Consider the following 65,840-nt stretch of genomic DNA (forward strand, 5'->3'; position numbering starts at 1 on the left):
AAATGTGTCTGCGTCTGTTTTCACATGACAAGGACTCTGATAAATCCTTTCCTCTTTTTTTTTTTTAACGCCTTGTGCTCTCTGATCACATTTCTAGTCTATTTTTTTTCCCTTCCTACCCAATCGTCCCCCATCCTGAACTTTTTTTTTTTTAACACATCTGTGTCCTTTGTCTTTTTCGCCACCCTCCTCTCTTCCTCCGGAGCGTTTTTGGCCTCAGCGGACGGCAGCTGGATCCTTCATTCTCTCCTCTCTTTGTGATTCCTCGGCCCTCGCACTGCTCCTCGCCCAGCACACTCCCTCCTCCGCAGTCCCAAGCTGCCTTCCACCCTTAGTAACACTCCTATACGCTAAACAAACATACACAGACGCACACAAGCCCTCACATGTACACCCATGCATAAATGTGCACACACACAAACACACACAAAAGGCAACTGAAGTCACTTTTGTGGTATGTATGTAAGTTTAAAGAGGTGAGGATGTGTTGTAATTACAAGTGCATCCGCGGCAGAATCTGTTTGGGCAGGTTGGGGGAGGACATGGCAACCAATCAAAGCCATCGGTGAGGCGATCCGCCGCCTCGCTTGTATCTCCTCGCTCTAAAGGGAGCGTGGCAATTTGGGTTTTCAAGTGAAAAAAAGAAGGCTCATGTACGTTACGTCCCTCAAAGTCACGATTGGAGTCTTGCCACTTGGTCTGCAGACGGATCCGGGCAGTTGGCGAACGCCCCGCCGCCCTCTGATGACAGATGGCTGACAACCGCCGTCCTGCTTGTTAACACAATCCCCTGTCATCCACATCAGTGGCCTCCCCACTTAAGCTTGCGCCTTTCACTTCCAGGCACACGCTCAGAGTTTCGTTCTACAGTATCTGTTTCCCACTTCCTGCTCTTTCTTGATATATATATATATATATACGCTGCATGTCCATCCAAAGTGGTCTACGAGGTCACGCGGTCTTGGTTTCACTCAGCTCCCCTCCTGTCGGGTGTCAAGGTGACGGATAGGAGAAGAAACATGACATTGTCTGGTTGTGATATAGGATATAGATTTGGGGGAGAGGGGTCCTGTTTGAACTTGTCTGGCTCTGTCTGCCTGTCTGTTTTTCAATGAGTAATCCATTGTAAGAGTGAACACACACACACACACGCAGGTTGCGTGACATAGCTTCAGTACAAGGAGTTTTAGCCCGAGGGAAATCGATGGGTGATGTGAGAGACGTGGAGGCTGCTGGTTAGTTTGTCTGTGGTTGGAAAACCGTGTCAGAGGCAGAGACGTGGCTTGTTCCTGAAGTCGTCTCTTGTTTTACAATCTCCTATACGGAAGTTTTCTTTTTTGTCAGCCATGCTAGCAGCGTACACGCCGCGACTGTGTCCGTCTGTCCAGACTGAAACACCGTAACGGCCATATCGGATGGATCGCCGCAACATTTGCTTCAGACATTCATGCCCCCTGACTTTTCATCTCCCATTTAAGTTGTCCAATACTTTATTAACGACGTATTATCGTTATTATCAATTTGCAAATGTCAGTGAGCGCCAACTAGCCAGACTAAGATGGTGAACATTAACCATGCTAAGTGTCTGCTTGTTAGCATTGGTATTGTGAGGATGCTGACGTCGGCGCTTAGCTCAAGACACCGCTATGGCAAAATACGGCCTCACAGAGCCGTGGGCATGAATGTCAGGTCTTAACTGCTGAAAACTGGATGTTTGGAATCAGCAACCTGTATTTTCTCAGTAAACCGACGGAGTTAAATATAGTAATACGTGATTAGATCAGCTTTTCAAATGATTTGGTTTGCGGTACATTTTTCGTTTGTCGAAAAACATCTGTAATGTTTTATATCTCTACTGGGCAAATGTAGAATTACAACAGCGTTGACGTGGCAAGGAATGTATGTGTTTGCAAAAATGTAAAAACCTTCACGACAAATACAAGTAAGGCTGACAAGTAATGAATATTTTCATTATTGATTCATCATTGCAGGAAGAAGTCAAGACCAGCGGATGTTTGACATTTTTTCTTGAGATACGACGGAAACGATTAATAGATTGTTTTAAAAAGTTATCAACAGCTATTACAATTATACATTTTTAATCGTGCATTTCAAAGCATTTTGGATCGCAAAACCATAAAGTAAAGCAGAAGTGTAGGTGTACCCGGGATGTTGAACACAAGCTCTACAAATAGCCTGAACTGCACGCGAGGCCCGGGCAGGAGTTGCCGAGCAGAGTTCACCTCGTGTTATCTTTTCTTTAGCTGCTTTTCAACGCTCAAGGTCTTCAAAGTCAGACTCGGGGCTCTCATTTCCCCCCTAATTACAGGCCCGGGCACGTCTGAGAACTGAGAGCTCTTGTTGGCTCTATTCAGCAATCCTCCTCTCACAATGTGTCTTACCTGCACGCCACAAAGCGGGTTTGGTTGTGTATGTTGCACTTGCTGTGTTTAATCTGGAAATCATTTTTATACGACGCGAGAGAGACGTTCCAAATAAAGCTGCGCCGCAGTATATCACTTTCAATCAAGCTGTGGCTTTGCTACATATAAAGTCTTGTTTATGAGACACTGGAGACTCGTCGGTGGGCTGTATAAACAGGATGCCTCTCGGTAGACAGAAAAACACAGCACACGCAGGTCGGAGATTCCTCTGTGACAAGGCCGGGATATTATTTTGACAAAGTGCCCTACATTGCACTCACGCCTCCTCCACACAAAGACCTGGTGGCAGTTTTAAACCGCCCTCGCGCGTTTTCTTCCGTTGTTTCGCCTTGAACCCTTGTCCCATTGCACACCGAGCTACGGCTGAGGGGGAAAAGATAAAAAGACATGAAGGGGGCATGAGAGCGGTTGCCAAGTGCGTACAGTCAATTGGAGCTGATGGAGCAAATGGGAAAGGGAGTAGGAGGGAAGCAGCCCGCACGCAAAAATAAACTGGAGAAAAGTCGGTTGAAGCTAAGTGAAGATATACACTTAACCCTCATTCTTGCATAATAATACTGTCTTATGTTAGTTTGAACATATTTCACTTTTTCTGTAATATTTTACACGCTATACTGTCCAACATACACTATGCTATGCTGATACAATAGTGATGCGAGAGACCTACTACATACTACACATATACTGTATTGTACGATACGTACTTTACTATACTTTTACAACACTATACTATACTTGGAATTTATTATATACTACACATGCTGTACTAAACTACACTGTGGTATACTAAGATAAGAGAAGATAATCCTGTAATAGTCCTGCAGCGGGGACATTTACAGGCTTACAGCAGCAAAGGGTAAAGTGCAAACAAGAGACATAGTAAAAAAAGAAGAAAAGAAACAAGATCAAAACAAGTATTATAAAAAAAACAAATAAGCATTAAAAACAGTAAAGACTCAATAACTGAAATATGATATATACAGACATAATAACTATTATTGCACAGTGCATTTATATTGCACGTTTTAAGTGTTTAAGGTTATCTATACACTACACATACTGCAGCATGGTACTGTGTGACCCATAGAGAATATTCCTTCTACATAAATCCCCATTCACTCCAAATACATTGACTTTGGTCTATTGCAATATGCTCCTGCTCTCTTCTCGCTTCTCATCCCGACACTATTGGAATCTGCACATTATACCAACACACACCGTTGAACAACAGCGTTTTATGTGGTTTCTGTCAGCCGTTGGCAACATCTTATCATATTATTCCAGTGTGCTTCCGCGGCCACTGCCATGGCATGTCCTTCAGTGAAGCTGGTTGGCAGGCAACCATCCCAATTGTGATGTACTGCCATGAGCATCCATAACAAAAAGCCTTGTTACGGATGGCAGCCAGAAAGACAGGCAGACAGTCATTCATGACCTTGGAAGAACTCTGAATTAATTGAAATATGCGTGAATAGAAGGAGAGCAAATTGTGTGGGGGAGGCTATTAGACCCCTTTGCTTTGCTATTACATTGGGAGTTATGCCACATTTCAGGGCTATTTACATTATAAAGAGGATTCAGCTCACTGAAGTGTCATTATCAATAATTATTGGTGTGATAGTGTGGTGGAGAACGAACTGCAGAAAAGGTGATATGTGGCAAGAAAAAAGAAATGCTACACTCACACCTACTGGCCAACAGTTGTAGCTCAAGACTTTGATTATTGTGTCACCACCAAGAGACACAAGATCCAAAATACCACTAGTTTCCTCTCTCTCTCTCTCTCTCTCTCTCTTGTAAAGCAGTGTGAATGGTTTAAACATGGCTCTTGTGGCCCACAACTTCATATTCCAGACCTAAAGATGTGTAATTCAGTGACTTAATATCAACTTCTCTTGCAACAACCATTCCACAACGTGTCCGTCGTGAACACACCCCTGCCCCGTTCATCGAGTACGTGGACGTTACGTCCCTCAAAGGGCGTAAAGAAATGATGTCTTCAGGTACCCTCGGAAATATGAAATGTATTTACGAACAACCTTGTGAAAGAACCAGTAAAGTTTTTATTGCGAAACTTAAATATGTATTTTTGAAGCCGTGCAATTACTGGGTGGTAATGACATGGATCACCGAAGTAATACCATCATAATCATACAATAAAATGCGTTTCCAACATGCATTTCTCCTCTTCACTTTATATACATTTAAGATGATAGCGAAGATCAAAATGTGTTCAAGAAACGCTTTTGTTGCATGTGCTGCATTGGTGAATGTTTACCACTAAAATCGTTTGAGCGAGTCAGTGACGTACTAACGTGTAATGGTCAGATGTCAGAGGAACACGTGAAGGCAACAAAAGTTTAGCGGACAGAGTTGAGATATCTTCGGGACCATGGAGGAAAATCCGAGAAGTGCGGACGCCAATTTTGCTCCAGGTACCGCACATAATTCGCTTTTTATCTTCTCCCCCGGTGCGGCAGTAGAGTTAAGTTATTACATTGGTGACGTTAACAGGAAGTGAACCGTTTGCTGGTAAAGCGGCCGAGGCGGCGCGGTCACAGTCAGACAGCTGTTTTATAACAGCCACCGCAAGTGTTGTTGAAATTCACTAGTTTAAGTCACACTGGCTTTTTATTAAGTCATGGCTACACGGCATGTTTAAAAACACCATTTATGTTACACTTTGGCAGCCTTGTGTTTCTGGTCAGCTCACTGGAGACATGATGATGCACACAGTGTCAGACCCCGTTAACTCAGTTTCGTTTCGCTGTTTTTCAACACTAGAACGACACGTCAAACTAAACTACGCTCAAAACAGCGGGGAGCCTACCTTTATCTCATGTGACATCACCATCGCATGTCATACGACCTCATACCACCCATTGAAGACCCTTCGGCATGCAGTTGATCCACCAATGAGCGTTTAAAACAGTCGTATACATCGACAATGTGAATCAAACTGCTAGCTACCTTCAAGTTAATAATTAAACTTTGTGAATTTATCACCTTAGACCCAGGGGGGGCAGGAACGGCGGCGCAAGATGCCCCACGTGACCCCATGATCTGCAGGCGGCTGAGCGAGCAGGGCCGCTTCGCCTTCGCTGCGCTGTGCGGAGTCTCCCTGGGCCACTTGTTCACCGGCCCCGGAAGCAGGTAGTGGAGCCGCGGAGGGTCATATACTGTAGATATATATATATATATATATATATATATATATATATATATATATATATATATATATATATATATATATATATATATATATAGTCTATATATAGTATAAGTCTTCTCTCCTGGCCTAAACAGAATCACAAAGTTATAGCTATTTTATAATTTAATTGTTTTTCACAAATACACTACATGTATTATAATAATGTTTCCCTATTAGCTTATTTTCTCATTGCACAGCGTCCTCTGTTGCTCTGCCTTCAGCCTGCAGCTTCCAGCCTGCTGTGGCCGCTGGTTAAGGATCTGGTTAAGAGCGCTCATCCAATCACATTTCACCTCTGTTTCTTTGGTAGATTAGCGGCTTAAACTACATGGAGAGGCCTGCTAGCATTATGGCCGTGTGTTTCGCCACAGGGCCCAGCGTGACCATTAATGTGCGCTGTGATTGGTCAGTGGTGCAGCGGCAGTAGGTGACGGTAATGCACCTTTTGTTGGATGCCATCCGCATTAAGAAAGAAGAAGAATAAGCTAGAAGCTAGATCGAAGCTAGATGAAACAGACTTACTTTCGTATGGAGGGTTACGGGCATGTGGTGAATGAAGCGCATGAGACACGCAGCAGGACGCTTGAAGCAGGAATACAATATACATATATATTAAATCAAAAGATGTATTGAGGAAAGTATAGTACTTTATAATGTATATGAATGTATAAAAAAAACACGTAACACTTCAATCACTTTGGTCACTTTAATTACATTAACTGGTGCAATATAAATACATTTTTAAATACAGTTTTATTCGGTCTGTATATATAATACTGCTATTGTAGATTATTTACTGTTTTATTACTGTTTTAAATTTTTTTTTTTATTTTATTTTACTATGTGTCTCTTGCTGCTTTAATCCTGCAATTTCCCCACTGCGGGACTAATAAAGGATTATCTTAATTTATTATATTTTATATAGATATAGATATAGACACATAGATCAATCCAGTTACAGCCTCCAAGAAATCATGTGGACTGATCTTTTATTTTTGTATTTATTTTTCCCGCACGAATGAAACACGTCTGTTGCCTTTGGATATCGACATTTATTAGTGACTTTAAAAACTAAACTGCGAATAATAACGCTTTAACCGCCCGTGTTTCTCAGCGAGTTCAGGGAGAAGTATCTGCAGGGCTTGGCCTGCTGGCTGAACCTGGATGAGTCGGTGATGCCGGTGATGGGGGCTTTCCTGTCCGGCCTGGGCTTCGAGGGCTGCGACACCTTCCTCTCCATCCTCCAGGCCGAGCCCCTGCTGACTGCGGGGGCCACCCCCATCATACAGGTGTTGGTCACTCTTAATTATTACTCTATGTGGAACAACTGATCACGATAAACATAACAACAATTAGGCTTTTAGCTTTATTTCAAAATCATAACCAGCTGTCGCTTTGCAATTACAGGATCTGATCTCGTTTTCTGTCAAGGACGGTAAGAATCCTTCCTGGAATTAATAACGACCTCATGTTGGTGCAAATTCACATGAGCCGTGTTCCTCTATAAGTTTGGTGCTCCGTTGTGTACTCAGGCCAATACGACGCCAGGTCGAGGGTGCTCATCCGTCATGTCAGCTGTCTGCTGCGAGTCTTCCCACAGCGGCTGGAGGAGTTTGAGGAAACGCTGGGAGAGAGGCTGAGGGAGGGGGCAGAGGAGAGCGAGTAAGTGACGCTCGGAACGGAAGGATGACAATGTATTCTGTCTCAACTTTACTTTTTGGACGAGTCCCGTGTGTGTGTGTGTGTGTGTGTGTGTGTGTGTCTGCGTGCACTTGTATCCGAAACGATAGCAGGGAAGATGAGCATCTTATTGTTATACAATATGTCACCTGAAAAGCACAAGATTTTATTATTTTATAATGTTTTCAATTTTACAGCCCATAAATATTTCATCTCATACCAACGATCTGGCTTTCCGTTAGGGAGGAGTGCTCTCGGCGGCTGAGGCGAGAGAGAGGGCGAAAGTTGCGGCGCTACCTCCTCATTGGACTGGCCACCGTCGGCGGCGGAGCCGTGATCGGTGATTATCCCGGCCTAAAGTGGTTTTAAAAGTGTGAAGACTTCCAGAGTTATGCATGAAGACCGCAGCTCACCACACTCGTTTTTTTTTTTTCTTCTTCCCTCCGCTCCGTACACTTGACCTTTCTTCCGTTTGCCAGGCGTGACAGGTGGGCTGGCGGCCCCCTTGGTGGCAGCAGGGGCCGGTGCCGTGCTGGGGGCCGGAGGGGCCGCCGTCCTGGGCTCCGCCACCGGCATTGCAATCATGGCCTCCCTGTTCGGGGCAGCGGGAGCGGGACTGACTGGTGAGAGGAGGTTATCGCCGGAATGTCCAGGAAAACTTTTTTTTTTTTAAACGCTCCCCGTGCTGGTCCCATATTTTCTCACCTTTTTCGTTTCCTGTTTTCACACGTCGCTTTCTCCAGGCTACAAGATGAACAAGTGCGTCGGAGCGATAGAGGAGTTTGAGTTCCTGCCGCTGAGCTCCGGGAAGCAGCTCCACCTGACCATCGCGGTGACGGGTTGGCTCTGCAGCGGCAAATACAGTAAGTGTGGCCACTGATTGGGTGAGGTCGATACGAATGAATCCTTTATTATGGTATATGTAAATTCATGTATCAAATAACCAGATAGGAGTATCTGTTTTTGAAAGTATGCATTCAGACTCCATTGCACAGCTGAATTTAACCCACTAGACTTGTTCAATGTGTGCAAATCATTCTGTCCCATCACAGCTGTTCAAATTCATCCTTTTTAAGGATAACTTCTGTTTTTCTTTACCCCCATTTTCACAAATGTGTGTGTCTAAGTGAAGGATAGGGACACGTTTAAAAAAAATAAAATTGGAGGGATAGTGCCAGTGTAAGTAAGTAAGTAACATTCGGTTCGCTCAAAGTGCTCGTTTTTGCTGATGGTTCTGGACCAAGTTCAGTAATAGTAGTTCAGTGATATCAGTCAATAAATAGGATCCAGGTTGAAGAATACCAAAGTTATCTTTTAAGTTAAACTAGGTAGAACGTTCTGTTAATTCAATAGAATTGGGGAAAACATCTTGGGGGGGGGATTTTTATGGAAGATGCAAACAAGTTGTTCCAATAATGTCTCTCCATTGAACGGTGTTAAAGTGGTGAGGTGGCAACCACAAAAAAAAAAAACTACAAGCGAGGGATGAATATGAAAGAGAGTCGAGTGTAGATGGGATTGCTGGGCAACAGTGGTGCACATAATGTTCTAAACCTGTACCAGAGTGTCCACCATGGCCTCTTCTTTTTTTTTTTACTAAAAAACAACAACCCTTCACTCACAAGTGCCGCTTAGTCGTGTCTTTTCAGAAAAATAAAAAAACAACAGCCGCTGTCTTCCAGGTTCGTTTCAGGCCCCGTGGGGCAGCCTGGGCGAGTGCGGCGAGCAGTACTGCCTGGTGTGGGAGTCGCGCTTCCTCAGGGATCTCGGCTCGGCCATGACCTCTCTGCTGGACGGGCTGGTCAGCATGGTGGCCCAGGAGGCGCTCAAGTACACGGTGCTCTCAGGTGCCGTTCAGAGCTTCCTCACTTTGACTGATTTTTGGTTGAACAAACCGTCGCATCCGGCCTGTTCTGTGTTTGTAGTACCGACCTCTCGCTTGCGGCACGGCGTTGATGTCTTTGTCCACCCCGTCGCACACTGTTCGCAGGCATCGTGGCGGCCCTGACGTGGCCCGCGTCGCTGCTGGCGGCGGCCAGCGTCATCGACAACCCCTGGAGCGTTTGCCTGAACCGCTCGGCGGAAGTGGGGAAACACCTGGCGCAGGTTTTGAGAAGCAGGCAGCAGGTATGGCGTGACCTCTTGACCTCTGTTAATGCACTGAAGGGGAAACAATCGCTTTTGTTTTTTATGATCCGGCTTGTTTTGAGTTTTGGGGCTGTATTTCTGCCATAACACGTCCCCTTCGAAAATAGTGGAAAGAAAACATGCAAAATACACATTTAGACATTTATTCTACTACTTTGCTTTTTTGCGTCTGTAGATATACAATAAACTACTAAATTACCCAAAAGTTAGCAGAAGAGAATGCCTCATTTGCATATTTAAGCATGACATTTTCGAAAACTTGTAATGCAAAAAGAATCATTTTTAATGATATCACGTGATATCTATTGGTGCACTTCAGTAGCACTTAAATCCACAAAGGTTACAGTTACATTCCTCTCTATATTCAAAGGGTGTTAATAGAAGGATCATTCATAGTCTGAACATTTAATTCCTAAAAACATGGAGGAAATTTAGATTGTTTTCTTTTATGGCTGATTGATAAATATAAGGAATCTAAAATGCCCTCAGTAAAGTCCCTTGACTAAATATGTCAATACAATTATACAATAACTCCGAACTTTATCCACTGTTCAGATTTCTGTCCTTATTTTGTATATTTAAACATAGAATTTCTAATGACTTATTACAGCGTTTTTCAACCTTTTTTGACACACCAACTACGACTGACAGAAGACGGACATACTACATCGTGGTACCTCACAGTACTACAAAGTAATACTTCACAGTACTAGTGACTCCATCTGTGTAGTAGAATAAAGAACATTGCAATCACTTTCAATTAAACCAGATTGCTCCATCAGACAAAAAAACGTGTTATCACTTTGTTAGAAAAATGAAAATAAAGTTATATCCGTGCAAAAAATAACTAATATTTAGTTACTACTAAATAGCTTATTGTGGAAAACAACAAGCTATTTTTTTGCAAAACAGAATGAGGTCAGATATGTGAGCATCACGTTGTATCAGTATTAGTGGCTGCAGTGAGCCGACAAGAATCGGCGAGTCGCGCAAGAGTGACCTATTAACGGCGTACGGTAAAATCAGCACTTCCTCCTGCGCCCCACCTGTAATACGCCCGAGTTTGATGAATACTGAATTAAAGGAAACATGGTGTTCATTTATTTTAATGACAACCACAAAGTGAGCAGGCTTTGTCATTGCAGTGTGTTTTTCGGGCTTTTGGAAGAATATTTCTGCAAAGTCAGAAACGTCGTTGATGGAGCTCCAGGCTGCAGGCTGTTGGATGTTTGTCTTGAGCTGCAAACACATGAACTGTTAGGCTTTAACAGTGAGAGCTCATAGCTTAAAATAGTGATAGCTTCAGCAGCAAATTTCCATTGTGAAAAGCACGCAACATATTTTTCGCCGCTCTCTGTCTCTCTGTCCACTGTGTCTCACAACTCCGCCGTGCGTGACACAGAGAGCAGAGAAGAGTTGTAGACGCGACCCAGAAATGACAAGCTGTCTGTAGATGCGATCAATAACATTTAGTTTGTTTAATAGCAGAACAAGGTGCAGACCTGTTCTATAGGAAATGACTAGGCCAGCCACTATGTTGCAGGCTCAGACGCTCAACAATGGAACATGACTTGCGGCAGCTAAATAATATTTTTTTGGACCAATTAAGTGAAATTGGACATTTTCTCACGGCACAGTGACCATCACTGACTTATTATACAAAACACAATTGTCTTAATATAAGTGATCATCAGGGGAAGTTCCACTTTGACATCTGTTAGTAAAAAGAATGTTTAACCCTATCCACCCTCCACAATGCTGTACCACAGCGTTGTGTCAGGGCTTTGTTCTATACATTTTGTGAAAACACCTTATCAGCTGAATCCACTCGACTTGAACCACGACGTTTCTGTTCGTCATCGTTTTCCGTCTCTTAGAATATCAGAAGAAAGCTTCTGTTCATCTCCTCTCTCTCTCTCTCTCTCTCCACGTGTTTGAAGGGGAAGCGGCCTGTCAGCCTCATAGGATTCAGTCTCGGGGCCAGAGTGATCTACTACTGCCTGCAGGAGCTCGCCAATGACCAAGGTACCAAGACCACCTGTAGTTCTATTGCTGGCTGTCCATGCACTTTGGGAGGAGTCGTGACTTTTAAAAGCCACATGCATCTTTTCTGCTCAGTCACTGGTGAAGCAGACGGGAATTGATTTAACGGCGGCCTCAAATAATAACAGATTCAAAGCGGTTATGTCTCGTGTAATACCCTCATTGACCCTAACGCAGTTTCTCATCTTACATCATCTTTTTTTTCTTTTCTTTTTACACAGTTCTGACAAACCAATTGAGTCCCGTGTTGTTGTGATTCCTCAGGTAGTGAAGGAGTAGTCGAGGATGCAGTCCTCCTGGGGGCCCCCGTGGACGGCTCTAAGAAGGCCTGGGAGAGAATGACCAGGGTAGTGGCTGGAAAAATAGTGAACGGCTACTGCAGGTAATCTAACCGAGCTCTGTCCTGAAACGCCTGCTATTTTTTTTAGGATTTGTGATTCGACTATTTCACGAGTGAATGCATTTCTCCAACTCTCTACTCATCAGAGGGGACTGGCTCCTGGGGTTCTTGTACCGAAGTTCAGCTGCGCAAATGTCGGTCGCCGGGCTGCAGCCTATCGACATCCAGGACCGGCGGCTCATCAATGTGGATCTCTCCTCCGTGGTGAGGCGTAGCTCGTGTTTGAACCAGGCCCGCTGAAGTCTCCCTTAACGAATAGTTCTCCAGCTGCATCCTGGAGCTCATTCAACACCTCAAGGTTTTTTCACCTCTCGTGGAGAGAAAAAAGCCCCAAAGTGACACTTTTCAAGCACGACACAAAGTGGTCCTTGACTCGTTGATGCATAATTATTAAATGCACAATTTTATTGAAAAGAGACAGTGGTATTGCTTAAATAAAATTAGAAACATAGGGGGGGGAAATAAGGCCCCTGCTGGTCTGCTTTAGTGTGCCGCAATGCCTTTCTGCCGCCCCGTGAATGGACACGATGATTTCCACATCTCACACCTGGTTCAGCAAAACTATTATTATTAAAACTAGGTCAAACATTTAAGAGTTTTAAGAAGAACATTTAGAAAAAGAAACAAGATATGTCAGAAGCACCGTACGCTGTGTATAACTGGCCATGTGATGCGTGGGGAATAAAACATTTACAAAACAACATGTGTCCTTGTTAGTCAGACAGTAAAACCCATGCATTCTGCCTCGCAGGTGAAAGGCCACTTGGACTACATGCGCCAGATGGACACCATCTTGGTGGCAGTGGGACTCCCCACCAAGGAAGTCCCAAGGGCCTCCTTTGTGGTCCCGGCGGCGGCGGACGAGGCCCCCGGCAAGCGGCGAGCAGAGGAGGCTGAGACTTGTGCGGACGAAGGCGGGGCCACGGGAGAGGCGGCGCAGACGGAGGAGGCCGGTGACGGCTGGGACATCCCTGATATTTCGGACCTGCTGGACTCCTTAAGTGATGAGGAGTCGGACAGGGACGCTTCGCCACGCACTTCTGAGGAGAAGGCGAGTGATGGCAGCGCGGCGTCCGCTTCCGACGCCCCGCTCTGCGGCTCGCCGCAGGACGCGGAGCTGGGATGATGATACACGCTGGACTGCAGAGCGCACACACAAACAAAGGCGGCCAAACTTGTAAAGAGCATGTCACTGGGACCGGCTGCTTCGTCTCAGCTCGGCTTCTCAAGTTGTTTTTTTTTTTTTTTTTCCAGCATCGAAGCTTTCGTTGGAGAACAAATCCGCTCCGTTGTCGACACACTGACATGGCGGAGACGGCTGACGGCCCCACGCACACACGGCAGCCTCGAGTGAAAATCCCCCTGAATGGACGCTTTGACGAAGCACAAACTGCTTTTAGACGGATGTATTCATTTACTTTAAATTTAAAAAATGATGTACCTTTTTTCTTTTTTTTTACAAACTGTGAATAGTGTCTTTTTTCTTTTTTTAAGTTCCTTAGAAATCAAATACCTGTACACATTACTTGTGTTTCGCAGGTGTTAGAGGATGCTGCGAAACAGGTGACATGGTCCTTCTCATTTTCATCCGCTGGCCTGGTTGCTATGGATATTATCACAGCAATTTAATCTCCATACATAATTCTGAATGTGTCTTCCTCAAGGCGCTTTTCTCTGTTCCACCCATGCCGATGTGAAGTGCTGCTTCCCACATAGTTTAAAGGGTTTCATTACATTGTATACTGGCACTGATGACAGTTATTCTTATTGTGGAAATGCACCTTCATGATTGGAGAGAAACACACAATTCAAGGTAGAACAAGGATGGAGCTTCCTGAATTTGTTTTCCACAGACATTTCTTCTTCAAGCACTTCAAAACCCCGGGACAAAAACATTTGAAGCCTTTCCATAATGTTGCGATTCAATCCAGGGTGTCGACCTGATTGGGGAGAAGCAGAGGCAACTCGACGCCGCCGTGCTCGGCGTCCAGCAGGTTGACCGCGTCGGTGGCGGTGGCCGGCGGGTGCGCGGGGTCGGAGGCCAGCGGGGAGGGGCTGCTGCTGGCGGCGTTCGGCTCCCCGGAGTTGCGGAGGGAGAGCGAGAGGGCCGGCGAGGGTCTCCGTGGCGACGGCGAGGAGCAGCAGGGCAAGAGCCTCTTGAGCGCCCGCTTGAAGTCCCTCATGAACAGCGGGTAGATGATGGGGTTCATCGTGCTGTTGCAGTAGCCCAGCCAGGTGATGGCGTCGAAGAGCGCGAGGGGGAGGCACTCGCACACCGCCTGGATGGAGACGACGGAGAGCAATACAGAAGCTTCAGAGGAATTTATGGTTCAAAATGGGAAGATTATTCAAATGAGTTTAAATGCATTCATTTATCGCCCGTGTCAGACCTAATAGAATGTAGCGATGAAATAGAGAAATAAATAGTACATGTTTTCATTTATTGTCCATTGATGCAACTATTTAGCCTTTTTAATGTATATTTATGTATTCAAAATGTATAGGATTTATGTTCTTCCATCCAAAAAACATTTCTCTTTGCTAATTGTGCATAATCATTTATATATATATATATATATATATATATATATTTTTTTTTTTACATTTATTTTTAGCTAACTTTCTGTGTCCCACAAGTGCATTTACGGTACAGGCAACTCTGAAATAAATAAACATAAATAAATAACTTCCAAAATATGGAGATAAATACAAAATATATATGTAACCAGTGTTTCCCCTAGGTTTACAGCTTCAGGGGGACACACGGACGGACATACCGGCACCTCACAGTACGACAAAGTAATACCTCACAGTGCTAGTGACTCCATCTGTGCTTTTATGAACAATAGAATAAAGAGCATTGCAATCCCTTTCAAGTAAACCAGATCACTCCATCAGACAAAAAAAAAGAAAAGTGCTATCACTATGTTAGAAAAATGAAAATAAAGTTAATCAAAAAATAACTAATATTGAGTTACTAGTAAATATCTTATTGTGGAAAACAATTAGCTATTTTCTAACTTTTAAGCACAAGGTGCGGCGTCGCACAGCTCATCTATAGGCTCGTTCGAGATGAGCCAGTTCTGCTCGGAATCGATCGGCGCGCAATGCATGCCGGTTAGATTTGTGTCCGACTTGCTCTGACGTCATGCACGCGTGGTCAACGATAATCCCACGAGAGCAAGCCGGCCGTCGATTTGAGAGCCAGGCACCGCAGTAGCTCTCCCCCGACTGCCTGGCCCAGTGCATGATGGGAAACGCCTGGCTGTCGCCATATCAGAGAGCTGATTGGCTCTTAGATCTGAACATTCTGAACATTCTCATTTTATGTGTAATTGTAATACTTAACGCTGTATTGTTCTATAGGAAAGAGAACCTTAAATGACTTCTGATATCTGGCGTTATAAAAAACATTACAGGGGGGCGGCGGGTTTTTTCAGGGGGGCTGCCTGTGAATTCGGAATAGCTGAGTCTGAAATCATCAGAAAAAAAAAGAAGCCAGATCTTCTCTCTGGCCACTTGCTCTTTTCTTCCTACATCCAACATCCAGTTTTCCCCGAGCAGAATGTGAAAACACATTTTTAAAACCCCTGATCTTGAACCACTATAGGTTTAGAGGAAGACAGTGAAGGAGGAGACAGCTGTTGGAGGAGAGCTTCCAATACTATCAAGATGAGACAGGAAGGCGGTGGGAATAAGACAGAAAGAGGGGGGGGTTGCATTTCACACACCACATTGAGTGTGAAAAGGAAAGAGAGCGCAGACACAGTCAAGTCTCTGTGCTCTATGTTATGCAGGGGAGAAGCGAGAGGGCACAGATGGGAAATCAAAATGACTGGATCATTGAAAGCTTGAAAAAAAAAAAAAAAACAGGACAAGTGTCATTACCAATTTAGATTAAGCTGTTTTTCAACATTCATTTAGTCTCGCCGAGGGTTTTTTCCATGGCCACCAATGTTTGTCCGCTGACTAATGGTTGCTCAGTCCAATCAAATAAAAACACAACAACTAGGAGAAAAAAAAGAGAAAGAATGCCGATTATAAATGGTGCTGTGGTGCGTTGTGAGTCAGCCGCACAAAGCTGAAATGCCAATCTATTTACTCGTTGGATAACTTGGCAAGGCTGTGACGCCGAGGCTGGTCGATACAAAAATAGACTGGTATCCAAGTGCCTTTCTTTTTTTTGCATTTATTTCACACTTTTTTGGGGCCCGCCACAAATATACATTTGTGAGAAAACTGGAGAAAAAAAAAATACAAGGTGACTCAGATGTGGGTAAATTGTTTGGAATCTTTATATTGGTGAAACACTCGCCTATAGAAGCATCCGAGATTTGTTTGACGCTTCATATTGGCCGCTAATATGTCGCGCTGCCTGAGTGTTTCTCATTTTCATTTGGCTACATTTCTGCGTCATGTCTGTGGTAGAGTCAGTGTCTGGTCCCGCCGTACTGACCTGGGCCATGTTGGTGATGAAAAAGGGCAGCCAAGCGCTGAAGAAGAGTCCCAAGAGGACTCCCAGGGTCAGGCTGGCCTTCAGTGCCCTCCGACCCTGCCTGTGAGCCAGACGACGCTCACTGTTCGCTGACGGCTGTGGTCAGTAGAGAACGAGAGAAACGGTTAATGCTAGAATTATATAGAAATATACACTGTAAATCTCCCTTCCCTACATTAGTGTTATGGAAAAGCTTCCATGTAGCCCTTTTATGGTCTCTTTTTTACAAGCTAATTTCCTTAATTTAATTGATTAAGTTTGCTTGAAGCTGTCCCAATTTTTTTCATTAAGTTTATAAATGAATTTACGGGAATTGTCACTAGTTGTGGGAAATATGCTTCTTTTTTGTTGTTGCTGCGACTTAGATGTGATAACACTCATGTCGGTACACTAAAGATAAAGCTAGACCGGCAAGCTAGCAGCCAGTTTGCTTATCTTAGCACAAAGACTAGAGGAACAGCTAGCCCCGAGCAAACCAGCTACCAGCTAAAGCTGAAACTGACGTTGCATCTCGTTTGTTTAAACTTCAAAACAACTTAAATGGAAAGACCACGTTTGGTTTTACCTGGGGAGTAATGGACGAGAACAATTTCGTTAATGCCAGTGCCAAGCTAGCTATTTCCACCGGCCTCCAGTCTTCATGCTAAGCTAAGCTAATCACCTGCTGGCTGTAGCTCCATGGATAATTTTAAACTTCAGGGGGCTAGCCGAAACAAACTTGCAGCCAAACACTGCTGAAACCCACATCGTTCAATTAAAACGTGAGGAAATCCTAAAATAACCAAAGATGGAGAATGGAACAAGCTTATACAGAATATTTTTGATGAACAATGGAATGAGATGATGTTAAAGCTACATAATGGAGAGAGAGAGAGAGAAATAAATCTGAAAACTAAATATTAATGGAGTTTAAAATTCACCAGAACTTTTGAGAATTCATTTAGAACTGGCCGATCTGGTGTGTGTGTGTGTGTGCGTGTGTGTGTGTGTGTGTGTGTTTGTGTGTGTGTGTGTGTGTATGTGTGTGTGTGTGTGTGTGTGTGTGTGTGTGTGTGTGTGTGTGTGTGTGTGTGTGTGTGTGTGTGTGTGTGTATGGCTTCGAGGCTGTGATCCTCATGGATGGGGGCAGCAGTACAAGTACTGACACTAGTTTGTGTACTTTCAGATACCAAAATAGGTCAACTCCAAGGTACCTTTATAATTAACTCATGAAAGTCTGTGACCGCGGCGCCGTATGGTACGATGTTTACGCAATGTTTAAATTAAAGGTACTTTTTATAATCAGGACAGTCAAGAATGTAGGTCTCGGAGAGGTGTAAAACAAATTTGTGTATTACATTTGAAGAGTGCAAAATCATAAAAATGACCATCTCAAGTGTTATAATAGCTGCACTTAGATGATATTGAACGTTGGAGTGGATTTCAACAGCATTATTGGCATTTCAAGGGAATGGCACGAGATGTAGGCAGAACAGCGTTGCGTAAAAACCTTCAAAATGTAAAAGAAAAGACACGATTGAGAACTCTCGAAATAGATGGACAACTGCAATTTGGTTGTTATCTTTGCACCACCTGCTCCACTCACAGAATCAACCTTTTCAACTCCTACTCTCATTACACTCTGCTCCACTTGAAGGCCAGTCTACTATTTTAGCACCACTGCTGACTTTTTTTAATGTTTTGATTAGAAATTGCTGTTACTCGTCAGTCTTGGTCAACACTCAACCTTAAAGTATACCTCCCCTCCCTGGTTTTTGGTCTCTTTTGCTCACCGGTACATTCTGTGACGCTGGAGGTTCCTGGTGACTGCAGTCGTCTCCGTCCTGGTGGGCTTGCCCCGCCGCGACCCCAGGCGAAGGAGGCCTGGAAGGCTCGCCGAGAGAGGGGTGCGGGTGTGGCGGGTGGCTCAGCGCCGCGACCCTCTTCGCCTGCCTACGCGCCGCCAGGAGGATCCGGCAGTAAGTAAAGCAAATGGCACTGGAGGGAAGAAAGAACGTAAGCACGGACGCCACCAGGGCGAAGGGCAGGGTGACCCGCGGGCGACACTGGAAGGAGAGCCCCCCTGATGGTGACAGCTGAAAGTAGGACTCTGGGTACAGCGTGTCGGAGTAAGAGCTGACGTTGCCACCGAAGACCCCGGGGGCCGACGCGTGTTCGCTCCCGTGGCCCAGGCTGTGCCACTTCATCTCGATGGGCAGGAAGGAGGCCAACGCCGCCAACCCCCACGCCGCTCCCACCAGGAGCAACGCCCGGGCCGGGGTCATCCTCTGCTTGTAGCGCAGCGGCGAGATGATGAAGATGTAGCGGTCCAGACTGATCACGCACAGGTTGAGGATGGACGCGCTGCAGCACATGACGTCGAAGCAGAGCCAAATGGGGCAAAAGGCTGGCCACAGCACCCAGGCCCCGCACAGGACGTTGAGCATGGCCGGCGGCATGACCACCACTGCCACCATCAGGTCAGACAGGAACAGGGACACCAGGAAGCAGTTTGAGGTGCAACGCAACGAGCGATGGGCGAACACCAAGGCGATCAGCAGCATGTTGCCGCAGACCGTCATGAGGATGATGGCGGTCAGCATGAAGGCCAGCAACCACGAACCGCTGCCGGTTATGTTACAAGTGCCGGCGGCGGGAGAGCTGATGTTGTAGCTTCCCACGGAGCCGGACGAGTGAGAGTCGGCCATGGCGGTGGTTGGCGACGATCAACGAAACAAACCAGCTCCCAAAGGTTCCTCTTGAGGGGCCACTAGATGTTACACACACACCTGAGCCTGAGTTCTCATTTGGCAGCCAAAGCTCTCACTTTAGGGACATTGTTGAATAAAAAGAAGCCACTGAGGCGTTGAGAAGCCACCCAACCATGTTCCTGTCAAGGCGAACTCTTCTCCATGGGTAAATATCTCCATCTCCCTTCTGGCAGGAATGCATCCAGGCACCCTGGGCTCACTTCCACTGCCACCGGCACAGTGATCAAAATCCCCAACACAGTTTGACTCATCTCTCCACGCTGGCCAGCATGTCGCCCGTCTCACCCACAGCTCAGAGCCAGAATGAGCCGCTCGACGGCTGACAGAGGCTTTCCGAAAAGCAGCATGTCACAGAGATGACAGTCGGTGGATGAGGGCACACGGAGAGAGAAGCCCGACCAAGGCATTCACAAACTACTGAAGACGAAGAGAGCAAGGAACGATTCTCAGAATCACACCTCACCTCTCAGAAGTGGAATCGCACGGCTTCCGCAAGTCCTTTTCATTCCGTAGAAACAGCAAAAAAGGAGAGCAGAAACCGACACAAAAGTGTGAAGCAGTCGTTTGCAAGCAGGGGTTCCGCTCACAAGTGCTCTACAGGTATCATGATCCTCGCAGCGCTGCCTTTACATCCTGCCACCCCCCTCCCCCCCACTCCCGTTAATCCCTGTGTCGGCCACTCCAGCGCGCCTCCCAGACAGAGCGCACAGCTTCTGAGAAGGAGCGTGTCAAAGCATTGAGCTGCTAATGCATAACCATGCCACAAATCACGGCCAAGATATGCTAATTTCTTAAGCATGGGAATTGGTGTGGGTGGTCTCTTTCCATTTTTGGTCACGGTGCTTTCATTGAGGTGCTATTATGGCATTGTTTTTCAGGCATTAGAATGATTAGGTGCGACTGCTCTTTCTGCAATGTGTTCTTTGTGTGTACAATTTATAGACACAGTGAGTGTCACATCTATTAAAGGGGTCATCGATCATGTTTTTCTTTGTTTGTTTTAGTTTCTTTGTTTGCGTGATTTACAAGACACACTGGATACAATTGATGTGCAATGTGTATGATCTGGCCAAATGCTCTGAACAAAATATTGGACCGCATGTCACCTATACTTCAAAAGAATATATTTACAGTCGTCGTTTATTAAAGGAAAAAATTATAAATTCAGGAGATAGACCTTCAGTTAGCGGTGGCAACTGGCATTCAGCCAGCGTAAATGCTAGGGCAACAGGTGTGAGTTGCTAACGCTACAGCTAACTGCTAAGTGCTAACTGAAGCTCCTTTCCCAGCGAAGTAGTCGTCTGGTGGCGGGAGAATGAAACGATAAATACAAGTCCTTTTCTCCCTTCGGCCACTTTGGATTTAAAGGAGACAAGTTTAGTTTATTCCCAGGTTCACGCTAGCATTTTGTGTTTCCACTGGAACATGTGTACATGCTTTAATTATTATTATGTATTTTTCTCATACTGTCTCTAACGCTATGCCTGTGTTCACCCTCATGTCTGAAACGCTCCGTGTAAACGCCATGCAAAATAACTACGTTGCTAGGCAACAGCTTGGGTCCATGTTCGCTTCCCGTTCTTCCCGGTGTCATTCCCATGCGCTGCAACCGGGGATCCTATAAGAGAAGGAAGGGCCAAAGTGACAAGCACCGTTGAAAGAGGTCTAGATTTATAAAGGCCTTTCGTTATCAAATGTGGCGCCACCTCCTGACTGCTAGCGATAGTGCTCCTGAATTTATAATATACCGTAAATTATTTATCATTAACAATTTGAATTGTGGGTATTTATTGAAATCCCTGAAATCTCATCACGATCTTTTTGTTGTTGTTGTTTTAAATAGAAATTGTGAAATCGTAAACAAGGCACCTTTAAACATTTCTACTCTGTGTGCCATGGAATTGTTTATTGTATTGTTGTGTTGTTGATTTGTTTAATCCTGTGCCACGAGACTTTTGGTGCCTCATCTGCTTGTGCAATCAATTATTTCTTATTTCTTAGTTGCACTTAATTTATTCAATGTTTTCCTTTTTTTTTATTATAAAGCTTTGTCTTCATTTTTTTGTCAGTGTCAAAAAGTCTAACTGCTTCAACTGTGACTCATTGTTCAGTGAAACATTAAAACATTTAAACAAATGATGTTCATTAAAACCCACAGACACACGAGGAGCAAGTCTATCAATGGTACAGTAGATTTGGATTAAAGGTCATGAAGTATTTTTCTGTGACTCGTACATTGGCCGGACAAAATTCACATTCTCTGCTCTGACGAGTAACTTCACCTTTTTCCTGCGTTATTATACTCAATCCAGATAATTATTCACTTCCCACCAGGAGCACTTGAATACAAAAAAAACATAAAACAATACAAAAAATCATGCGCACTGCAGCATTTCAACAGCCTTGTCAAATACGAAGCGTGATGTGCAAAGCCCGTGATTTTCGTGCCCCCTCAGAACTGACTAATCTCCTCCATCACTCTGCCAGTGTCATCCGCCACATCAGATCAGCTGCTGCCAACCCTCTGACCCCGGCTCACCCACACCGATCCCACCACCTTCTGGGACGGCGTTTGCTCTGCTCTGACATTTTAGAAAATCTATTCTACTCACATTCCGAAATAAACTAAAGACTCGCCTTTTTAAAGCTGCATTAATACAAGAGTTACATCTTGCAGTTATCATGCTTCTTCTGACTTTATTTTCCATTTTCCTATTTGCACAATATGATTTGAAGCGGTTTTCATCCATTACAAAGCATGTTTAAGGGACATCATTTTGTTGTTGTTACGATCATTTTATTACATATACACAGACTGTCCTGATCGGGCACATACAATCATACAGAGTCATCCTAGGATGGATGGTTCAACAGGGATCTCTTCACTGTAGAACAGTGCAAATGGCAGCTCTCCGACGGGCAAAAAAAAAAGGTCTAAAGAAATCAAATAAAAAATGACAATCCCTCGATGGCTTGCAGCTACTGCTCCTGTAAAAGAAAAACACAAAAAAAAAAACTATTGCATAAACCTGGATTTGATTAAACAAAGACAAGAGGGGTTGTTATTCTGTTACTAGAGATTCCCGTGTGTTGGAAGCAAGACTGTTGTTTTTTAATGCACGCACAAACCTTTTCACTTCTGTGCAGCAGATACGAGGACCTCAGGTCGCTCTGACAGTTGCCGTACGCCATGCCAAGTCCCGCTCCCGAGCCGAAGGAAATCGGCCAAGTGTGCCCTACAAATAAGGAAACAGGTACTTATAAAAATATATCTTTTCTAAATCTTCTTTTTCTTCTATCTTTTTTAAATATCTTCTCAAGCACGTCACAGCTTTATTAAAACACAGCAAAGATGGCGTGTGAAATTATTTTCACGCTCCTGTTGCCCCCCCCTATGTACTGAACTTTAATATTCACATGCTTCTTTTTTGTGATGGTTTTGAGGATGGATGTTGTGGATGCTTGTCGAGCAATAAAAGCACCACATACTCTCAAAGATAAACTTGCATTGAATAATAATGTGCTCAGTTAGATGAGGCTGTTGCTTTGAAAATGTCAGAGATCCTCTGAGCTAAATGAAAAGGTCCTAAATGGGCTAATGCAACGATCCATTGAAACTACTTACGCTTGAAGAACAGAACAGACAACACGATTCCCAACCCCAGCCCGGTGCCTGAAAACAGAAGGGATTTGAGCTTCAGTGCTGGCATACAGTAGGGAGGTGGGAAGTGACGTTTTGGTATCAGTCCCCATATATTCCATTATACACACACACACACACACACACACACACACACACACACACACACACACACACACACACACACACACACACACACACACACACACACACCCCTGCCAAATGTATGGCGCATCGTTTTTCAGCAGCGGGTACATGACTCTTAGCAATGTTACACGACCCACTGGTCTATAATGTCAGTGATTCGTCCAGCCATAAGACATACACTCAACTCTACGCTCTGCTTCCTGTCGCTTTTTGTTTATATATACAACGTTAGCTACGTTCATTGAGGAAAACTTTGGAGTTGTGAGCCTAGGCAATGGAAAGTTGACATAACATAGTTCAAGAGTGCGCACTGGTGTCTCGTTAACCGTCTTATTTTATGTCTTGGCATATCATTTGTAATGTATCGATAACAAGAAAGCATTCAATTATCATTTTCTCAAGGGCACTCTCACTTCGGGTTTTTCTTTTTCGAGAAGCGAGCTCTAACAGAAACGCAAATATGCATCGTGAGGTCAACTACAGAATTAACAGTCATTGTATTAATAACAAATAAATAAGTCATAAGTATCTGACTGGTCATTCGGTTGTCCTTTACGAGCCCTTTATTGCTAGCTCGTTAGCTTCTCGCCCAGTAACCTTAAAGGACAGCTGCGGTCTACAGTAAAAGAGCTGCCGCGTATTGTGTTCGTATTCCGGGACACTACAATGTCGTTACACGCGGCACAGTCCGAGATATTTACCGATTTTAATGGCACCGTCTGCCAAGCACCGGTCCCACTTTTTCCCCAGCTCCCTTTCAGACATGCTGAGCGTTAGCTTCTCTAGCAAACTGGAAGTGTCAAACGCAGCTCTGGGTGGGTGCTGCCTTCGCGTGCTGTCGGAAATATAGGATTAATACGATTTAAAACGCAGGGTAACGTGACAAAGTGCAGTGGGTTTAGGCCACCAGCGGTAAAGACAGTCTGGCTTCATCGGCTGGGTGTTGTTGATCAAATATATGTGGGGGAAAATACATCCTAGAGGTTAAAACTCCATAATACAGGTTCACTTGAACGCAGCATTACGCCACTCTTGCAAGCCTCGCGATGCGTTAAGATCCAAGCGGCTTAAACTTGCCATCTTCCGGTAAAATACAACTATTTAGCTCCAGTATTTACTGTCTATACGTATGCATGTTATGACAGGAAAAAAAAACTTCACATACATTCTTATTGCAAATGTATTTCAAAGTTTCTGAATGAAATTTCGTTTGACACAAATCAGTACATCGTCAAGAGGTCATTACAGCATGTTCACCTTATTAACACTGATTTCCTGAGATGACAATATACATTTTTCTGACACACAGTGCACAAACATTTCAAAATCCATTACACAACAACTTGGCATGTTTTGAAAGTGTTACCATTAAATAAAGACGTGCCATCGGCTGGGACACCTTATATGTGAATTCTACAAACGGACAAACGTATCAAATTCATTGAATGACAAGACAATCGCGAACAAATGATCCGCCGTCACTCCTCAGCAGGCAAACTGTGCGAAACAGCCAAAAGTCATCTTGTTGACAGAGCGATTATCCGGCACGGCTTCTTCAAACGGTGCAGACTACTAGTTGGCTTCTCCATGGACTTCAAGTGAATTTGTTGTTGGGGTGGTTATGAGTATCTTACGTGTTGCAAGTGTGTGTTAACAGCAAAAAGGGCACCAAAGAGGTAGAAACTGTGTCCTTGAAGAGTAAATGTGTCTTTGGCCACAAAACAAAATTAATCCCCTTTTGCTTTTTACTTCCTTTACTCCACTATGCGCACGTGCGCTTAGCTACCCCCGAATTCTTGGCGGTGACAGCCGAGACACCTCACCTCCTTGAAAGTCACGGTTTATGTGGAATAAACACACCTGCGGTGAAAAAACACATACTGTACATATGAACACAATAGCTATCATCCAGATACAGCTGCAGGTACAAGCATCTGACAGCTGGTGTGTTTAAGTGGCCTTCGCTACAAAAAACAATGCTGTGAATCAACTATATTTCATCTCATGTAAAAAAGAAGAAAAAAAGAAAAAGAAAAAAAGAAAAAAAAAAAAAAAAGAATAACAACGTGGTGAATGCGGTAGATCATCAAGAGATCGTTAAATCCCGTCTGCTGGTCCTGAACGACTTGTTGCCCCGACCACAGTTCCCACGGAAGCTGTTCATATCACTCGTAGGATCCCCGCTGTGGGGGCGCTTCTTGTGCTGGCTGGCTGGTTTCTTCTCTCGCTGTCTTCACAGAGCTCTTGCTGATGGTCAGGAGGTCTCGCAGCTCCTTGTTCTCAATCTGAAAACCAGACAGGAAAGCCACATACATTTTTTTCGAGACAAAAAAATTAAAAAGCCCAGATAAAAAAAAGTTGCTCTAAAATAGTGCAATCATGTATTTTGTATTGTATATACACTTATTATTCAATTATGGAAAATGTATGCTCTCCAATAAAACACAAGTTGGTATGTATGTATGTATTACTATGCATCGCTTCACTTCTCGTATTGTCTTGAGGTCAGAATGACCCGTCAACACACATACATATACAGGGTCATTTTGACCCGAAGACAACACAAGGTAAGGAAGTTGCCACATGGAGATACAGAGACAGTCTCCGTTTACAATTCCTACAAATAGTTCCCATAAATATGGATAAATAAAATTATAATTATATATATATATATATTCCTGATTGTGGTGGAGCGCTGTTCTTACCTCCAGTTGAGCGAGCCTCTCTGCAACAGAGCAGTAGTGCTTGTCGTCCACGTGCACTGCTCGTCTCATCACCTGGCCCATCTCACATATCCGCTCCACTTGACTCTGCACCTCCTGGATAACAGTCAGAGAGAAAAAAAAGGGGTTTCTCAAACTCAATGCATTTTTGCATGGCCGTTCCAAAAAGGAATTCTTAAAGTAAATCCTAAACCCCACGAAACGGCGAAGAATTGTTACACGTCAACACAGCAAGCGTACTTTGGCGTGGTTCTCGTGAAGGCTGAGCACGGGTTTCGTGTCCAGCTCCTTCTTCGCCATCATCAGCTGGAGCATCTGCTTGCGGTATCGTCCCATGATCAACTCCAGCGCGTACTGGTGTTCTTCTAGCGATAACCATAGTTCTGCCGAGAGACCGTCATGAAGAGGGTTAGCAAAGATGTAAAACAGCAGCTGTACAATTAACAGAATATATTTAGGGGGTGTACCCTTATTCTCCTGCTGCAGATCCTTGATTTGAGTGTTTTCTTGTGTCAGGAGGACGTGGGGCTTGTATTTTGTCAGCTCCTGAATCTCTGAAGTGTCTTCAGTGTGCTGAGAGGAGAGAAATGATGAGGAATAGAAAGATGCGTGGCTCTGTTTTAATATTAAAAATCAGGGGAATATTAGGAATTAGAATGAAGGGGAATATATGAATTTATAAAACACATCACAAACTGGAAGATGGCATACTTCAAAAGTGGGAACGTTTCCATGAAAGTCACAACATCCAGCTGTCCTATGTTGCTTCGTAATTCATTGTTACAAATAACACATAAAGACTGTGGAGTCTGTTTTGTGCAAATATCTGTCACGTAAATTAGCTCTATAGTACACGAAAAAAGAAGAGAAAAAAGATATACGTTTAATTAACGGGATTCAAACTCATATCATTGGGTGGAAAAGGATCACAGGTCAGTGGCATTACCACTACACCAGGATAGACATAGTAGATTTTCTCGTGGATTTATAATCAAATCATCTACAACACAGTCAGCAGTCACATTTAAACGGCAGAGAGCCACCAGATCAACTTGCGATCAACTGTGACTCCATGGATCATGTTGACGTGACCTGCGGAGCGCTTTACAATATCGCTGCTTTCTCAAACTAATAGACAGCTGTTTAATATCAGACCATTTAAAACGTCTTTGTAGAACTACAAATTAATGAGGCAGATCTTTGTGGTGTTGTTATGAGGTGAAAATACACAATGTGGACAATAACGCAAAGGAGGGAACAAGAAAAGCAGAGCCATAAAATTAAGAATTCAACCAGCCAAGAACACAGATGTAAAACAGTTGAGTTCAGTTGAATTTAATAAGGGACACCTAAACCATGTGAATATATGACAAAGTCAATGTGGTCAAACACATTATGATGTGTATCATAAATTATATATGGTCATAAGTGTATGAATACCCAAACATTACACCCATATGTGATCGTTTACCATCTGTTCAAAGATGGGCATTGGCCATATTAAGTTTGTCATATTCACATATTAAGTGGTATAAATCACAGCCTTACAACGAACAAGAATGGAAAAAAATGAACTCATTGTATCAAATATTATTCGTTCACCTTGAGTGTGCACCATGTTTACATATTGTGTTGTGATAATGTATTTCTCTTATTAAATTCAAGTGAACTCAACTGTTTCACATCTGTGTTCTTGGCTGGTTGAATTCTTAATTTTATGGCTCTGCTTTTCTTGTTCCCTCCTTTGCGTTATTGTCCACATTGTGTATTTTCACCTCATAACAACACCACAAAGATCTGCCTCATTAATTTGTAGTTCTACAAAGACGTTTTAAATGGTCTGATATTAAACAGCTGTCTATTAGTTTGAGAAAGCAGCGATATTGTAAAGTGCTCCGCAGGTCACGTCAACATGCTCCATGGAGTCGCAGTTGGTCGCAAGTTGATCTGGTGGCTCTCTGCCGTTTAAATGGGACTGCTGACTGTGTTGTAGATGATTTGATTATAAATCCACGAGAAAATCTACTATGTCTATCCTGGTGTAGTGGTAATGCCACTGACCTGTGATCCTTTTCCACCCAATGATATGAGTTTGAATCCCGTTAATTAAATTTATATCTTCTTTCTCTTTTTTTCGTGTACTATAGAGCTAATTTACGTGACAGATATTTGCACAAAACAGACTCCACAGTCTTTATGTGTTATTTGTAACAACTTTATTTCAAAGGAAAGGCAATTTGCTGACTTCCTGTTTCAACACATAAACAACAAGCGACGTTTCCACTCGCGTGGATTGTTTCCCTGAAAAGACTCAACAACGTCTAGTCCGGTATGTTTTGACCAGAGACTTTAGACGAGAAGGTTAGACATTGAACTGCAGAATTAAACAATGCGGCATTCACGAGGACAGCTACGTGTTCTCTTGCTATTCTCAACATCTGCTGTAACGACGACAACAGGAGACGCTTTCGGCCGAAAGTCGCCAGTTAACATGGTCGCCTGTTAAACCGTAACACCGGTTCGAGCTCAACAAAGACACCACTCGTGCGAAATCTCCCCGTAACCTGTGCTGAGGCAACGTTGACGTGTAGACGTGACTCGCCCTTACCTTGTCTGGAAGGGCATTCCCCACCTCTCTCATGCCCTGCACTCTCTGGTTGAGGGCCCCGGACTGCTCTATGAGTCCCTCGGCAGCCGTGTCGTGCTCTTTCAGCCTCTCGAGGAGGGTCCGGGCATCGCCCAGCACTTTTTCCAAAGTGCAGGCCATACTGGAAACTGTCAGCTCCTGTGCGCGCGCTACCGTCACCAAGCTCCTCTGCACTACCACCAGCTAGCTAGACTGGAATACCAAGCAGCGTTAGCTAACGCTGGCTACGTAGCCCTTCGTTAACCGGGGCAGCTGCAACGCCTTTATAGCGTCTATATATTGCGGGTCTTCGGAAATATGTGTAGTTACACAGAATAAGTATGGTACATGTAAATGTTCAATTGGTATCCTCTGTGTTGTTGCCAAGTGTAGCTTATCCGTGTGAGAGTGAACATGGACGTCACTTCCGTTTCTTCTTCACTCTTTGTCACTATCGCTAATCGCGCACCGGCCTGTAGGTATATATCGCCACCTAGCGGAGAGAGTAGAGGGGCGTTTGACCGCAGCGTGAGATTCCTTCTTCTTCGCGGTCGGCAAACAACTAATTGGTCCATTACCGCCCCCAACTGGTATGGAGTAAGCATAAAAAAGTGATTCTAAACCATGACTATATTGATGTTTATCCTGATATCTCAAAGCAACCATACGAACATTGTGAATGTCGTTTTTTGGCCGTGTTGTTTTTAATATCCATATAAAAATCAAGTAAATTTGGGATTTCAAATCAAATATATTTCGAGATTTTGACACATTTAATAATGAATTAATAAACAAGCTTGTTCCACCAAGTATCGAATCAGCCTGTACTATTTTCTGCATAAAATAAAGTCTACATGCATAATCAAAGTCGTGAACAATTGAAGTGACAGGTACCGCGGCCTCAAATAACACTTGTAATGTAATTCCTGAGTGTAAGTGGCCTCAGAAACTCTTCTTTCAGCGAAAGCCAGATAGCCAGTGAGACAAAATGCCCCGTCCTGGTCCTATTAAAGCCACAATGGCGGTTGGTCATCGGCAGCTCCGCGGCAGTGGCCACTCTCACCCTTTCAGGCTCTTTGGACGTCCTACCGTTGTCAAATATCGCGGTAACTGCCTCCCTAATCACTACGTAATGTGCCGTGCTGCTTCTAGCGGCGCTGGTGACAGTGCTGAAAGCTGTTGGGGTGAGTTTTTATTAATTTTACTGTTTTGTGGAACCTTTCGAACATTAGTTCGAGTTGTGTCAGTAGGACGTTTGTATTTTGTACCCTGCGGGTCTTCCGAAGTGAACGGGTTGTCCAGCTTTTAGACATACGCAGAGCTCGGGCCTGGGTGGGGGCAGCCGTGTTTTTCCTCGCCATAAATCTCACACACACACACACACACACACGGACCAAGCGGTCCAACACGCACGCTAGCTAACCGTAGCCGCTTGTTAGCCACCTAGCATCGCTAGCGGCCTCGCAACGTTGTTAACGAGACACACAAACGGCTCTCTGTTTCTGAAACGCGTAGCGTCACAAAAGAGGGGCTGCTTTTTGTGAGATGGACGCGTTAAACATTAATGACAGACGCGGTACTTGAGCAGAGCTGAGTGCGGCGCTTGGCAGTAGTTTCTTTGTTGCGTCCTCGTGCCGTAAGCTCCGATAACGTTATCTAGTCAGTCTGTTAATTAACACCACCGACCATTTATTGAGACCCTCATTAGCTCGCTATACGTTTTCATGGTCCGTGTGATAACTAACGTTATTGCTTAAGGTCAAGGCTTTATTTCGGCGTCACATATCGACCATTCCCAACTGTCATGTGTCGGTTAAATCAAATGTCTATCAGACTATCCGCTGTCGGTGAGGGGGGGAGCGCAGTGCTACCAGATATACAGATATGTTTTCATTCAAATGCGCAAATTACTCGTTTAAAAGACGGGTTCCGATTTTTTTATTTATTTTTTACAAGCCTCAAATAATCCCCCAAACCAAGTGTGCATTTTAGAATGAACCACAACTCATTTAAAAACGTAGTTTTTGTTGGTGGAGACTGGTACGCTAGTATCGGTGCACAAGAACGACACGATTGTGTGCGTACTTTACGAGAACTTTATGCCCAGACCTCCGAGCTATGCCACGTACTCGTGATAACAACCAAATAACTAAAGATGTGCCAGACGTGCTCTCTATTGGAGCTAACTTGCCGCGCAATGACACTGTCGCAGTGAATTAATCTCCATCTGAAAGTCTGTAACGCCCGAGGGGTATAATGGCTGTTTACCACGTTAGCATGAGATGCTAATCTGTCTGGTTGTGTTCGTCCAGACAAGGTCATTAAGATGCTTCAGTCACCGTGTGCGTTAGTTTGAATAGCAAACTGTACAATACGAAACGCAACCCATCTCCGATTGTTCCGGCACATATTGTTTTCATTATTATTATTATTTTTAAAGAGTTTGACGTGCTTGGACATGAACGTAAACTGGCTAGCTTAAACGTGACATTTTTCGATGGCGTTTTCGTGCTGCAACGTGTTGGACTCGGCCATATTAGCGGTTCCAGCTGAGTATGGTGGATCGCTCGGTGGTCACATGGTCGGTGCTGTCAGGGCGGTGTTGTTCGGGCCCAGACGGGGCTGCGCCGTCGTGTTCCAGTACGCGAGACCAGAGACTTGATCACGGGCGTAGTAGCCCCTTTCTGTCGTGACTGGGGTCGTCTTGTACGGCCCCGATAGTCTTTGTTGTTTCATGATCACCGAAATTGGCTGTATCGTATTCCTCGTGCTCATTAGAAAGTGCTGACGGAAAATCGGTACGGTGTGTGTGTGTTTTTTTTAATTTTTTTTTTTTATGTTTTCTGTTACTGCGTCACCAAAAGCTGAAGGGGAAAAAAAAAGAAGCGAATAGAAGAACCAAGGTTGTTTTCACCGAACAGTCGTCCATGTACCTTGCAGCTGCTCGCAACCTTTAACCCACTTAACCAACCCATCATGTGATAACTGACTTCTTTATTTGTACTATTGCTGCATTGTACAGCTTTCGTACCAGTGGCTATGTTTTTTTTCCCAGCTAAACCTTCCAAATGTAAACACAAACCATGCTTTGCTGGCTAATCTGGATTTGACATTTGGATATGATTACCAAGGATATATATATATATATATATATATATATATATATATATATATATATATATATATACACATACACATATACACACACACACAGCCCCCTTTGTCTTCGGTTAGGAGACCATTTGCATTATGTTTTAACTTTTTGGGCAGTGTAGGAGATGGGTGCTATTGCAACACAGTCTCAGCAGAATATATATCATGTGCCCAGCTTGTTTTCAAAGCTGGTTATTTAGGTCAACAACACTGCTCTAACTTAATGAGTTTCTAGCAAAATTCACACGCATGCACACATGTAATTCATCTTGGTTGGTTAGTGGGCCTCAGATGAATGTAATAAGTGTGCAAAACAGTTGTAAGATGAGTTAAAATAAAAAAAGAATGGCCCCCGGTTAGAAATGGAGCCATAAATATCATGGCCCGAACTGAAGGTATGCACAATCTGACTTGTTGATCCACAGCTCCTGCCGGCCAGTCAGCTGGCTGGCGTTGTGGGATTTGGTTCAGAGGCATCTGGGGAAAACTTTTTCTTTTTTTATTCTTATGAGTATGTGGGCAAATAATCTAGTATTCTCAATATATCTTCAAGCCACTGGTCCTTGTTTTTTTTTTTTTTTTTTCTTCCATTTTTAATTTCAAAGTGACGGCCGATATTCTGCTCGGCTAACCAATTGTGCTTTTCTCCCCCAACAGTATGAAGTGAAATGGAACTGAATTTTTGTACCATCCGCAACTGCTTCAAGTTCAGATCACCATAAGGAAACCGAAGACAAACCTTCCCAAAACAAGCAAAAGTTGCAACACTGAAGACGCGTAGAAAAACAAAGGATCACTTCCAGGGTTTAAAAACAACAACACACGAAGCAACCAAATCCTGAAACGACCAAAGAAGACACACGTCCGCCCAATTGAAACCTAGAAGAGAAGCAATCCTGCGCCCAAGCATATTCTGAGAAGACTTAACTGATCTGAAACCAGAAGTTTGTGCCTACTCAACAGCTTTGACAAAGCACACGTCCCAACGCTGCTCCTAGCCCTCCTCATCCTCACCACACCACCGACTCACCACCGGGGTGTGGAGTGGGCTGCTATCTGCTAGTTTTATTTCCCCCCATAGTTTCCTCCCCATCTTTCCCCTTTTCTCTACTCCTCTCACTTTTTTTTCATTGTCTTTTTTTCCCTCAGCAGTGTTATTGCACCTGCGTTTGCCTTTTTTTGGCGCTAGATTCCCCCCCCCCTTTTCGCTTTATGCAACCATCTAGAACTTGTGCCAGAAACCTGTAACAACTGTGTGCGTGCGTGCGTGTGTATGTGTGTTCAACTGTGTGCATGAAGAGATCTGCAGGAACTGCCTAGTAGACGAGATCCTGAGAATTACGAGATTCAAGACGACAAAGAAAGGTGGGTCTCAGTCGGTGTTCCCTTCATAACATGATAGTTATCATGTTAACGACAACTGTACTTTTTCAATTGTTTAGTCTAACTTTTGTACTTTTGTATTGTCAACTTATGATTTAATTTGTCATGTTTTGAATGATCCTCCCCCTGCCCACCACACACACACACACTGTCTGCTGAAAATATTTCCCTGTAATGCCGAGTTCAGAAAAAAACAATTGAAAGCGCAAGTCAGGTGGAATTGGTAATGTCCCACTTTGTGCACCATTATATACAGATTGCAAAACGCTCAATTCTGATTTTAGTTTGGCCAGCTGTGCTTATTTTAGGCTGCAATGCAGAGCTTGTTTTCTTTTTTTGTAACTGAACCCGAACAACAGCGCTTTTGTCAAAGTCGGACGTTGTTAAGCGCGTGAGTGCTATTTTTACAATTGCTTCTTATTCAAACTGGATCGGCATTTGTGGCCTCAATGATTCCACTTTGGGGTTCTCAATTTCAAAATGGACAGCAATTAGCACACCGTCAACCACAGAGACAGAATTATTGGTGAAAGATGCGGCGTGTTATTTGTAATACCGAGTTGATCGTTTGGTTAGTCAGTGACCTTTACATTGCTATTTGCTAGAGACGGCTGTTGGTAAAACTGTAGCGGGCTGAACTGAGCAGCCACCACCTCCAAACAGTTGAACTGGTTATTCAATTTAGTGTGACAATTATTTGATTGCCTCCCCACACCCAGCTTTTATATATTTGTACTTTTAAAGTCTTGTTCTAAGCCCACAGATATTTTTTTTTGTTTGACACGTGGCACACTGGCTGACCTATCTGCCTTACCCGTTATGTTTGTTCCTCTCTTCACCCTTGCAGACATCCAGCGGTGTATCATTGTGTGGTTACATTAAAGGAAAAAAAAAAAGTTAACAAATAGAGCTTAACAGTCAAGCAAAAAACAACAACATTCAAACAAGAAATCAAGTTCAGCAAGTGCTCGAGCAAGTTCGGTCTGAGTTTATGGGAAAATATGGGCAGCCCCTGGAAAGGCTTTGTTGAGTTTACCTTGCCTGCGTCGCCACCGACCGCGTTCGTTAGCGCTGACCTGAGCAGCACCTCTCCCGTCGGACTCAGCCTGTCGCCATATGGCCGATCCGTAAGTTGCACCTTCCCACCTCCTTTTCTACGTGCCTCACCCCCATCGAGCACCCATCCACCCACCTTGCCCTGCATCTCTCTCTGCTGTGAATGGCCTAACCTCCTTCATCCTTTCCGGGCTCCAGAGACTAGCCTCTTGTCCGGTGTAAAGTTGCAGGGTGAGAGGTGATCTGCTGGTTTAGACGGTGGAAATTTGGTCATATTAAAAAAAAAAAAAAAATTGCATCTTTACTTTGCGCCACAACAGTAAAGCCTTAGTTGGGTTGGTTAAAGACAAATGAATGAAATGGGCACTTGCCCATCAGAATTGAACTATAGTTTTTATGTAGACGTTTAAGAGTAATCGCTGCACAGGCATCCGAACCAAATGCTCTGGCATGCGGCCTGTGCACTTCTTTGAAGGGCTTTGAAGCATGGAAGACCTCTGTCATGTCTTCTGTTGAGTGCAGTACAAAGGCCTGAGGCTGCTCTGGGACCCCCCATCCCTCATCACCCATCACCAACTATATCCACTGTAGACGCACCTGTTTGACCTCATTTGCATTTTCCGGTCCTCCAACTTTCAGTAGTTTTACTTCCCTCGATCGTGAGTTACATTCGCTGCACTACACTCCAACTTCTTCACCTTAAGTGGCTGTGCAAAGAGGTTGGTTAATATTATAATTTTTTTTGTTTAGTCTACCATCGATGGATGCCGTAATGTGAGATGGTCACAGTTGCAGACTCATCGTTGCGTAGAGGCCATGCGGCTTTCTTGCGTCTTGGTATTTTGATGTCAGGATTAGAGTGTTGGTGGTTGTGATGGGTTTGAATATAATACAACATCATCTGAGAAGTAGTATATTGCGATAATTGGTGCATGGGTACTGGCTGTTGTAGGAAATGACGTCAGATCAGCGGAGTATTTTACGTGATGCTGGATGACACCTGTGTTTTTGGCGTAATAACAAAACGACTTGTGATATCTGGAAAAGTGGGTGACTATGCTCCTTGTCAAAGCTGTCGCCTCCTCCCAACAGCATATCCTATCCCCACTGTCAGAAATGGAGAGAGGCTCCTCCGAACCCCCGGTGGCCCGCAACACCGACTCCGCCCCATCTACCTCCACTGATCCCGTGCCCATCCCCCGCTCCTCCTCCGTCTCTTGTCACCCCTACCCGGGAAGCAAAAAACACAAGCGGACCCCCTTGTATCAGAGATCAGTAAGAGGGCATGTTCGGTGGTGCCCGCGCTTGACTTTGAACAGCTCCGTGAGCTGCTGTTGTTCGTGTGACTTTCGCTAACCGCATGGTTTTGTAGTGGAGAGCGAGTTTAACCCGGGTGTTTTGGCAGGTTTGTATTGATGCTCGGGTATAATCACTGGTTGGTTGGTAGACGAGGAGAAGTGTTTTTGAACGTCTTGTTCGTCTAACAAGAATTGCATGAAATGTTTAGTCAGTGCGTTGTTGTTTTGGGCCTAAAATCACATCACACAAACAGTGAATCTGAAGTGCATGAAGCTTGGAATAGAACCAGGAAGTGCCGCACAGTTTTTGCTATTTTTATTTTTCACTGAATGGCGTAAATTATTCAGAAATTCAATTTGGGTATTACGTGTGTTCCCCTCCGTCGATGGCCAGAGAGCCCCAGAAGACTTCGATGTAGCTTTCCTATTGCTTCCCCTACTCCCCACTTCCTCTTGAAGTTTGCTGTACCTGCATGTTTGAAGTGTTTGTTTTGTTTTTTAAGGTTGGCATCAAACACTACATTAAACTACGACCTAATTTTTAAATTTAATTTTGCCTGCTTCATGTTGATGCACTACTGGATGCATTCTAACACTTGCTTCTTCTCTTTACCCCCAGATGAGTTTTGACCCAGGCATGCTCCATAACAATGGGCACACTGCGTATGCTAACGGCACGGGGCCCGGCATCCGAGAGACTGGTGTGGTGGAGAAGCTCCTGACGTCGTACGGTTTCATCCAGTGCTCCGAACGTCAGGCCCGTCTCTTCTTCCACTGCTCCCAGTACAATGGCAACCTGCAGGAGCTTAAAATAGGAGGTGAGGGGCCTTGGACATGTGACATCAATAAATGCACAACTGGAAAAGAAAATGTGCTAAAATGTTGTTTGTTTGTTTGTTTGTTTTTTTCTTCTCTCGCTTTTCTGTCCTCAGATGATGTAGAGTTTGAGGTATCCTCTGACAGGCGCACTGGCAAGCCCATAGCAGTGAAGCTGCTAAAGATAAAGCCAGAGGTGCTGCCAGAGGAGCGCATCTCGGGCCAGGTGGGGCCAGACCTGCACGCCTATCCCTTTACTGTGCTGCATGGTTATATTCATCCAGTTAAGGAACACCATTTTATTTTTGGTTCTGTCGTTGTCTGTCAATTGAACATTTATATGGCCCATTGTGTTTTTTTTCGGCTAGGGGGTGTTGTTCAATTTTAAACACCACCCCCCCCTTGCCACCTCCAAATCCTGCATCTAAATTAAGCTATTCCATCAAGATTGAGAAAACATTTAGTTTTCAGATCGGCTTGTTAAGCCGAGTTGCTGAATATCTATAGAATCAATATGGTCAAGTGATTAATGTAACTGCCCAGTGGGTGTATTCATTACATGTTAATGCTCACCGCAACTAGTATAGTGCAGTTGGTCTCACATGTACAGGTCTTTAAAGATAATACAAAAATGCACACACATAATACGTCTACCTGTTACTTTGAATTTCAACCATTTCATCCATTACATCTGCTATTTTAATCGGGCTTTGCAATTACAATTAATATTCAACCTACAACTGGCAGAGCACTGTGCTAACGGCCTCTGTCTTGTCATTTCCTCCTTCTCCTCCTCTGCAGGTTGTCTCGGCGATCCCGGTGCACTTGGACGGAAAATCGGCTCCTGGCCAGGTGCCAACCGGCAGCGTTTGTTATGAAAGAAACGGGGTAAGTGGAGTAAGTTGAGAAACCGCATTGCTACACTTAGAAAAACAAAAATGCATCATATGACTCTGACAATATCGACAGCATCCTAACAACATTTGTTGAATGTTAAAGTTAGGTCCCGGCCCCTTTTAACACCGCTGTCTCTCCACAGGAGGTGTTCTACCTTACCTACACCCCTGATGACGTGGAGGGAAATATCCACCTGGACACGGGCGACAAAGTCAGCTTTTACATGGAAACCAACAAGCAGTAAGTCTTCGCGCTGCATCGCTATCGACTTTAATCATTCTCAGCTTGCACTTTGTTTATATTGAACCGTTCTCGCATTTCAGTACCGGTGCAGTCAGCGCTCGTAATATTCAACTTGTGAAGAAAAAGCAAATGAGGTGCCAGGGAGTGGTGTGTGCTACAAAGGTAAGGACACACTAATCATTACATGGACCTGTCCCATTGTGCAGATTAGACATAATACGGCTACATCTTTGTTTAGTGACTTGGGGGGAAAATACAAAACTGCACTACGTAAAAAGCAGTTGTACAGAAGACTTACCAACCTAGCCACGAGCTTGTTTTTTTTTTTACACACGCATATCTGCTTTTGATAAGATTATGTTGGTGATATGTAAATGCTAAATTATTATCTCTGGTTCCATACCATTAGTTTTACCACACATATAAATACAATCATGATATATTGTCTGAAGTTAAATACGTGGATAAAATCACAAATTTAATCTATGAATGTGAGTAACTTTGGCCTCAACATTTGCAAGCCCTGGTTTTAATCCCATGAATTAACCCTCTGTGCTGTTTAGGGCAGGATCTCCCGTTGTCAGTGTCGCGACGATGTACCTTACATGTTCTGTTCAAACCTGTGTTGTCTTTCAGGAGGCATTTGGGTTCATTGAGCGGGCCGACGTGGTGAAGGAGATCTTCTTCCACTACAGCGAGTTCAAGGGTGATCTTGAGGCGCTGCAGGCTGGAGACGACGTCGAGTTCACCATCAAGGACAGAAATGTAGGTGTTGCGCCTCCACCATTGGGAAAATACCCCATAGTACCTGATAACCGGCTGAATGTGTCTGTACAGCTGTTTACTGTTCATGTTCTTTTGGCCCACAGGGTAAAGAGGTGGCCACCGAAGTGAGGCTGCTCCCCCAGGGGACGGTGATCTTCGAGGACATCAGCATTGAGCAGTTTGAGGGCACTGTCGTCAAGGTCATTCCCAAGGTCCCCACCAAAAACCAGGCAAGTGGATCACAAGTTGGCGAATGGTTGAATGATGCGTTCGGTAAAGTCTTTGGCAGTAAAAGCCAGTGTGGAACTCGTGACCCACGAACCGAGAACATAAAATATTTCCTTGATGCGTCTTCCGCAGAACGACCCCCTACCGGGCCGTATCAGTTCCCGCATTGGGTTCAACGACAAGGAGCTGCCGTTCGGCGAGAAGGACACAAAGTCCAAGGTGACCCTTCTGGAGGGGGACCACATCCAGTTCAACATCTCCACCGACCGCAGGGACAAGCTGGAGAGGGCTACCAACATCGACATCCTCCCGGATACGTTCGACTTCACCAAGGAGACCCGTGAAATGGTGGGCTTTCCTTACAGCGATCATTAATGTAGTGCATTATTGTCGAGATGAAAAATGAAGTCCACATTCTTTGAACTACCCATCTCCTTCAGGGCGTGATCGCGGCCATACGCGACGGCTTTGGCTTCATCAAGTGCGTCGACCGGGACGCCAGGATGTTCTTCCACTTCAGTGAAGTCCTGGAGGAAAGCCAACTGCACATCTCAGATGAAGTGGAGTTCACTGTTGTGCCTGTAGGTCCTGTTTATAAGCTTTTCACAAAAGTATGTATTCTGTCTCATTACTTAATCGGGCACTATTTTTGGTTATTTGTGGATTGCAAGCTAAATCGAATGTCCCGCTGTCCCCAGGACATGCTGTCGGCTCAGAGGAACCACGCTGTGCGCATCAAGAAGCTGCCCAAGGGCACGGTGTCCTTCCATACCCAGTCTGAGCAGCGTTTTATGGGTGTGGTGGAGAAGGAAGTTGTGGCAACCAACACCAAGAACGTCAGTCCCACCAAGACCAAGGAAAAGGTACCATGATGCACAATATTTAGACTAATATTATGGTGCATTGAAACAAACCCAGTGCTTTAAAAACAAACAAAACAATAGCCTCGTCGTCCTTTACATCACCCCTCTTTCCAATTTCTGTTTTTAGTTCTAATTTTCCTCTTTTCTTTCTCATCCAATGGTCCTTCATGATCCTTGTTGGTTTAGAAAAAAGACAAGGTAGGACTGAGATGTTGTGCATGAAGCCACATGATTAAACTCAAGTCACCAAAGCAAACGTATTCAGACTCTCACCAACAGTCTGTGCCTTTCACTAACGGTAGTCAAGTAAATAGTTACTCGATTCCTAGACCTAACTTGGAACAGTTGACAAACAATGCAGCAAGTGTGACATGGACCTTGTTGTCTAACGGGTGTCTTGTTTCTCTTATTTCTCAAGGCTAAAGTTGTAGAAAAGGTTGGTCTTTGCCGGCTTCTGGCCCGCCGATTGCCTCCTTCACCTCTTTCGTTGACAGCATGGTATTTGATCCCCAATTAACCCTGAGGAACATGCCCTCAAACTTTGTTTCACTGATTCAGTGAGTTGGCTGCACAATTAATGATCGAACGGTGGTACATATGAGGTGGTACAACATGACTTGTGTTCCCATTCAGCACCTTCATTTAATGAACTTCTTCTCCGGTCTCTGACTCGGTGGACTTCTTATCCTCTTATTTTTTACCGCACTTGAAATTAAGACATTTTTACACACAAAACAATTATAGTAATTGGTTGCGGCATGATCACAACAACGGATTAAGAAGCATAAAAGGAGCCGCTTAATTTGTACTCTCGGTGATAATGCCGGCAAATGCATGCCGCAATTGGTTCAGACAATTACCGCAACTGACTGGGGGGAGGGGGATAAATGATGCGCATACTGCAGAAGGGTTCCCGGTGAAACTGCAATACTGACGGGTAATTATGCAGCCCTGCATAGCGGTGGCTATAACTCAGCTGTCGCAGTAGACTTGGCCGACGCTAACCAACTCAGCTGCTCCGGAATCTCACAAGCTTGTGTGGGCTGTCTGCACACCATCTCCTAATACACTACATGCCCCTTTAAATCATCTTGAGACGGGGACGCGGGTGTAGCCTTGGTGAGCCTATCGGCCTTGCCTTCGGCAGCGTTTGTGACGTTCATTATGCAAACTTGTTGCCTCTCTCTGTAGGAGGCAGAGGAAGGCGTGATTGCATATGAAGACTGTGGCGAGAAGCTCACGGTGCCGTACCACAACAAGGACCTAGAGGGAGGAGGGTACCCACAGGTCGGAGACAAGGTATGTACTGAGGGAAGCTGCACTCTTACTTTGCTTGAGATGCACCAAAGAGTAAAAATACAATGTAAAGCTCCTAATATTGCCCAATGTTTGAGGCTACATTTGCTAGTGGTGCTTTAGAGTCTGTGTGTGACTTCTTCATGTTTGTCCTCTAGGTGGAGTTCTCCATCAACGAAGTGAAGCGAACCGGCCTGCAGAGTGCCGTGTCTATTCGGGTCCTCAACCGCAATGCCTCCAACGCCAAGAGACTGCTCGGATTTGTCGCCACGCTTAAGGACAACTTTGGCTTCATTGAGACGGCAAATCACGACCAGGAGATTTTCTTTCACTACAGGTAGAGGTTTCGGAAGAGTTGGTCGCCGTTTCTGGTAACATCTGCCAATTCAAATCTGAGTATAAATGTTTCTTTTTTCTTTTTTCTTTCTCCCTGCAGTGAAATGTGTGGGGACTTGGAGAACTTGGAGCTGGGCGACACTGTGGAGTACACGCTCTCTAAGGGAAAAGGGAACAAAGTCAGTGCTGAGAAGGTTACCAAAGTGGCTGCAGGTATGAGGGGATTTGAATATGTTGCTTTTGTTGGTGGAAGTGTTTGTACAGGTGTGAGAATATATACATGGGTATGTTAAATCCACTGTTCTCCACTCGTAGTGAATGGCATCAGCGAGGATGTTGGTGCGACGGTGATGATGGGGAAGGTCATCCGTCCCCTGCGCAGTGTGGACCCCTCCCAGACGGAATACCAAGGGCTTATTGAAATCACAGAGGAAGGTTGGTGCCAAGTTATCACGGTCTTGTCGACCATTTACAGCACGGTGTTTTCTTTGGTTAGAATAAGGTGTCTAAGATGTCTCCCTTCTGGATTGTTTTAAGGTACAACTAAAGGCCAGAATTATCCCTTTGGAATCATGGGTATGTCAAACAAGGCCGATTGCCTTCAGAAAGGAGAACTTGTGAAGTTCCACGTTTGCACAGTTTCCCAAACTGGACAGAAGATGGCCTGTAACGTGGTCCCTCAGCGCAAAGCGATGGTGGAGTGTGTCAAAGACCAGGTAGGTTTTGTTTCCCGTGTTGAAGTAACTGACTACAGCACCAGTTATGCTGTGGTAAATTACTTGTGTTTGTTTTTTTCCAATCTCCTTCCCCCCACCCTACCAGTTTGGCTTCATCACATATGAAGTTGGTGAGAGCAAGAAGCTGTTCTTCCATGTAAAAGAGGTGCAAGACGGCCTCGAGCTCCAGACCGGGGATGAGGTGGAGTTCTCCGTTGTCCTCAATCAACGCACAGGAAAATGTAGTGCCTGCAACGTACGCAGAGTCAGGTAAGAGCTGCAGAACCTGGCTGTGGTTCTAGCCATTATATTTGTGTGTGTGTATATCAGGGTTCTTACGGTCATGGAAAACCTGGAAAAGTCATGGAATTTTAAAATGGTTATTTCCAGGCCTGGAAAAGTCCTTTTGAAAAAGATAAAATACCAAAGGTTGTGGCAATATCACGGAAATTTGTTATATTAATGTGTTCATGACGTTCATTTACGCCGAGTTTGAAATAATGAATATGCTTTTAAAAGAAAGACGCTCAAAATATAAGCATACAGGCATATGTATGTATGTGTGTGTGTGTGTGTGTATGTATGTATGTTTATTTGAATCAAACTGTCTCATTCATCTGTCATTTAAGGTTTACTGTATGCTTTGTATTCTCATTGTTAGTTTAAATACTACATTTTCTCACTTTCATGTTTACACTGAGATTTCACAAAATGTTTGGCCATGGAAATGTGTATGAACCCTGTATATACATGCTTACTTACCTTGACATCTCATGTTGCAGCGAGGGGCCTAAACCGGTGGCAACTCCGCGTCCGGATCGACTGGTGAACCGGTTGAAGAGCATCACCCTCGACGACGCCAGCGCTCCTCGCCTGGTAATAGTCAGACAGCCCCGTGGTCCCGACAATTCAAAGGTGCGTCCAAGCCCGCACTGTCGGCACATTTTTAGTGTGTGTGTGTGTGAATAAATATTCTATTTGAAATACCACTTGAACTAATGTTTGTAATTCTGTGCCCTTCCACACAGGGCTTTAATGTGGAGCGCAAGACTCGCCAGCCCGGCGTCATCGACTGAGCAATACAAAGCCCCACCCTGTTTGGAGTTGGGAAAAGGGAAATTTGATTTGACGTACACATGCGTACGTACACACACACACACACACACACACACACACACACACACACACACGCGCGCGCGCACACGCACGATAATTGGCATGTGTAATCTTTGTCCCCATTGATGCCTGCGAGGGAACTTTTTCTCATTCCACAGTTCCCTGTCGCCCATGTATGATGTACTTGATGCAGAGTTCCACACTACAGTGTGTGTGTGTGTGTGTGTGTGTGTGTGTGTGTGTGTGTGTGTGTGTGTGTGTGTGTGTGTGTGTGTGTTGTATCCTAGAAGTGATTATAGTGTGTACCGGAGGTATTTGTTTCTGAGGGTCTCGGCTCTTATAAATCAGATTGATGACTGTGTGGCTGTCCATGTCCCGATCTTTTGAATCTGCTTATTTTTTCTTTTTTTTGGAATTCTGCACCTGTAATCTGTCCAGGAGTTTGGCTGGTGGTGTCTCATGTATTTGAGCATCCGCTTCGTTTTTTCTTTTTTTTTTTTTTTTTCTTTTCTTCCCCCTCATATTTTTGCTCCTTTACCCATGGAAACTTAAACAAAATGGTTTCATTGTCAAGTTTCCACTATTGTATGCTTTCCTACAAGACGCATAAAGCAAAGCAAAAGTTCCCTCCATAAGGAGGATCATATTTCTCATGTGCGAGCTTAAACTGAAGATTCTTCTCTGCTCGTTTTTTTGAGCAGTTTTAAAAACGCTTTATTGAAGAGCTGAAGTGAAAGCATGGTGTGTGTGTGTGTGTGTGTGTGTGTGTGTGTGTGTGATGTATGTGTGTGTGATGTATGTGAACGTCAATGTAGTTGATCTAACGGGATTTATTTTTACCAATCTGGAGCCTTTCGATACCTTTTTTGGTATTCACATGCTCCACTCAAGCAATTTTTCCCAGGTGCAGAATTCCTTGTGGCATCTTATGTCTGCAGTTCTTTTATACTGTTTTTCTTTTCATGCACATATTTTTGCTTTTTTCCATTGAAACTCAATCTGCTAATAATGAATTAAGTAAGAATAAGGTGCCTAAAAAAAATAAATAAAAAAAAAACCACAAGCAAAAAAAAAAAAAGATGAAACAAACAATTAGGTTTATCTTCTGTTCCCAGCCAACCGCCAAAAGATTCAGAACAATCTTAGGGTGGCTTTTTTTTGTTTAGTAGAAATACTGAAATGCATCCCAAACCTGTGGGTTGAACTATACTGTATGTAATGTGTGCTTTTTTTTTTGTTTTTGTTTTTTTCGCTTAATGAAAGTTCATACTTCAGATATAAGAAAACAAATTTAACTTTAAAAATGACAGACAAAGTATTACAAATTCAGTTTAAAAAAAAAAAGGAGAAAAAAAGCATTAAGAATCAGGATAAAAGTTATTGAGCGCTGAGACATGGTGGGTGAGCTCTTTGTGCCTCTGCACTTAAGTTACAGTCGGGGGTTGGGGGGGAGGGGATACAATTTTGGAGATCACAGGGTTTCTGTTGAACCACGGACAGAGGTTCTCATGTACTTTTGTTAATGGTCTTGACTGAAATGAATTAAAGTTTTATGAAAATCCTGTGCTGTTTTGTGATCGTCTTATTTCAGAGAGCCTGTATTTTATTTATATATATTTCACATATTCAAGCATGAACTATTTTATTATGAAGAACAATACACTCCAGTGTTCACTTATGGGCAAGAAATGACCCCATAAATAAATTTGCAGAAATATACACCAAGGATTGTTACAAAAACACAAAGGTGCATATGCAGAGTGCTCTTTCAATACAGTCACACCCCTCTGAACTTGCTCCAGACGTGCAGTTGTATGTATGTATTGAGGTGCAGAGAAAAGCATCGTCCAATCCATCATGTCTCTCATGTCGCTGTAATTTTAATGTAATATGTAGTTTGAGTGCTGTACACACAAAAAAGACAGTTTAATTTATACTTTTGTTTTATGGAAGCACTTCCTGCTTGACTCAGAGGAGGCCTTCTGATATACATTCAACATTAAACTGCTAGCTGCGTTACAAATACTACAGCGTACAAATGGTGTGCAAGGAAGCATCCCGAATATTTACTGACTTAGTGTTTGGGACTTGGTGCCACCCAGATAGATGGTGAGCTCTGAGCGGTGAATCGGCGCCTTCTGGCTCTGCGGTTGAGGCATTTGGGCTTGAGCCCAGCGCGTCCACCACTCCCTCAGCTCGGTGGGCCCCGTGGGCCGCCGCTCCTTTATCTGACTGGGAGGAACTCGAGCGTGAGGAGGGTTCAAGTCCTCTCTGGGCGGGAACTTCCTGCCGACATCCAAGTCCCCATCTGGTTCGGATCGTTGCCGATTTAGGTCCTTAGTCGGGATGGCAGCTCTTGCGTCGGGAGAATCTTCTTGAGTGACGAAGAAATCAAGCCCCTGCATTTTGCGCTTGTAGTCCTCCAGCTTGGCCTTGCACCCGGCGGCGTTCTCTCTCATCTCGAGGAACTGGCGCTGCAAATCTTTCTCGTAACCTTCCTCTGCCTTCAACTCGTTCTCCCAAAACTGGATCTGCTCCGTCTCCTCTTCAACCGTCCTCTGCCGGACTTCCCGCTCGGCCTTTCGAACCCCCTGTTTGTCCTCGAGCTCCAAAATCAGCCGGTCCGTGTGCGCGATCCGCACCTGCAAGTCCTGCAGACGGCTGATTTGGCGCATTACGGTTTCTCTCAGACCGTTTTTCTCGTCTTTCGTTGCCGCATCGCCTGAACCGGACAAAGCCGCGCGATTGCTTTCTTTCCCCCTCGTCTGACTTCCCATGCAGCAGGACGTTTGATGATCCAAGTCTGCCTTGAGACCTTTCTGACCCCTGACCTTGCTTCTACCGCTTCGACCTGCGTTACCTTCCTCAACAGTGAGAGAAACGCCCAGAGAGCTGCGGTTCCTTTTATCAGTCCTCTTACTGCTTTCCTTTTCAGGGGCAGTGCTGTAGACCTTCCCTTTCCCCAGGCTCTCCAGCCATTCCCAGGCCTCCTCCATGAGCGTCAGAGACTTTCTCTTCGGCCCTTTCAGGTCCTCTTTCTTTTGCCGCTCGGCCTCTTGCCTTGAACAGGACAGCGGGGGCAAGCTTTGACGATGCAATCCCAGAGAGGCGCTGACCCGCCGCGTCCTGGTGCCCGCATCCTTCCTCCTCAGCGGCGGCGGGCAGGCCTGGTATCGACCCACTTTTGCCCTGCTCATGTCATCCCAGGCCGAGGGCCCGTTGTGGAGCAGCGTGAGCCGCACCTCTCTCGCCTGCTCGCCGTATTTCTCCAGAGTCTCCAGGAGGCAGTCGCCGGGGGCCATGCACCGCTCAAAGTCTTTGAATTTCTCCTGTAACGTGTAGCGCCCGGGCCGCCCTGGAGAGAAGGACGACTGTTAGTTGTCAGCATGTCAGAACATAAATCGTTTTACCACGCAGTGAGAGGGATATACATACCCAGGGCTTGAGCCAACGCTATGACGGCATCTTGACATGTTGTTTCCTCTGTAACGCCACAAACCACGCGGGGGAGACCGTCCACCAACACCTTCACTTCCATTGGGCCCGATCTGTTATTTGAGGACATTGACGTGTACGATGTTAGGGGAAGTGGGGGAGGCAGCGATAGGACCCCTCTTCACGTTCTCTGTTATCTGTCATACGTCAGTCGAGCTTGAAGGCATACAGTTTTAAGTGATAGAAGGCGACGGTGTCCCCATAAAACGGACACTAAATTAACAGAAAACAAACTTAATAACGGCTTTAAAAGGAAATATTAAAAGCACCAACCTTTCCTTTGTGTTGTCCCATGTGTGGTACAGATGCTTTGACCGCTCTGCTCTGGGGGAACCGTCTGGTCGGGAGGAACTTTGAGCAATTAGGAGCAATTAGAATTCCTGAAGTCACCTACCACTGGGGGACGGCTTGTGATCCCACCCATCTTGCATCTGATTCATTTTGCATGAAAAAAAAAACACAGCAAAAATGTAATTACACTGTCTATATTCATTGGAAGAGACCGTTTTTTTTTCTCATAACATGACATAGTGGGAAGGTGTATGAAGTAAATCTCCAGTGTTACATTACTCAGGCAAATTTCTTCTGCAGTCAAACAGCCTTTCGTGTGTGTGTGTGTGTGTGTGTGTGTGTGTGTGTGTGTGTGTCGTTTTTCCAGAGAGTTCTAAAACTAGCTTTGTGTTCCTTCTGAGCTGTATGATGCTGTAGAACAAAATCATAAAGTCAGCAAACCCACTCAGTGTGTCGGTTGTACAACAATATCTATCTAAAATGTTCCACCTTAGCCACCTTGAGCACACCAGACCACGGGAAGCTGTAGCTGCAAAGTGTACTGTGTGTTTTATGAGAATATGATAATTCATATTCATATACTATTCCTGTTTATTATTTAAAAGTTCCACAGTTTTGATTTAAACCAGCTATAATTGATCTAGACCAGGGGTGTCAAACTCATTTTTATTAAGGGGCCACATGCTGCCCATTTTGATCTCAAGTGGGCCGGAACAGTAAAATCTTAGCATAATAAAGCATACATAACGACAATATTTCTTTATGTTTAAATCATTGGTGAAGGTTGTTGGATGATAAAACCTATTTTAAGGTATTTCTACAAGAAACTAGAAGCATAAAGACCAAAGATTCAGACCTCAGTCCACTGTTTACCTGCCTGGGCTCTCCTCTGCAGATTCACTCACAGTGTTGCACTCAATTGTGGCTCAATGGTTACAACGCCTGTCTTATGATCAGCAGATCAGTGGTTCTAGTCCCAACTCAGGTAGTTTATGTATTTTTTCCTGCAATTGAAACAATTATCCCGCGGGCCGGACTGGACCCCCTGGCGGGCCGAATCCGGCCCGCGGGCCGTATGTTTGACACCCCTGATCTAGACGGTACCCTGTGTGACTCCACACACACATTAATACACCACCTCCATCTTATATAGGTAACTTAAGCCCAATCAGCAAACCCTATTTTTTTAAATAAACTATTATAATGAGATTCTAAAATGTGAAATTGTTGCTGTATTAATTTAATGCCTTTTGTGGTGGTGAGATCTAAACCGTCTTGTGAAACTTGCCGTCCCTGAAAACAAACAGTCCTGTATACGTGCATTCTCCAGTGTTGTGCCACTTTTAGATCTGGGTGTTCCTCTATCTTTCAAACAGGAAGGCTGATTGCAATCCAGACGGAACATGTAAACACACTGAACTTGTAAACTGTGAAACCAGTGAGTATTACAACCAAGCAGCACATACAGTACTCTCTCATAGAGTGCTGCAGGAAGTAATGAGACCTAAAAACCCAGGAATAAGGACGCATTTTGGCACTTCCGGTTCCCTCTTCTCAGAGTTGATGGGTTTTATGAATGAGTATTTGGTTAGAAGCCTGAAATAGGGTCTGTGGTTGAAACAAGCTTAATTGAATTTAATGTTTTTTTTTAAATCTACAATATATAATACGTCATTAAATACTCCACTTGTGAATTTTGAAGCTTTTAGATGTCTTTAAAAAGGCAGCTAACAAGCTAGATTGTCATCATCACTCCAACAAAAGCATGTAAGTAGTGAGTGTTCACGGCTAATCTCGCATTCTGCTCCAGCAAAGTAATTCATATTTTGGGTGCCCAGTTATGCAATCTGCTACCATGTGGCCACATTGAGGCTAATACAAGTACCAGTACCAGTAGATTGCTTGTATACATCGCTGCTTGTTACTTAGTGCAGCTTTTAGTTTTCGCCATTTTTTGTGTGTTTGTTTTGCTTTTCACTGACCGTACAAAAGATGTGAGACGTACTGAACTCTGCAGGTCACACTTGCAGACAACGCAGTGCATTAATGCGTCTGTAATGCTGCAGTGATCCTCTTTGTTATGCCAGAAGTCTCTGCGTGGCTGTTGGAGGAGCACAGGTTTCAGATGTCGTCCCTCATGCAGGGAGGATCTGTAGTCACCACTTAACCTGACACTAATAGTATCAAGACCAAACAAAACATTGTCATGTGACACCAACTTGAAGTACACATCGGAGATATAAATAGAGGTGATTATTTTGCATTTATTGCATTCTGGTGTTCACAGCATGTTTTGCTGCTTCTCCTTGCTTATTGTATGACGTTTTGGATTAATCAGAGAAGTGAAAGCCACAGGAAATTGTCTGCATGGTCAACCGGACTGATGAGCTGGACACCTGTTGTAATTTGGTAGTGTCTGACAGCCTGGGTCATGATGATAAGAGCAATATGAGACGGGGAGCTTTGGACTCCCTGCTCCCGCCTGCTCTTGTCAACCACACGTCCAGCTGCTGATAATCTCTTTTCATGGCGAGGAGCAGCCAGATCTCTCAAGACCATGGAAGAGAAACTCCTCGGAGAAGTGTTTATTCATGTCAGCCTGTGCATTGGTTGCCACTTGCCTTTGATGGTTTGTGCAATTCGGCGAAGGCTGTGGAAGTGCAGCATGAAAGAATTCCCCCCTCAAACTTGTAGAAACCACAATTTGTTAAAAGGAAATTCATTGCATTTCTTTATTATAACATTGTTATACAACATGTTTTGTATTGAGGAGATGCAGTCCGAACAGCACATCGGCAAAAACATGAGGGGATTAAATTCATCTCTAGCATTCAAGGAAACGGTTGATGCTTGTGTAACCAGTTCAGATGTAATCACCAGTAAACCATAAACATAAAGGTTTTAGCTGGAATGTATTTTAAAAGTATGCTTATGGAATGTATTTTACTGAAAAACATAATTTACAAAATGTCCTAAAAGCTCCTGTCTGGCATTTTTATTTCTTTTGGCTCAACTGCCATGACTAACTTGATCTCTTTCGCTAGTTGCAACCTGAGAGGAACGTTGACATTTAGGATCACATTCCCTAAAAATAGATGGCTTGTTTAGTGTCTTCGAATTGCACAGAAGCAGAAGTGTGACTCAAGTGAATGGCAAAGTCTGTGCGATGACATCAACAACCCAAAATGACTAAAGATGGTAGAGACTCCATTGTATTTCCTGATAGCATTGAGTTGAATGGAATATTGTTTAGGGCGCTCAAAGCAGTAAACATGACTTTCAAAAGGTTTGACAGCAATTGAAATTAAAATGGAAATTGCTTTTGGAAAAAGCATGTCGCTGTTGAGTTTTTCAAATGTACATTTTTCCAATGCGCTAAAGAGAACAAAGCTATATAAAAAAACCTCGACAAATGAAGCTAAAACCTTCTGCATGGCTAGATATGATATATATACCGGATAATATACAGGAAATCGGAGAGTCTGTTAACGTTGGATCAGACTTGCTACCGAACTAATTCAATATTTATATTCTTTTGAAATTGTAGAAAATTAACTTTCTTCAGTTATTCCCATAAGAGACTGGTACTAAGTCTATTTGTCGGGGCGTCGCCTCCACCTGTCTACAAGGCCTGGTGGATATTACTTTCCCCACTAGCCACGCTAACGGCGTGGTGTGGCAATTTTGATTGGTCTACCACTTTGGTCCGGACTGAAGTATCTCATTAACTATTGGATGGATTGCCACGGAATGGGAACAAACATTACTCGTCCCATAAAGATAAATCCTACTGACCGTGGCGATCTCCTGACTTTTCCTCTCGTGCAATCGACTGGTCAAACATTTTCTAGATGGACGACTGAATACCTGCAAAACTGACATCATTTGTGTTTTGTACTAATAAGCAAATGCTAGCATGCTAAAATGCTAAACTCAGATGGTTAAAAAAGTAAGCATTATTACCACCAGTAGCATGTTAGTATGCTAACATTAGCATGTAGCTCAAAGCACTATTCAGAGCAGCTATGGCATACGGGAACGAGATAGTAAAACAGTGTCTTTCTCAAAAGACGAACTCAATAGTATAGAATACAACACCACTCGGACTTCAGTACATCACTAATGTGAGGCGCAAAGATCACATTATGGGATATTATTTTAAATTAGACAAAAGTTACAATAAAGTTCTAACCCATTCCACTTGTGCTTACATTTTTACTTTCTTCTTCTTCTTCTTCTTCTTCTTATTTCCTGGAAACTTAAAGTTGTTTACCCAACTGTAACAATTTTGTCAAACCTTTTGCATCTTCATTTTCAGAGCACCCATTTAAAAACCCAACCCAACATGTGCAGAGCCACTTGTGCCCCACAGGGTGTTATATAATACAAGTTCCCCCCGTCTCTTTGTCTCCACCCTGTGCCCTGTCAGGGAGTCCTGTGGGCACATGCACAACTTAAAATAGAGTTGGACATATATGAGTTCCCCTTCCGTTTCGTCCAGGCGTGTCCCGTGTGGGCATGGCAGGCTACACGTGAGAGGCAGAAGGAGTTTAATATTGCACAGACCAGCCCAGGGCTTCACACTTCCCTTCTACAGTTGTCCAGTGGCTGACCAACCTTCTCTAGTCCTCAGGGAGCGTTGCACCGGGAGAGCGTCACCATGCCGAAAGTCTTAGTGCCAGGTGAGTATGGGCAGAATGACTCTGGGGGTCGAACATGCACACTCATCTGTCGCGTTAGGAAAGCGTTTTCAACATTTCACGTTGACACATGACTGTAACAACGAACTGTGGGAGCCTTCACCTAAAGTGCAATCATTTTACATTTTTGCTACGCTTTTCCATGGAATGTTTTTGGCCAACACATGAAAAATAAAACTTGACCATTCTGTCAAAATGCCACCCTCGTTTCTAATCGTGGAGATGAATTGAAAGAATGGAAGCGAGGACTCCAAAGACTTTGCAAATGGTCCTTGAATGCACATTACAGGGTTCACACCTCTCACTGTGTATCACAGCTGTGGAGGGAATACATTCCCATATGTTGGCCAGTGTTACATTGCCACTATAATAGATGGCACTGACAGCTTTTATGATGGGTTCATTGGGGTTAAAATACATATAGTTCCAATATGAAGTCTATATTGACTAATAAATAGTCATCACAAGGTGATGATTTTTTTTAAATGCACCTTTCGTGATTTGTGCCATTCCAACGTAGAAAAACCTTTCTTGAGCTTAATTACAAACAATTTAAAGTTCATATCATGAAACTCCATGGTTGTATCAGAGCAGAGTGTGGTGAGAGAGAGTGTTTTATGGATGTGATTCGCCAGCAGATTCTCCGAGGTCAATTGTGACAGGGGATCAGGTCATTCCTATTGGGCTTCAGTTTTTAGTTTCCTCCTTAGTGTTCCTTCTTGTAGTTCATCCCCCTTCATCATTACTACCATTTAAAATGTTGCTGTAATAGCTGCTAATTATAGGCTTACCTCCACCAGGCTCTGGGCATGGGGCAAGTACGATGACACATCATGCCGTTTAGAGTTTTTTAAAGGGGGGAAAAAAAGAAAGGCTGTCTGAAGAGATTGGAATGATTTGGCAGAATGGGCTTGATATGAGAGCATTATCTGACGTGACGGCTGGGATTTCACACCAGTTTTACAGTCAAGTTCAGATGAGTCGATTTACCAACATCACACAAAACTCAACGACTGAGATAATCAGCATAACTATTTTCTATTAAAGGTATAGTCCCAAAAAAAACATTCAAAAAGTTTGTTTTTCTTTCTATAGCTCACTTACTTCATAACCACACTTGTCTTGTTCCCCTCTAACCTTCACCGTTCCACCCTGAACATTTTGCTTACTCAGCAAGGAAGTGAGTATGGAGCCGAGGAACTTCATATGGAGTTTGGGGGAAGATTTGAAGCGTTTCAAAATGTATGGTTTACTGTGTGGATGTGAGACGGTCACAACATAAAAAAATATTTCTCCAAAGCGCATTTTAATGCGATAATGGCTCTTGGTAAATGAAACCATTTTTTCATCTATTGTTCACATTCAACAGCGGTTCTCTGGTTCATTGTGATGCATTTGAAACGAAAACCTCCGTCAATGTGAACAGTTACAGATTATCAATAAATGACTTCTCCCCGGTAGCTCACAGACTCCTCCCCTCGGGAATGCTTGTCGGTTCGCAAAGCAGCGCGCAAACAAGACTCAGTTGACCTTTCAGACTTGTTTGACCCGTCGACGTAACGCCAGGGAGACAACGTGAAATGCATCTTCACATGCAGAGATGATCAAAAGTGAGTGACCGTCATCTCTGCGCGCGTTATGAAGATGCAGTTACCACTGCTGTGTCCAGCCGCTGTTCCTTCAGAAGGAACTGGGAATGTTGCAGTCATGTGTTCTCTCTAGTGTTCACCCTCAAACTGTATGTTACCCTAATCCCACGTTCTCCAATGTCTCCTTCCGTCGCTCATATCCGGAGCATTTAATATTAATGTACCTTGATCTCTATCAATCTCTATCTATTTTGGTTATAACATTTTGTTACTCTTATCCTGTGAAATAATATCCACAATAATTGTTTTGGTTTGTACATCCCCTTCCTAAGCAATGTTTTTCTAACGCTCTCTTTTTTGGGGTGTTTTGCTCCTGATTGGTTCGACAATCAGGTCAACAGGGTAAGTGTGGAGGGTCAGACGTAGAACCCTTTTGTCATTTGTGCCATACTGAAGAACATCTCCAGTCCTGTCCTGTCTTACAGTAGAATGTCTTGTGGCTCTTGGCTAGAAAGTGCATGTCAGAAGTATAGAGAGCCGTTTGGCATCAAGTAATGCCACTCATGCTGTGTAGTTGTGATTGGGTTGCTTATGAGACTTGAGCGCTTGTTGGAGAACTGTTGTTCATATAGCTTGATTCATAACTCCAGTCATTTTGCACCATGGCCCTCTTTTCCTGTCATTTCCTCAACATGAATCTTGATCAAAATCCCCTCACTTACGTTCCCATACGGGCTCAAATAGCAACACATTCCGTATACAGTGAGAGATGATAAGAAAACTGGGTCTGGAGTTAAAAAACAACAAAATACATATATATATATATATATAAAAAAAAGGCTTTCCCATCTTGTGTCCGTTTAAAACGAGCCAACAGAGAGTGCCGGTCCTTCATCATTCCTCCATGTGCATGGGACCACATTCAAGGTCAGAATTGCACACTTGTAATGGCTAAGTCAATCTTTGGTGATGTGCAGAACGCATGCGCCGGACTCTGCAATCACATCAGGTTGGGTAATGTACGTGCCTTCTGAAGTCATGTAAGCTGCCATGTGCACACAAATCCACATCATTCTGCGGTCATGCTCACGTAGAGTAGTTTGCATGGTGTGAAGTGAGAAGAATGCATCTCTAGTCATTAACGCACCGAACCTGTCGCTGTGCCTCACAGTGACCGATGATACCATGCGGGCCTTCGCGGAACAGGTCTTTGCGTCCGAGACCAAAGGCGAGGACGTCCGCGATGAGATCTCTATGTTTGATGTGGCTGACGACTGTCCCATCATGCACCAAGAGATGGCCTTCCATCTACACACTGACGACGATGTTGAGAAACGGTGAGGCGGGAGATTAGTTGTGGCGCAACTAAATGGTGTCGCCACACGGTGGGGAAATACGATATTCTGAGGTTTTTCACATTTACATTTAGTCTTAATGGCCAACCACCAAATCTCACTCCTTCTCCACAGCAAGAGACACCAGCGCTGCCGCACCATGACCGTGCCTACCCACTTGGCTTCTACTGCCTCTGTAGTGTCAGTGGAAGTGGACACGCCCGCCTACCTGGAAGTGCCGGACTTCCAGAGAGTGGCCATCATCGGGGACTATGCCTCTGGGGTACATATTTCCCAATAAAATATGATTATTATTTTTTTATTTCAGGCATCTAACGAAATACCCATTTGAAAAGGCCCACTGACCTCGAAAATGCAAACCCATTTGCAGGTTCTGGGCCTCATTCCTGCAACGCTGCATTGCCTGGTTGTGATGCAGTGCAACAATGTTAAACATTTTGAGTTAGTTCAAATTTAAAAAAAAGTTCCCTTCATCTTTGCCTGAAAAAGTAAACTTCAGTATTTGTTTTTATTCTTCTTCTTATTACGTTCCCTTGACTTAAAGAGAGGGGAAAAAAGTTATTAAATGTATGGGATGCATTTCATTATTACCTATTAACTGTATAAACTGACAAACAAGTTTCCATCATGTAACTTTTCCCCTATAACTTTACTTGCTTATATGCTAACCACCACCTTTAGACACTTCATTTAGTCAGTTTAGTGAACAGTCAGGCATTCAATAATAACTCATTAAAATCAAACAAGAAATTGAACTTTTTTGAAATACACGTATTAAATGATTGATTTCACGTTCACATCTATTCGTTCAATAAAAGGTTAGCTTAGCTTAGTTAACTATAAACGATTAGTTGATTTCAGTCCCGTGTGATCTTTTACAGTTTAATAGCAGTAATAGATGAGATCTCTACCTCTTCATTTACTGCATGTTGCAAAAGGATCCTAAACTAGACTTGGGTCAAGTTGACATGGATGCAGACTTTACATTTCCCTGACTATATGTGTCTGTGGGTCAGCGGCCCCACGGCCTCCCTCTCGCTTGTGGAGGCCCATGAATGGAGCTCAGCTGAGAGCAGGCAGGTTTAAATTTCACGACTGTGGGTTTGACATTTCCAGGGATTGAAACGCGTTGGAGGAGCTGATTGTTGTTTCTGCTTTAGCCTTCTCAAAACCTCATGGGTGTGCCCCGCTTGCCGGGAAAAAACTGCAAAATAGGGACAATGTTTTTCACAGAATACTGCGTATTTTCCAATTAATGTGTCAATCAAGCCTTTGCCTCCCATCAAACAAATACAAATCTTTAGTTCACTTTAGCATTACATTTTTTTTTTGCATGAGCGAAGAGCTAACAGTTCATCTTGTTTTCTAAAGGAATGCTTCAAATGTTGACATAGCCACATGCGTAATCATAAGGCGACAATTAGTAACTGGGGAATCTGTACACATCTGCCCATCAGGTGACCATGGATGACTTTGAGCTGTCCTGCAAGGGTCTGTACCGCGCCTTGACCATCAGGGAGAAGTACATGAGGATGGCCTACCAGCGCTACCCGCGGACGACCTCCGAGTACCTGCGCGAGATCGAGGGGACAAGCTTCAAGATCGAGGATCAGGTGCAGCCAGGTGAGGAGTGAAGGAGTCGAGGCAGCTCACGTGAGATGTTTTCTGTACCATTGGGGCATCCCCCGGGGGATTAATTTGCATCTACGACCGTCCATCAGTCTTCAAAGCGCCTCCGAAGAATGGAGAAGACCCCTTCGACACCAAGACCCTGGCAAAGAATCTGGGCTATGTTGCTCGCATGAAGGACGGCGTCATCTATGTGTACAACGACGCTGCAGCCGCCGACAAGCATCAACCCAAAGACCTGCCCTGCCCCGACTACGACACCTTCATCGACGACATGAACTTCCTCATTGCTCTCATCGCACAGGGCCCCACGTGAGTCCTTTGAGATGAGGTTGACTGCTCTGTTTTGAATTTTAGAATTGAAATGTCTCAGTTATCCCTGTGTCCCCCCCCCCCCCTCGATTTTAACCCTGCATCCAATTCCTGCACGAGTCAGGTCTCTAAAAATGACATGTCATGTTGTGGACTTATTTGGCGCCGCCTTACAGTGCAGTTCGTGCCTTAAACTGCTTCTCTTTTGTTTTTGCAGCAAGACTTACACTCACCGCCGTCTAAAGTTCGTCATGTCCAAATTCAACGTGCATGAGATGCTGAATGAGATGGAGGAGATGAAGGAGCTGAAGATGAACCCCCACAGGGACTTCTACAACTGCAGGAAGGTAGCTGTGGAAAACATTAAGCATGCACACGTGTAATTTAGCTTCAAAACATAACATCAGGACAAATAACTTGGAATCAGCCTTAAACCTATATTTCTGTGGAGGAATGTAACAAATATACACGTGCTTAGTGAAGTTCACAAAGTTTGTGTTTTACTGTAAAATAAAGTGGAATCATTGCATTCTTCCTGCTTTGACTGATCTAAAAATCTTTAATTTGTTTTACACAAAACACACTTTATGCGAGAAAGCCTTTAATTATATTTACCACTTAGTTTGCTGTCGTTCTCGCTTAAATTTCCCATTCACCTTGTGTGTGTGTGTGTGTGTGTGTGTGTCTTTAGCTCCCTCTTGTTACCAAGCGGAGTCATTACACACCACATGAAGCCCCCTGACCTCAGTGATCCACTCATCTTATCGTCTCCCTGCCTCTCCAGGTGGACACCCACATTCACGCTGCCGCCTGCATGAACCAGAAGCACCTGCTGCGCTTCATCAAGAGGTCTTACCGCGTGGACGCCAACCGCATCGTGCACAAACTCAATGGGAAAGAGGTCACCATGAAGGAGCTCTTTGAGTCCCTTCACCTGCACCCTTATGACCTCACCGTGGACTCCCTGGATGTGCACGCTGTACGTCACACACACCTGTCGGGAACATTGGCGCCGTCGATCTTCTGTGATCTAATGCGCTTCTTTTCTCGTTGTTTCTCTGAAGGGAAGACAAACCTTCCAGCGTTTCGATAAGTTCAATGCCAAGTACAACCCTGTCGGAGCCAGTGAGCTGCGTGACCTGTACATGAAGACAGAGAACCACATCGGTGGAGAGTACTTTGCCACCATCATCAAGGTCAGCATGAAAAGAGTGGACAAGAGATGTCACAGATGAACAGCTCTTGAAAAAAATAGGTTTTAATTAGGAAATAATGTATATTTTTGTTGTCTGTTTGACCTTTGTGTAAACCAGGAAGTAGCCAGTGACCTGGAGGACGCCAAGTACCAGTATGCTGAGCCTCGTCTGTCCATCTACGGCAGCAACCCCACCGAGTGGACCAAGCTCTCCAGCTGGTTCGTCAAGCACAGAGTCTTCTCCCCACACCTCAAATGGATGATTCAAATCCCCAGGATCTAGTAAGTTTCCATGTCTTGATTCTTTCTTCTATGCAGTTTTGCCTGACGATTGAGAAAAATTCATCCTCGTGGATAAATCATAGATTCTAATCTGTCAAGGAAATCAATTTGTAATCCCCTGTGTGTTTTCTCCCCTCTTCTATCTTAGCGACATCTTTAGAGAAAGAAACTTTGTGCCCCACTTTGGCAAGATGCTGGAGAACATTTTCCTTCCCGTGTTCCAGGCCACCATCGAACCCCAGTCCAACCAAGAGCTCAGTATCTTCCTCCAACATGTGAGTCAAAAGTAGAAAGGTGCATTCAGTAGAGTGCAGATGAGGCATGCATGCTGCATAATCTTGCACAAATGAAAGAGCAATGGCAGTATGGAATAAGTATTAAAAGGAGTTTTGAGAAAGCAGGAGTCACCGCAACCACGAGAGGTCTTTTGAGCCATGACTGGACACCCAACACATAATGCAGTTAGCGGCAGCAGAATGCCAGATTAACCGTGGACAGACACAGAGGTCTGCTTCCCTCACTTACTCAGCCATTCACACATGCAACCAAGCCCATGATTGCACTCATAGGTAACTGGGATAATCACAACAGCTCAGACACAACAAGATAACGAATCGTATCTGTTACACGTATAATCAACCTTTTTTGCCCCCTGGTGTGTAGGTGACAGGTTTCGACAGCGTAGATGATGAGTCCAAGCACAGTGGTCACATGTTCAGCACTAAGAGCCCCAAACCAGAGGAGTGGCACATCGCCAAAAATCCCTCCTACACCTACTACATCTACTACATGTACGCCAACATCACCGTGCTCAACCAGCTCCGCAGGTCAGCAACTTTCTCCGTACACAAACAGTTTGGTCTTTTTTTTGTGTGTGAACTAGTAGCGCACTAATGATTATTTAACGTATTCAGATTCCTGCCATGCGTTCACATCGCTTATGCTTTCCCCTCGTTGTGTCCATCGTATAATACTTGTTTAATGTCTGCTTTCCAGAGAGAGGGGCATGAACACGTTCACGTTCAGGCCTCACTGCGGGGAGGCCGGCGCCATCACCCATCTGCTGGCTGCCTTCATGACCGCGGACAACATCTCCCACGGCCTCAACCTCAAGAAGGTCGGTCCTGTCCTCGCTGTGAATCAGGACTTTCATTTTGCAGCACTCGTGCACACACACACACACACACACACACACACACACACACACACACACACACACACACACACACACAAAAGGTTTCAATATTGCACTAAAGGAGAGCTACTGCACAATTATTCTTTTTTTTCATTAAAACGTGTTTATTAATTTGTTGTAAATGTTCCATGAAAACAAAAGGAAGGAAAAAAGACACGTGGAAGCACAGCCGGTGAAATACATTTTAATTGTGCCGATAACAAATTGAAAATGAAATATTGAATGAAAAACTGAATTTAAAAACACATCTCTGCATATATAATATTACTGTTTTATATAGGCAAGCATCAGTTATGGCGATACAGTTTCAAACTTACTTCAAACAAAAAAACAGAGTTAAAATGGTGGATACATTCACAATATAATACAATAATATATTCTAGAAAGGTTTCATTTTATTTTGTTAAAAACCCTTCGAAAGCATCATCCGAGGCAGGAGGCCGATTATATTGTTCTGGATTCCCCTATGTTGTTGTCATTAGTGAAAAATAGATTTACTACTGACTTTATTGTTTTGTTTTCAATAATCTTCCAACACATCATCTTTAACCTCTACACCCCAGTTCCCTCTCCAATTTCTGCCACAGCTACCGCATTCAAAATAGTACCCTGGAGGCATTAAATCCAATTTAAAACATGTTTTTCTTATTGTAATGTTTTTTATCTGAAAGTACCAAAAGATGTCCTTTCTGTGTATATCGTATTTTCCGTATGATTAAAGGGCTTAAAGACCCCACTCTCAAACTGGTCCCAGAGGTGAGCGGCACCCTTTTAGGGCCCAATGTTTGAAATTAGGTGACGGCAACAACCTTTAAGGACTGATTTGGGATTTTCTGGAAGGGGATATCTGCATTGATGTACATTTGATCCTTCTGCTTGCTTTATCTTTAAAAAAAAAAGCCAGGCCTTGAGAATGAATGTCATGAGTTGACTAAACCCGATCATATTAATCAATCTCTGATCCCCCCACAGAGTCCTGTGCTGCAGTACCTGTACTACCTGACCCAGATCCCCATCGCCATGTCCCCTCTCAGCAACAACAGCCTGTTCCTGGAATACGCCAAGAACCCGCTGCTGGAGTTCCACCAGAAAGGCCTGATGGTCTCTCTGTCCACCGATGACCCCATGCAGTTCCACTACACCAAGGTCCGAGCACATGGGGGGTGCAGACACCGGCGCGGTGTATGACGAGCATCGTAGCACGTCTGCAGACGAATGCGTTTTAGTTTTTTGGTATTTTGATTGTACGGAAAAAGTCATTCGCAAGCGCACGTTAAAATGAGCATGCATTGTAAGCATTGTAGAATACGCTGATCGTGGTTTAACAATGGGAACTGGTAATGGCACAGTTCATGGGGATTGGATGTGCTAAAGCTGTGCCGATATGTTCCAAAATATCAAAGGGTAAATCTCGGCCTTTACGTCCACAGGAACCCCTGATGGAAGAGTACGCCATTGCGGCCCAGGTCTTCAAGCTCAGCACCTGTGACATGTGTGAGATCTCCAGGAACAGTGTTCTGCAGAGCGCCATGTCTCATGAGGTAACACGCCAGATGGTGACACGCATTAAATGCGGTGATGCTTTGTTGACTGTTTAAAACAAAAACTGCTCTTAAACCGAAGGGACTTAAGTAGGAGATTTTGTGCTCGCACCAAAAAGCATTGCTTGTGGTTTTTTCCTCTTCTGCGTCCCAGGAGAAGAGCCACTACCTGGGTGAGAACTACCTCAAGGAGGGCCCAGAAGGCAACGACATCCGCAAGACCAACGTGGCCCAGATCCGCATGGCGTATCGCTACGAGACGCTGTGCTACGAGCTCAACCGCATCAAGGAGGGCGTGAAGTCTGATTGAACACTCTGAAATACCACTTGGGGAAAAAAAATCTGCATCTTCTCCACAGCAACTCTTCAAACAATTGAATATTACCCAAACGGACCGTCTAACACGCTGGTGTTCCCTTCTATTGGAGGGAGAAACCTTTTTGCTCTTCACTATGAAATGTGCACACTTGTGCATCACAGCGTGTGTCTTCCATGTGGACTAAAAACATCATGTGGCAAAACGGAAGGGAATAAAATGTGAAATAACAAGTGTGTTTGTGTGGTATGTTGCCCCACTGATGCATTTCAGAAGTCGATCGGTGTTGCATTGCAGCATTATTTACAAGACAGACGGATCTTGTCTCGTGTTGATTTTGTGTGACTTGGCAGAGCTCCTGCCGCCATCAGGCGTTCCTCAATAAGCTCTGACCTGTGAGCGGCAAATGAGAATGTGAATTGCACTCTTATTCTGCGCCATGCTTCTTTTGCACTGTACACCAAAAGTAGTTTTCTGATGGCTGTTGTTTCCTTTGGAGGTTTAGCTGCAGTAACGTTTTAGCCACGTCTGCAGAATAAATCTGGGGAAATGTGCATCGGCCATTAAGATGTATTAGTTTGAGATAAGTTGCATAATGCCTCACTTTTAGCATGAGTTATTGACCGAGCCTCCTTGATGTCTGTCAGTTATCTGAGCTGGATTGAATTCACAATATGCCTTGTGGAATAAAGTCTGAGATTTCTTTGAAGGAAAAAAAAAAACACAGGGAAGTTCACTACTGATATTCCATTTAGCTCATATTTTAGTCTGATTCAACTGAACAAACATGTGGCATGTGCTCCAGTGTATAGATTCTTGGAGTGAGCTTCAACATTCTGGTAGTATCTGCTGCAAAATGGACATCTACTAGACTTTGACACTTATACGGTACGTCCATCTCTTTCCCGCACCGAGACGTCACATCTCCGTGCTTTACAAACGAAAGAAATATGTCCCAGCCGGTTGTTACTTCGTTGAGTCGTGCAGGTGCGGCTCATGCCCGAGCGTCCATATTTCCCAGGACACTTGAAGACAACGGCATTTATTCATCGCTGACAGCTGCAGCAGTTGATGTGATGACGTCTTCCCTATTGGATCGGGAGGATTCAACCAAACTTTCTCGCAGCCACAACTGCGTCAAGCTGGACAGAAACACCCAGAGTAAAACCGGAAGTTAAAAGGCTTTCCTAGAAAATGAGTGTCCCTAAGTTATATACAATATACAGTATATATGAAATGAGTCTACGCTGGATTGTGAATCTGTGGCTGAAAAATAAAATAAACATGTACTTATAGGGAACACATTTTTTGTTTTTAATACTCCAACAACTACCTCCAACTTTACCTTGAATTGGTTCATATTCTGAATGTAGCAATTACTAGGAAAGGCCTTATCCTATATTGATAGTGAAGCAGCAGACAGGAATTCACACAAGTTTTTCTGTCATTGTTCGTGTATGGATTTAACTCCATATTAGTGTCTCTAGTGACTCAACTCTTTTTCTGTCAGTAAGAACATCTTACTGACATTTTACTATTCATTTATTGAAAGTATTCTTTCTTTCTCCATCTGCTGCTGGTATCACTCCATCACACTACAGGACAGGAACCGCCTGCATAACATTGTTAAAGTGTGTTCCAAGGTCATCGGACTTCCTACACGTCATCTTAGTTTTGTGTATGAGCAGCAGACATGTGGCTTGGCCCGCCGTATTCTCCGTGATTCATCACATGTGCTGCACTCATCCTTAGAGCGACTCCCATCAGGATGTAGGTTACGCTGTCCAGCGTGTAAAACCCAGAGAAGGAAGTCCACATTCATCCCCAAAGCTGTTCTCCTCCTAAATACTACAGGGTTAACATAATCACACTTACTCCCTCACTTAGCATCTAGCAGCTAGTCTGCCACCGTATTAGTATAAATAACACAATTCTATAACATATGTATATATTTATTTGTTTATTCTTTACTATTTATTATTTAAATATATAACTGTATTTTTATTTTTATTTTTTTCACTTATATTTACTTGCACCTTATCATTCACCTGCACCTTTTATTTATCATAGAACCTCCTCATCTTTGCGTATGTGTATAATTCTTTCCTATCCTTGTCTTCATCCATTATTGTTTGTTTCTTAATTTCTTTATTTGTTTCTTAATCTCTTTATATGCCGCTCTTTGCCTTCTTAATTACCCCTCGGGGATAAATAAAGTTTTTCTGATTCTGATTCTGATTCTAGATAAATGACAAATACAATGAAAATACATTTACCTTTACATCTATTGACACTGACATAATATAAAACAATTAAAGGAACACAACAATGTAGCTGCTTAGCGTGAAGACAAAACATCCATTGTGTCATTTGAAACTTCAAAGGTTGCAGAAAAGGGAAGCATTGTGTTTTGTGAGTGACAACAGCTTTATTTTGGAAGTTTTAACCGGAAGTCGTACGTTGTCTGTCCGACTTGACACGAGCTGTCCCGAGAAGGAGGACGAGGAGTGTTCTGCTGTACTTTTCTCTAGTCAATGGACACTCTCTTTGTTGCTGTGTGTGTAGTTATTGGCACAGCGGACGCGGTCTACGGCTCTGAAGAGTTTATTTTCTGAGAAGTCGCAAACAGCTGGACGTGGACTCCAACCGCCTGGACGTATTCAGACTGATAACCTCTCCGGGGTTGACCGCTGCGAGCGAGCGGAGTCGGATTTAATGTTGTTTTTCATTTTTAACCGAAAGGAAAATGAGGATAGAGCAAGATAGTTTCCCTCGGACTTTTAAACTATGAAGGGGTAAGTTACGAGACGAGTTATTGCATCTCACCATGTGACTTTACGGTGGTCGGTTCGTCATATCTATGCACGCAACTCCTCGGACTCCGTCGGTGTCTTTTCTCTTCTGCCGTTAAGTCGACGCTACATCTGCACGAGTTACCGTCACCGTGTTTTGCGCCTTTCGGTAACCCCGCTACATGGTTCCTATCTGTAATACTGGTGTGGGGTTATCTCCGCTCACGTTACACGTCCAAGTCACTTTGCGGTGTTTTTTCCCTTCTTCACACAGTGGGGACGTCGTCGTTATTTTGAACGCTACATTGAAGTGACGTATTTCTGTATCGATAAGTTGTTCGTTTCGGCCTCGCCTTCCAATAGTTTGAACGGTGCTTTTCTGAATCTCCCGAGTTATCGATAACCGTATCGCTGCCTCCTCTTCCAGTACAACAACTGGGGCTCCTGTCGGTGGGAACCAGCGACCTACTTTAAACTGATTTGGTAATTTTGTTGCGCCAAATTACAGGATATGGATCCTAAAGAGTCAGGGGAGCAATTGAGTTTATTTTCTATGAAACGAGACTCTGCTATATGGAAGAACATTTTAAAATGTCTATAGTTTTTTGGTTTTCTTCTTTCTCCCTACACGTGTTTAACAGCAATATCAGGAATTAAGCAACTAATGCTGCTCATTGCAACCTGAATGCAGACAGTACAGCTTCTCTATGGAAATCCTCTGCAGGTGTTATACCATTTAGGAAAAACAGTGAAGTTAATGAATAACTGACTTCAATTAAAGGCATCCAAGATATCTGTTCCACTAATCCCGTCCAATTAACTATATATAAATACATTTGCATTGATTTTGATTACATAGCTGTCTTGGTTTGAATTGATGAGATGATGTGGATCCATCTTCAGGACAATGGTGTCCACAACAACACATGATGGAACTTGTCACTTCGTCAAGTGGCCTGTCAGTCTGTCCTGCTGGCTGGTGATGGATCAGTCACTTCATCTTTGGCGTGTCCTTTAACTTCACGCTGGCATTTAGCAAAACCCACGTTTTAATTTTCTCTTTTTGATTATAGCTTCAAATGTCCCTGTTGAGGGTGAACCGCACAACACCTCTCACACAACGTGTTGTGTCACGCCGCGTTTCTGTGGGCGTTTTGTGGCAGCTTTTGAAGGTGTAATAAGGTTTTTGATTTCGCTGCCAAGTGGTTCTTCAGATTCATAGAGCCACTCGTCTGGTTTCCTTGTAGATGAGTCAGTGATTGTCAGGAGAAAATACAAGGATACTTGACAGCCCAATAACTGTCAGTGAAGTTCATTTAGACCCTCCAGCTTTCTTGCTGGATGTCATCCGGGCCTCACTGGCAATAGCAACGTTTTCTTTTTAACTGTCAGCCGTGGGAAAGGGGAAGCTGAAAACTTTAGACGTGTTGGCAAATTGTTACTGTAACTGTGTAGTAGCTGGCTTATTCCTGCATCTACTGTGTCTCAGAGACAACGTTTGTTCACCACTGATCACCAGTATAGAAGATTCAAACACAGCTCGGATCAGTGGGTTTTTCCGACTGAGTGCAAATCTCCCCGCACCGTCATTGTGGACAGTCGGCCCGATCCTTCATCCTGCAGCTCAGGAAGTTCAACTCGTGCTTTTCCTGTGCGACAAGCAGACAAATAATGCAAGTGGGTCAGTTTTGGGCGCTGCATTGTCACGTCGCGGTCTGGCAATGATCGAGCAGCATTCCAGTGCACGCGCATTCATTTGATTTAGGTCAGAGCAAACAAAAGGGTCACTCGCAAAAATGACTGACCGACTGTCTCCAGTTAAATGTATTCCCCGACCTCCCCCCTCTTGTACGGCTCTGCAGGAATGCAGCTCCATAGAGTTATTATGATCGCGAGCTGTGCAGTGGAATTTTACCCCGTCTCCCCTTCTCCACGTTCCCTCGGCCCTAATGTGCAACGTGTCCAAATGGTTCGGTTCCAGCGAGCCGGGGGCTGCAGTACGGGAGTGTACAGTGGCCGCATTGATGTCGACTCAGGGAATATCAGTCCGGCTGGGTGACGCTGCAGATCTTTACACCGAGTCTCAGCGTTTGTTAGGACCATAGATAATTGCTCCATACATATTTTAATCCTTGCACAAAGGCATCCGTAAATCAGGATCCAGTATAGTTTTCCTCTGGCGTCTGATAAAAAGCGAAACCATTTGAGAAGCTGGGTAGATGGGTGTGGTTCTCCATCAGTCGCCTCATCGTCACTGTATGCCTTGAGAATCGTGTGTTGTCGTGCCTTCCAAAGCTCTTTGAAATCACCTTAAATGTGCAAAAGTCTTCCCCCGGTCACCTGAAAGACAGCTGTGCAAGAACACCAAATTTGATCATTGATCATGTCGCCCCTCTCTGCGGTTGAGGGGCGACATTGACGGAGAAGAAATAATTCCCCAGAGGAGGGAGTTGGGGGCGGTTCAGGACACGCAGCAGCAGAAATCTGAGTTCCGGTCACCGTCTTTCCTTATTCTGGCTGGATTTATTTTTGGAAACCGACCCTGACTGGAGCCTATCCTTCCTGACCTTCTCTCGGTCCCTCCCTCCAAGTTGTAGACCTCTTCAGATGTGTGCCGTTTTAAAATCATCTGTGTCCTCCTGTGTTGCCTCAGTCACCTTTTGACCCTTTGGTGT

The 65,840-nt window shown here is 44.1% G+C and overlaps 8 protein-coding genes across 17 annotated transcripts in view; 4 read left to right on the forward strand and 4 right to left on the reverse strand.

Moving 5' to 3' along the window:
• The first annotated feature begins 4,786 nt into the window (after window positions 1-4,786).
• Window positions 4,787-13,077, forward strand: tmco4 (transmembrane and coiled-coil domains 4). The gene is made up of 14 exons (XM_079226341.1): window positions 4,787-4,879; window positions 5,456-5,597; window positions 6,770-6,944; window positions 7,063-7,090; window positions 7,188-7,317; window positions 7,578-7,675; window positions 7,815-7,958; window positions 8,079-8,198; window positions 9,018-9,182; window positions 9,326-9,462; window positions 11,424-11,508; window positions 11,791-11,908; window positions 12,013-12,130; window positions 12,678-13,077. The coding sequence occupies exons 1-14, from the start codon at window positions 4,837-4,839 to the stop codon at window positions 13,050-13,052; spliced, it is 1,878 nt and encodes a 625-aa protein (XP_079082467.1). The 5' UTR covers window positions 4,787-4,836; the 3' UTR covers window positions 13,053-13,077.
• A 296-nt stretch (window positions 13,078-13,373) lies between these two features.
• Window positions 13,374-19,108, reverse strand: htr6 (5-hydroxytryptamine (serotonin) receptor 6; the record flags this gene model as incomplete). Its single annotated transcript, XM_079225789.1, has 3 exons — window positions 13,374-14,205; window positions 16,383-16,517; window positions 18,194-19,108. 3 exons carry the CDS (start codon window positions 19,106-19,108, stop codon window positions 13,849-13,851), a joined length of 1,407 nt encoding a protein of 468 aa, XP_079081915.1. The 3' UTR covers window positions 13,374-13,848.
• Window positions 19,109-21,946: 2,838 nt separating this feature from the next.
• On the reverse strand, window positions 21,947-23,736 carry micos10 (mitochondrial contact site and cristae organizing system subunit 10). Its single transcript, XM_079225732.1, has 4 exons — window positions 23,660-23,736; window positions 22,797-22,844; window positions 22,301-22,407; window positions 21,947-22,159 (listed from the first exon to the last, which is right to left on the reverse strand). The coding sequence occupies exons 1-4, from the start codon at window positions 23,721-23,723 to the stop codon at window positions 22,151-22,153; spliced, it is 228 nt and encodes a 75-aa protein (XP_079081858.1). The 5' UTR covers window positions 23,724-23,736; the 3' UTR covers window positions 21,947-22,150.
• Window positions 23,737-25,038: 1,302 nt separating this feature from the next.
• Window positions 25,039-28,448, reverse strand: sike1 (suppressor of IKBKE 1; the record flags this gene model as incomplete). Its single annotated transcript, XM_079226604.1, has 5 exons — window positions 25,039-25,243; window positions 25,664-25,777; window positions 25,922-26,064; window positions 26,149-26,254; window positions 28,290-28,448. The coding sequence occupies 5 exons, from the start codon at window positions 28,446-28,448 to the stop codon at window positions 25,124-25,126; spliced, it is 642 nt and encodes a 213-aa protein (XP_079082730.1). The 3' UTR covers window positions 25,039-25,123.
• Window positions 28,449-29,448: 1,000 nt separating this feature from the next.
• csde1 (cold shock domain containing E1, RNA-binding) lies at window positions 29,449-42,998 on the forward strand. 8 transcript variants are annotated; one of them, XM_079226299.1, is made up of 21 exons: window positions 29,449-29,491; window positions 32,118-32,825; window positions 34,992-35,174; window positions 35,817-36,015; window positions 36,130-36,296; window positions 36,815-36,910; window positions 37,053-37,150; window positions 37,234-37,315; window positions 37,790-37,918; window positions 38,023-38,148; window positions 38,279-38,494; window positions 38,587-38,757; window positions 38,845-39,009; window positions 40,201-40,308; window positions 40,464-40,642; window positions 40,742-40,854; window positions 40,957-41,076; window positions 41,179-41,357; window positions 41,464-41,627; window positions 42,140-42,272; window positions 42,386-42,998. In XM_079226299.1, the coding sequence occupies exons 3-21, from the start codon at window positions 35,016-35,018 to the stop codon at window positions 42,431-42,433; spliced, it is 2,652 nt and encodes an 883-aa protein (XP_079082425.1). In that variant the 5' UTR covers window positions 29,449-29,491; window positions 32,118-32,825; window positions 34,992-35,015; the 3' UTR covers window positions 42,434-42,998. The 8 variants fall into 8 exon arrangements, with proteins under 8 accessions (XP_079082425.1, XP_079082427.1, XP_079082426.1 ...); XM_079226301.1 differs by having other exon boundaries at window positions 38,587-38,727; XM_079226300.1 differs by having other exon boundaries at window positions 36,815-36,901.
• A 1,541-nt stretch (window positions 42,999-44,539) lies between these two features.
• rassf11 (Ras association domain family member 11) lies at window positions 44,540-46,011 on the reverse strand (the record flags this gene model as incomplete). The annotated part of the gene is made up of 2 exons (XM_079225878.1): window positions 44,540-45,828; window positions 45,909-46,011. 2 exons carry the CDS (start codon window positions 46,009-46,011, stop codon window positions 44,540-44,542), a joined length of 1,392 nt encoding a protein of 463 aa, XP_079082004.1.
• A 4,893-nt stretch (window positions 46,012-50,904) lies between these two features.
• Window positions 50,905-60,606, forward strand: ampd1 (adenosine monophosphate deaminase 1 (isoform M)). 3 transcript variants are annotated; one of them, XM_079226784.1, is made up of 16 exons: window positions 50,905-50,941; window positions 53,419-53,475; window positions 53,720-53,885; window positions 54,018-54,165; window positions 55,361-55,526; window positions 55,625-55,844; window positions 56,062-56,191; window positions 56,629-56,823; window positions 56,909-57,040; window positions 57,158-57,321; window positions 57,470-57,596; window positions 57,985-58,148; window positions 58,318-58,438; window positions 59,489-59,662; window positions 59,947-60,057; window positions 60,212-60,606. In XM_079226784.1, exons 1-16 carry the CDS (start codon window positions 50,920-50,922, stop codon window positions 60,365-60,367), a joined length of 2,253 nt encoding a protein of 750 aa, XP_079082910.1. In that variant the 5' UTR covers window positions 50,905-50,919; the 3' UTR covers window positions 60,368-60,606. The 3 variants fall into 3 exon arrangements, with proteins under 3 accessions (XP_079082910.1, XP_079082911.1, XP_079082912.1); XM_079226785.1 differs by lacking the exon at window positions 53,419-53,475; XM_079226786.1 differs by lacking the exons at window positions 50,905-50,941; window positions 53,419-53,475 and adding an exon at window positions 52,934-52,950.
• A 2,501-nt stretch (window positions 60,607-63,107) lies between these two features.
• dennd2c (DENN/MADD domain containing 2C) overlaps window positions 63,108-65,840 on the forward strand; it is a 17,521-nt gene continuing 14,788 nt past the window's right edge. Inside the window, exon 1 of the mRNA XM_079225541.1 lies at window positions 63,108-63,168. The gene's annotated coding sequence lies outside the window, so the exon portion shown is untranslated. The remainder of the gene's footprint in view (window positions 63,169-65,840) is intronic.

This window comes from Taurulus bubalis (assembly GCF_910589615.1).
Source record: "Taurulus bubalis genome assembly, chromosome: 11".
In the NCBI taxonomy this organism is placed as follows: Eukaryota; Metazoa; Chordata; class Actinopteri; order Perciformes; family Cottidae; genus Taurulus; species Taurulus bubalis.

Coding starts and splice junctions, on each gene's coding strand:
- tmco4 (XM_079226341.1), top strand. CDS start 4,837: ATGGAGGAAAATCCGAGAAGTGCGGACGCCAATTTTGCTCCAG. Junction 5,598..6,769: donor TTCACCGGCCCCGGAAGCAG/GTAGTGGAGCCG, acceptor CGTGTTTCTCAG/CGAGTTCAGGGAGAAGTATC. Junction 9,183..9,325: donor CAAGTACACGGTGCTCTCAG/GTGCCGTTCAGA, acceptor CACTGTTCGCAG/GCATCGTGGCGGCCCTGACG.
- micos10 (XM_079225732.1), bottom strand. CDS start 23,723: ATGTCTGAAAGGGAGCTGGGGAAAAAGTGGGACCGGTGCTTGGCAGAC. Junction 22,845..23,659: donor AGACGGTGCCATTAAAATCG/GTAAATATCTCG, acceptor TTCTGTTTTCAG/GCACCGGGCTGGGGTTGGGA. Junction 22,408..22,796: donor GTCTGTTCTGTTCTTCAAGC/GTAAGTAGTTTC, acceptor CCTTATTTGTAG/GGCACACTTGGCCGATTTCC.
- csde1 (XM_079226299.1), top strand. CDS start 35,016: ATGGAGAGAGGCTCCTCCGAACCCCCGGTGGCCCGCAACACCGACTCC. Junction 37,316..37,789: donor GAGTGGTGTGTGCTACAAAG/GTAAGGACACAC, acceptor GTTGTCTTTCAG/GAGGCATTTGGGTTCATTGA. Junction 40,643..40,741: donor GAGATTTTCTTTCACTACAG/GTAGAGGTTTCG, acceptor TTCTCCCTGCAG/TGAAATGTGTGGGGACTTGG.
- ampd1 (XM_079226784.1), top strand. CDS start 50,920: ATGCCGAAAGTCTTAGTGCCAG. Junction 57,322..57,469: donor ATTCAAATCCCCAGGATCTA/GTAAGTTTCCAT, acceptor CTTCTATCTTAG/CGACATCTTTAGAGAAAGAA. Junction 57,597..57,984: donor TCAGTATCTTCCTCCAACAT/GTGAGTCAAAAG, acceptor CCTGGTGTGTAG/GTGACAGGTTTCGACAGCGT.